The following is a 72,089-nucleotide window of genomic DNA, read 5'->3' as shown; positions in this document are numbered from 1 at the left end:
CCAATGTATGTACATCACACCTCAGATCAGACCCAATGTATGTACTTCACACCTCAGATCAGTCCCAATGTATGTACTTCACCTCAGATCAGCCCCAATGTATGTACATCACACCTCAGATCAGCCCCAATGTATGTACTTCACACCTCAGATCAGTCCCAATGTATGTACTTCACCTCAGATCAGCCCCAATGTATGTACATCACACCTCAGATCAGACCCAATGTATGTACTTCACACCTCAGATCAGCCCCAATGTATGTACTTCACATCTCAGATCAGTCCCAATGTATGTACTTCACATCTCAGATCAGTCCCAATGTATGTACATCACACCTCAGATCAGTCCCAATGTATGTACATCACACCTCAGATCAGTCCAAATGTACGTACTTCACACCTCAGATCAGTCCAAATGTACGTACTTCACACCTCAGATCAGTCCAAATGTACGTACTTCACACCTCAGATCAGTCCAAATGTACGTACTTCACAAATCAGATCAGTCCAAATGTACGTACTTCACACCTCAGATCAGCCCCAATGTATGTACTTCACAAATCAGATCAGTCCCAATGTATGTACTTCACATCAGATCAGTCCCAATATAGGTACTTCACAAATCAGATCAGTCCCAATGTATGTACTTCACAAATCAGATCAGTCCAAATGTATGTACTTCACACCTCAGATCAGTCCAAATGTACGTACTTCACACCTCAGATCAGTCCCAATGTATGTACTTCACACCTCAGATCAGTCCAAATGTACGTACTTCACACCTCAGATCAGTCCAAATGTATGTACTTCACACCTCAGATCAGTCCAAATGTATGTACTTCACACCTCAGATCAGTCCCAATGTATGTACTTCACCTCAGATCAGTCCCAATGTATGTACATCACACCTCAGATCAGTCCCAATGTATGTACTTCACCTCAGATCAGCCCCAATGTATGTACTTCACACCTCAGATCAGACCCAATGTATGTACTTCACACCTCAGATCAGTCCCAATGTATGTACTTCACACCTCAGATCAGTCCCAATGTATGTACTTCACCTCAGATCAGCCCCAATGTATGTACTTCACAAATCAGATCAGACCCAATGTATGTACTTCACACCTCAGATCAGTCCCAATGTATGTACATCACCTCAGATCAGTCCCAATGTATGTACATCACACCTCAGATCAGTCCCAATGTATGTACTTCACACCTCAGATCAGTCCCAATGTATGTACTTCACACCTCAGATCAGTCCCAATGTATGTACTTCACCTCAGATCAGTCCCAATGTATGTACATCACACCTCAGATCAGTCCCAATGTATGTACTTCACACCTCAGATCAGTCCCAATGTATGTACTTCACACCTCAGATCAGTCCCAATGTATGTACTTCACCTCAGATCAGTCCCAATGTATGTACTTCACACCTCAGATCAGTCCCAATGTATGTACATCACACCTCAGATCAGCCCCAATGTATGTACTTCACACCTCAGATCAGTCCCAATGTATGTACTTCACCTCAGATCAGTCCCAATGTATGTACTTCACCTCAGATCAGTCCCAATGTATGTACTTCACACCTCAGATCAGTCCCAATGTATGTACTTCACATCTCAGATCAGTCCCAATGTATGTACTTCACCTCAGATCAGTCCCAATGTATGTACTTCACAAATCAGATCAGACCCAATGTATGTACTTCACACCTCAGATCAGTCCCAATGTATGTACATCACCTCAGATCAGTCCCAATGTATGTACTTCACACCTCAGATCAGTCCCAATGTATGTACTTCACCTCAGATCAGTCCCAATGTATGTACTTCACCCCTCAGATCAGTCCCAATGTATGTACATCACACCTCAGATCAGTCCCAATGTATGTACTTCACCCCTCAGATCAGTCCCAATGTATGTACTTCACACCTCAGATCAGTCCCAATGTATGTACTTCACATCTCAGATCAGCCCCAATGTATGTACTTCACATCTCAGATCAGTCCCAATGTATGTACATCACACCTCAGATCAGCCCCAATGTATGTACTTCACATCTCAGATCAGTCCCAATGTATGTACTTCACACCTCAGATCAGCCCCAATGTATGTACTTCACATCTCAGATCAGTCCCAATGTATGTACTTCACACCTCAGATCAGCCCCAATGTATGTACTTCACATCTCAGATCAGTCCCAATGTATGTACATCACACCTCAGATCAGCCCCAATGTATGTACTTCACATCTCAGATCAGTCCCAATGTATGTACTTCACATCTCAGATCAGTCCCAATGTATGTACTTCACACCTCAGATCAGTCCCAATGTATGTACTTCACACCTCAGATCAGTCCCAATGTATGTACTTCACATCTCAGATCAGCCCCAATGTATGTACTTCACATCTCAGATCAGTCCCAATGTATGTACTTCACATCTCAGATCAGTCCCAATGTATGTACATCACACCTCAGATCAGCCCCAATGTATGTACTTCACATCTCAGATCAGTCCCAATGTATGTACTTCACACCTCAGATCAGCCCCAATGTATGTACTTCACCCCTCAGATCAGTCCCAATGTATGTACTTCACACCTCAGATCAGTCCCAATGTATGTACTTCACACCTCAGATCAGTCCCAATGTATGTACTTCACATCTCAGATCAGTCCCAATGTATGTACTTCACATCTCAGATCAGTCCCAATGTATGTACTTCACACCTCAGATCAGTCCCAATGTATGTACTTCACATCTCAGATCAGCCCCAATGTATGTACTTCACATCTCAGATCAGTCCCAATGTATGTACTTCACATCTCAGATCAGTCCCAATGTATGTACTTCACACCTCAGATCAGCCCCAATGTATGTACTTCACACCTCAGATCAGCCCCAATGTATGTACTTCACATCTCAGATCAGTCCCAATGTATGTACTTCACACCTCAGATCAGCCCCAATGTATGTACTTCACACCTCAGATCAGTCCCAATGTATGTACTTCACATCTCAGATCAGTCCCAATGTATGTACTTCACATCTCAGATCAGTCCCAATGTATGTACTTCACATCTCAGATCAGTCCCAATGTATGTACTTCACATCTCAGATCAGTCCCAATGTATGTACATCACACCTCAGATCAGCCCCAATGTATGTACTTCACATCTCAGATCAGTCCCAATGTATGTACTTCACACCTCAGATCAGCCCCAATGTATGTACTTCACATCTCAGATCAGTCCCAATGTATACATTTTTTTTTTAGTGAGTTGTCAATGATAAGCAAGGGCAGTGGGCCCCATCACAAATGGCACTGCGTCCCTGACTCAGGCATGCTTGCCAGGGATTGATGAAGGTTGTTGTACATACATTTGACCCGGTAAACTCTGGAGGTTGCAGAAGAACATGAAGTGTCGCACTGCATATCTGATTGAGTTGCGCTGCATTTTGCATACACTAATATATTGAAGCGTGTATAGTTCATAAGGTGCACATTTCATGATCCTGACCCGTTGTCCTCTTGGTGCAATACTGGCAGAGATCCAGCGACTTTATTTTTCAATTTTTTTTTTTCTGTGACTTAAATCTTTGGGACAGTCTAACATTTGGTGCATTAGGTGCATCTTACTGTTCTAACCCTTCAGCTGAAGAAATATTGGACGCATTCCAGAAAGCCGCGTTTCCTGCAGCAGCTATCTGGAACACCACCAATGGTTTATGGGGCCTATTGCATTTTGGACGTATACCGTATAACAGTGGTCATCATCCCTGTCCTCAAGGCCCACTAACAGGCCAGGTTAGCAAGATAACTGAAATCCATCAATTGGATCCTGTCTAAATTGTACCTAGTATGTATGAATGTGAGTTAGAGACCTTAGATTGTAAGCTCCTTGAGGGTAGGGACTGATGTGAATGTACAATGTATATGTAAAGTGCTGCGTAAATTGACGGCGCTATATAAGTACCTGAAATAAATCAAATACATCACAGGTGATATAATTTGCTGCTCAGTGATTGCAGTATTCTAGTCTGCATCTGCCCAAGGTAATACATAAAACCTGGCCTGTTAGTGGGCCCTGAGGACAGGGTTGATGACCACTGCCGTACAGGATAGCTCCTGCCTTCCATATCTCCAATCCTCTAGCATTGGGGCGGGCTTAGACTTCCCTGCATGCAGTGCTGCTTTCCTTGAAGCTGCTGTAAGTTGCACTGTGCTCTGCTCTTGACAAGTTGCTTCACAGAGAACAAGCTCCTTTTCATTTAGCCTCCTTGTATACTTTACACCAGAGGTTGTTATATTATATTTAAGATTGTCTTGGACTGAAGATGTCCAAGTAGTTGGTCAGAGACTGTTCTACAGTTGGGGACAATTTCTGTTGGGAGCGTGCCGCGGCTTGGCTCTGTCCACCTGGCTGCTCTCCTACTGCTTCTGCCGAGAAGGAGAGAAGGAGGGGAAGCGATAGTGGATGGGGTAAGTGAGGACCCAGCAGGGGGGGGGTTTGTTTTCTCCCCCCCCCAAAAAAAATGAAGCACCAGCGGCCACTGGGTTGGGGAAGACGTTCTAGAGGAGTAGGTCAAAGACTGTTCTACGGTTGGGGAAGACGTTCTGGGGGAGTTGGCTAGAGACTGTTCTATGGTTGGGGAAGGTGCCCTAGAGTTGTCTGTCATAGACTGTTCTAAGGTTGGGAAATACGTTCCAGGGGAGTCAGTCAGAGTTTGTTCTATGGTCGGGGAAGACGCCCTGGGGGAGTCGGTCAGAGACTGTTCTACGGTTGGGGAAGACTTCCTGAAGGAATCAGTCAAATACTGTACTACGGTTGGGGAAGACGTCCTAGGGGAGTCGTTCAGAGACCGTTCCACGGTTGGGGAAGGCGTCCTAGAGGAGTCCGTCAGAGACTGTTCTATGGTTGGGGAGGTTATCATGGAGGAGTCGGTCATCGACTGTTCTACAGTTGGGGAATACGTCCTAGGGGAGTCAATCAGAGTTTGTTCTATGGTTGCTGAAGACACCCTGGGGGAGTCGGTCAGAGACTGTTCTACAGTTGGGGAAGACTTCCTGAAGGAGTCAGTCAGATACTGTACTACGGTTGGGGGAGTCGTTCAGAGACCATTCTACGGTTGGGGAAGGCGTCCTAAAGGAGTCCGTCAGAGACTGTTCTATGGTTGGGGCAGACTTCCTAGTGGAGTCATTCAGAGACTATTCTATGGTTGGGGAAGATGTCCTGGAGGAGTCAGTCAGAGATTGTTCTACGGTTGGAGAATAATACGTCCTAGAGGAGTCAGTCACAGACTGTTCTATGGTTGAGGACTGGAGTCATGCTGTAGGGGACAGAGATTAGGGACATGCTGAATGAAACTGCTAATACAAAGCTCCAATACTGGGGCCCGAGGGCCACACTGCAAACGCCAAAGGGCTACAGGTTGGGCACCAGGGCCTTCCACGTTGACTGTATTATAAAAAGAAAACCCCTGTCTCTGTCTTAAAGCGGGGTTCCACCCAAATTTTGAACAATATCTGTATGTATTCTCTTCCTTGCCTAGATGCTGACATGCCGTTTAAAAAAATTTAAATCCCTGTAATTACCTTTTATTTTTCTATTCTTCTTTGCACTTCCTGGTTCTCCTCCCGTGGGAGTGGGCGTGTTTCTAGCCTCTCCCAGACTCCTGGGAGCTAGTCTCAGGCTTCCCAGGATGCCACTGAGCATGTGCGGGAACGAGCAGTGAATGCTGGGAGCACAGCATTCACCACATCCAGGAAATAAATGCTTGTGGGCTTCAAATGCCCACAATGAAGATGGAAACCGCCTGCAGTGAATAATATAAGTTATTCTTTCCGACGAAATCTGACACAGGCGGACATATTACACACAATATGTGAGTACGTAATGCTGAGAAGAAAAGTTTGTGAATGGACTAAAAAAAAAAAAAAAAAAAACGATAGGTGGACCCCCGCTTTAAATTTGAGTCTGACTCTTCAGCCTGAGTGTCAGAGGTCACCAGTCCGTACCCTGCCAGCTGTTGTCCTCACACATTGTCTCCTAGCTACTGATTGCGCCTAGGACTTTGATTACACAATCTTGCAAAGCACCCTTCGGCTCCAGTTTGAGAATTCTGAAATGTATCATAATAGGAGAGCTGGCTATCACTTTAATTGCTACCTACTAAAGGAAACCACCATCCAAAACTGATAGCTCTATTCTAGGCAGATGCTGCTAAGTTGAGTCCATTTGTTGCATCTATTAGCACTCTCGCCAGTATGAGAGGGTGTCGCTCCTTCCTTGGGAGAGTTAACGAACGCACCACGCTCCACCCAGAAGTGAAATAATGAGATTTAGGTGGTGCGTTGGCAAGGCTTCTTTCCCGGATCTATGTACTCTCAGGATGCAGGTCATTATAATCCGAGTCATTGTACTTCCTCCGCTTCTCCAGTCACCTGCCGCGTATAATGAGCTATTGTTAGGGCACCTGTCTGCACCAGAAACAGCGTGCTGCTATTGTGTACAACCTGACCATGAAATCGCTCAGCCGCCTCCACCAATTAACCCCGTCAGCTGACGCTCATTTATTTTTAACGTGTGTGGGTGCCTGTATGCGTGCATGTAGGTAGATCTCTAGATCGTCAATTCTCAACCTTTCCTCACTTCTGGCACGCTTTCCAAAATCTGAAGAACACCTCACCTCCTTCCCCCTCCCAGATGAACCATACCGTGCCTTATCACCATAAATCTGGCATTTGTTTGGTGGTAAATACACATCTCCTGATTTTTTTCTTATTTATTTATTTATTTTTTTTTTTTTTTGTATTTTTAAAGGAAAACGGTCCAAAAATAGTAAAATAATTATAATTTTAGTAAAACTTTGTGCATTTCCTGCCATTACCTTGACCCACCACCAAAGAAAACCAAAATAAAGTCTGCTCCTCCTGACATGGGAACGACCGCATAACGCATTGCGACCTATTAACGCCTCATTGCGTGTCAAGGACAGCTCCCAGTCTCTAGTAATGATTGGCTGTGACAGCCAATCACATGCTCAAGCAGACCCAACCCCCCCCCCCGGTTGTAAAGCCAGCCATAGATAGATCAAGGTAGGTAGGTAGGCTAGTTGTTGATCAACTTCAGTACAACCGGCTCGTCAGGTTTTTTTTCTTTTGATCACGGTCAGCAGCTAAAGCAGCCAGCAGTGATCATTGTGTTCTGCCAGCTTGGAAGGCTCCCTGCCGGCAGAACACAATAGTGCTGCAGGAGGCATCAACTGTGTCGATGGGGAAATCAAGCAATTTTTCTTTCCTGCCTCCCCGTGGTTGCAGAAAAGAAAATTGTGTAATGTATGGCCTGCTTAATAGCCCAGTGAAAGGGTATGCTGGGGCTGGGCAGGAAGGGGTTATACTTTTAGAGGTGAAGTGTTAGGCCCCACGCTATCATCACATGCTTGGCAAAGGGGTCCTGTGCTGCTCCAAAGCGTTGCACTTGGTCCTTTTGTTATGTGATCATTCTGCAGTAAAATCTTCAGGCGACATTTGACGATCCTTGGTGTGCTGGCGAATAAGTGCACTGAGGCCCCACACTATGGCGCGCAGCGACAGATCCCGCATTTTATGCGCTACATGCATAGGGCAGCCCAATCTTTTCAATGTAGCTCATGCAGCTTTTTCTGCGTTCTTTAACCACTCCTACAGGGCTGCTCTCTCGTTCTGGGAGGGTGTCCATGGACGTCCCCCCAAAATGTGCCTCCCTGGGCCCGCATCGTGCTCACTCTGTAAACGATGTGTCCTTCGGACCCAGCTGATCACAGATCGAGGTAAAGAGCCAATCACAGTGGCCCTTTACTGTGTGATCAGCAGCTGTGTCTAATCACAGCCGATCACATGTAAACAAACTTGCCGGTTATCGACAGTGCTTTCATCACACGCTGTGTCTGTGTGAGGATTGGCAATAAGCTGCAAGCTTGTCAGTTGATTGTTTACACTGATAAGCAGGGCACTATCAGTGCCCATCAGTGCAGCCTCATGAGTGCCCATACAGTGCAGCCTCATGAGTGCCCATACAGTGCAGCCTCATGAGTGCCCATACAGTGCAGCCTCATGAGTGCCCATCAGTGCAGCCTCATGAGTGCCCATCAGTGCAGCCTCATGAGTGCAGCCTCATCAGTGCCCATCAGTGCAGCCTCATCAGTGCCCATCAGTGCAGCCTCATCAGTGCCCATCAGTGCAGCCTCATCAGTGCCCATCAGTGCAGCCTCATCAGTGCCCATCAGTGCAGCCTCACCAGTGCCCATCCAGTGCAGCCTCACCAGTGCCCATCCAGTGCAGCCTCACCAGTGCCCATCCAGTGCAGCCTCACCAGTGCCCATCCAGTGCAGCCTCACCAGTGCCCATCCAGTGCAGCCTCATTAGTGCCCATCCAGTGCAGCCTCATTAGTGCCCATCCAGTGCAGCCTCATTAGTGCCCATCCAGTGCAGCCTCATTAGTGCCCATCCAGTGCAGCCTCATTAGTGCCCATCCAGTGCAGCCTCATTAGTGCCCATCCAGTGCAGCCTCATTAGTGCCCATCCAGTGCAGCCTCATTAGTGCCCATCCAGTGCAGCCTCATTAGTGCCCATCCAGTGCAGTCTCATTAGTGCCCATCCAGTGCAGCCCCATTAGTGCCCATCCAGTGCAGCCTCATCAGTGCCCATCCAGTGCAGCCTCATCAGTGCCCATCCAGTGCAGCCTCATCAGTGCCCATCCAGTGCAGCCTCATCAGTGCCCATCCAGTGCAGCCTCATCAGTGCCCATCCAGTGCAGCCTCATCAGTGCCCATCCAGTGCAGCCTCATCAGTGCCCATCCAGTGCAGCCTCATCAGTGCCCATCCAGTGCAGCCTCATCAGTGCCCATCCAGTGCAGCCTCATCAGTGCCCATCCAGTGCAGCCTCACCAGTGCCCATCCAGTGCAGCCTCACCAGTGCCCATCCAGTGCAGCCTCACCAGTGCCCATCCAGTGCAGCCTCATTAGTGCCTATCCAGTGCAGCCCCATTAGTGTCCATCAGTGCAGCCTCATCAGTGCCCATCCAGTGCAGCCTCATCAGTGCCCATCCAGTGCAGCCTCATCAGTGCCCATCCAGTGCAGCCTCATCAGTGCCCATCCAGTGCAGCCTCATCAGTGCCCATCCAGTGCAGCCTCATCAGTGCCCATCCAGTGCAGCCTCATCAGTGCCCATCCAGTGCAGCCTCATCAGTGCCCATCCAGTGCAGCCTCATCAGTGCCCATCCAGTGCAGCCTCATCAGTGCCCATCCAGTGCAGCCTCATCAGTGCCCATCCAGTGCAGCCTCATCAGTGCCCATCCAGTGCTGCCTCATCAGTGCCCATCCAGTGCTGCCTCATCAGTGCCCATCCAGTGCTGCCTCATTAGTGCCCATCCAGTGCTGCCTCATTAGTGCCCATCCAGTGCAGCCTCATCAGTGCCCATCCAGTGCAGCCTCATTAGTGCCCATCCAGTGCAGCCTCATCAGTGCCCATCCAGTGCAGCCTCATCAGTGCCCATCCAGTGCAGTCTCATTAGCGCACATCAGTAAAGAAGAAAATTACTTATTTGCAAAATTTTATAACAAAAACCAAGAAAAATGTGTTTATGTGTTTTCACAATTTTTGGCATTTTTTTCGTTTGTTTAGCAAAATACCCCAGTGGTGATTAAATACCACCAAAAGAAAGCAATATTGTCATTCAAAGTGCGACAGCGCTGAAAATTGGCCTGGGCAGGAAGTCGGGTGAAAGTGCCCGGTATTGAAGTGGTTAACTATGCGTTTTGAAGTGTTTGCTGACCATTTTCCATGCAGGAAAGTGCATGTCTGCTTGCTTGCATTTAGGGTGCTATTAACAATGAATGGCACGAGGCGAGGTTTTCACGCATTTCGTAATTGCCCAATTTTGGGGCGCATCCACGAAACGCTCATGTGTGAACGGAGTCTCGGGGATTGCTTAGGATATGCTTTTGGCCTCTTGCACGCTGCAGCTTGAAAATGCTCAGTACAGCTTTTTTTTTTTTTTTTTTTTTTTTTTTTTACTGAGTTAAAATACAGCCCAGTAATTGTAATGTGCCTATGCACACAGGTGTGTAAACAAGTAAAATAAATATATATATATATAATAGTAATAGAAAAATCTATATTTTTGGTCACTAATTTAATTTACGCCCCATACACACGTTTGCCGATCTGGGAACAAGCTTCCGCACATGCGTGAAAATTGCGCGAACGCATATGCGCGAAAATACATTAAAAAAAAAATATGAAAAACTTTATACTCAAACGGAAGTATCGCGTGCAAGAGGCCTTTCTGTTTACACTTCTCTTTAACTAGTAGCACTGCGATCTTCCTTCTTTCTTTCCTTCCTTCCTTCCTCTCTTTTCTCTTTTTTCCTCTTTTTTTATTTTTTTCCTCCTCTTTTTTTATTTTTTTTTCCTCCTCTCTTTTTTTTATTTATTTATTTTTTTTTCCCTCTCTTCGGCATTCCGCTTGCCTTTTTAAAATTTATTTATTACAGGTACTTCTATAGCGCCATCAATTTGCGCAGCGCTTTACATCTATATTGTACATTCACATCGGTCCCTGCCCTCAAGGAGCTTACAATCTAAGGTTCCTAACTCACATTCTCACACACACACACTAGGGACAATTTATCCAGGATACAATTAATCTACTAGCATGTCTTTTTGGAGTGTGGGAGGAAACCCGAGTACCCACAGGCACAGAGAGAACATGCAAACTCCAGGCAGGTAGTGCCGCGAGTACGATTCCAACCGGCAACCCTAGTGCTGCTAGGCGGAAGTGCTAACCACTCAACCACTATTTCATTTATTTTAAATGCATATACAATGTAAAGTAATGTATGTTTTTTTTTATCAGGGAGGTTATGCAGGGAGACCCCCTCTAGGGTACAGGTGTATGACACCCCCTTGTGTTTCATTGCTCTCTGTCTTCCTGCAGGTGATCCGCTGCGTACAGCACAAGAAGAGGATGCGCCGGAACCGCTTGTCTAAGGATCAGCTGAAGAAGATCCCCATTCATAAGTTTAAGAAAGGTCCGTATAGAACTGGGGTGTAACCCCACCACCACACCAAAATGTAAAAAAAAGAAATGGCATGGGGTTCCCCCCCTACAATCCATACCAGACCCTTATCCAAGCATGCACCCTTCGGCAGGAAAGGGAGAGGACAAGCGAGGGCCTTCCCCCCAGAACCATACCAGGTCACATGCCTCAATGTGAAGGAGGGGTGCTTGGGCAGCGGCGCGCGGGGGTGGGGGGGGTTGACAGGTACTTTATTTAAAAATAAACAATGTCCCTTGGTGTAGATCCATCGCCAATCATGATGCCCACTGACATGATGCCCACTCCCAGCATCATCACCTGGTGGCACCGCCCCCGCCCATGACATCAGCAGCCCAGCATTAAATTTTGGCGTGAGGTTCCCCCTCAAGATCCACACCAGACCCGAGGGGCCTGGTATGGACTGGAAGACTGGAAGGGGACCCCACACCGTTTTTATTCTTCTTTTTTTTTTTTTTTTTTTTTTTTTTATTATTATTGCTGGCAATTCTTTGTTTTGTTTTTTTTTACATTAAGCTGTCAGCGGGGAAGCCAACTGACAGCTGATGACCGCATGTTCAAAAACTCAAAACGCACTGGAAAACCACATCAACCGCAACCTCATCGGTTGTTAAGGATGCGGAAGCCGGCTTCCCGGCCTGCTCCTTAACCGGCAGCTATACACAGTGCGATATGGAGAAACATAAAAAAAACGCAAAATGCAAAACCGCATCAAAAGCGCAACACTTGCATTTTTGGTGCGGGTCCATTGAAGTCCATAACATGCAGAACGCAATCTGCTGCGGGAAAAAAAAGTCCCTGACCTTTTCCAAAATTGCACCGGCTGAAAAAACACACAGATGTTGAACGTGTACCATAGGAAACCATGTTAAATGGACTGTAGTGTGTTTCTGAAAACTGAAAAACGCACTAAAAAAACACATGGGTATAAACCTAGGGTAACAAAGGTATCCTACCATAGCAGTAGTCTCTAATAGTCCCTTGTAACAGGGCAGCAGTTTCCTAAGTGATATAAGAAGCTGTTCAGGCTTGATTGCGTTTACATAAAATGCAAGCCCCCATTCACACCTGAGCACCGAAGCACTAAATCGCTCAAGATGAAGAGTCCCGTTCTTCTCAGTGGGCCTGTTCACACCTGAGCGTTGCTTGTCGCGTGAAGCACGAAAAAGTACATCATGAGCTTCTTTGGGGCAGAGCCTCTAGATCGCATGGCTACGCTCCCGCTAAGTGTGAATAAGAGTCGTTAAAATTTTTTGTTAACTCAGGCATTAGATGTTTCTAATTTTCCATCATGTCCTATCCAGGAGACCCATATGAAGTGTGCGCCATCTGCCTTGAAGAATACGAAGAGGGTGACAAGCTTCGCGTTCTCCCATGTTCACATGGTAAGACCCCCCCGCCCCATATGTGGATTTTGTGTTTGGAATATATATGAGGGGATTCCTAAGGGGTGGTCGGCTGAGCTGATGACATCCCAATTCCTCTTCTCTTTGCAGCATACCACAGCAGTTGTGTGGACCCCTGGCTGACCAAGACCAAGAAGAACTGCCCGGTTTGCAAGCACCGCGTCCTGCGCTCTGAGGATGATTCGGACTCCGAGGGAGGGGGGGAAGAAGCTGGCGAGGGTGGGCGAGGGGACGAGAGCGACAATGAGCGCACTCCTCTGCTGCGGCCCTCCCCGATGTTTGGGAGCATGGCCGAATCTCCACCCGCTCAACAGGGGGAGCAGGAGGAAGCACCCACTACGGCGGTTGCCGTGTGAGACCACAAGCCACGTTTCATGGATTTAGACTGCCTGGTCCCTTCCAGAAACCCGTCTGTGTGTGTGTGTGTGTGTGTGTGTGTGTGTGTGTGTCTGACCTTTTGCTCTTGTGACTCACCCATCTTCACAGTAATCCTCTAAGTCTCGGGTATTCAGTCCTTTCCTGAAGTTTTTGATTCTTGTTGGAAAATTTTGTTCCCCCGACCTTGTGATGTTTGTTCTATTTCCCCAGATTCTTTAATTATTATTATTATTTTTTTTTAATTTCTCCCTACATCCCATTTTACTTTACTATTATGAAGGACATTTAGACGGCCAAGCTGATCCTAAACTGATTATTTTTTTTTAATGCTGAGTAGATACTTCTGGCATGACCACCTTGTAGCTCAGAGGATATTGGCAAGGACTGTTCACCACTAAGTCTGTGAAGGTCCTCGTTCTTCCAAGTCATGGTATATCTAACCATAGTTAGTTATGGTCAACTGGACTTCTAGAGCATTGAGGACATTTTGCAACCTATTCAATTTGCTTCCTCATTTATAGTGAAGTCAGCAACATATCCACGGTTAGTTCCTCCACCATTATGGTATCGCGTCACCGAGTGTCAATGCTGGTGGCATGAACCACTGAAAGTCATGGTATATCTAGCAGTAGTTAGTCATGGTCAACTGGACTTCTTCTGGAATGTTAAAAACATTTTGAAAGCTATCGAAATGGCTTCCTCATATCTAATGAAGTCAGCAACATATCCACACTGTTAGCTCTTTCACCACCATTGTATCACGTCACCAAGTGTCAATGCTGGTGACATGAACCACTGAAAGTCATGGTATATCTAGCAGTAGTTAGTCATGGTCAACTGAACATCTTCTGGAATGTTGAGAACATTTTGGTAGCTTTCCAATTGGCTTCCTCATTTCTAATGAAGTCAGCAACATATCCAGATGGTTTGCTTCTCCACCACCATGGCATCACATCACCGAGTGTCGATGCTGATGGCATGAACCACCAAAAGTCATGGTATATCTAGCACTAGTTAGTCATGGTCAACTGGACTTTTTCTGCAATGTTGAGAACATTTTGAAAGCTATCCAAATGGCTTCCTTATTTCTGGTAAAGTCGGCAACATATCCACACGGTTAGCTCCTCCACCATCATAGTATCACATTAGCTCCTCCACCACTATGGTTCCACATCACCGAGTGTCAATGCTGGTGGCATGAACAATCAAAAGGCATAGTAAATCTAGCAGTAGTTAGTCATGGTTAACTGGACTTCTGGAATGCTAAGAACATTTTGAAAGCTTCTCATTTCTAGTGAAGTCGGGAACATTTCCACATGGTTAGCTTTTTGAACACCATGTATCGCAACACTGAGTGTCAATGTTGGTGGCATGAACCACCCAAAGTTTTCTTACATCCATTGACGTCATGGGTGAAATCTCTGCACCCAAGTTCCCAACCCTTACTGTTTTTCGCATCAATGACCAGGAATAGTCACCCTCGTCCTTCCTTAAATTGCAGAGAGAAAGGGAAGGGGCACTAAGATTCCCGTGACAAGAAAGATGTGGGTAAGCCAGGGACACCGACCCAATGAGCTCAAAACTCAAGTCTCCAAGCTTCAGAATGGTTCACCTTCTTGATGTCTATTCAATACGGGAAAACTTGTTTTGGGTGGGTTTTGCCTTTACTTTTTTTTTTTTGCTGCTGCTGTCAGTGGGTTCTGTTATTATATGGATAAAGAAAGAGGCACCCATTATCATGGAGCTGATATCTACGCCCGATCGGTGGCAGATGAAGGGGTGTAGGCTTCTTTTGTGGAGGGAGATGTGTTTTGCACTCTTAATGACCTCTGTAATTAATCTCTATCTGACTAATTATCCTGTACAGGTTTTTATATAAATTACATTTCCTAACGAATGATGATTCTTTTTGTCTTTTCTAAAAAAAAAACAAAAAAAAACAAAAAAAACAAACATATACTGATAGTTTTCCAGTGCCATCAACGAATTTAAAGCTAATCTAGTGACCTCACTTTTCCCAAGGGCAGTATATGAATACATCTTAGTCACATCACCACCCCCTAGGTTGTGAATGGAAAATGAAGGAGTGGTATTAGACTAATGTAATCTAATCTCTCTGCTCTCTCCTCCTCTCAGCACACTTGAATGGCCCTTAGTGTTGCCCTTTTCTCTCCCAAGTCCTGCAGAAGGCTAATCTATAAATTCAGATATTGGTTTTCATTTTACCAATTCAGCCCCGGAAGAATTGGCCCCTTAAAGACCAGAGCATTTTTTACAATTTGTCACTGCGCTGCTTTAACTGGGAATTGCGCGGTCATGCAATGCTGTACCCAAATTAAATTTGCCTCCTTTTTTCCCACAAATAGAGCTTTCTTTTTATGGTATTTGATCTCCTCAGTGATTTTAATTTTTTGCCAAAATGTATTCAGCCACATGTCTTTGGTAAACAGAAATGTCAATAAGCGTATATTGATTTGCGCAAAAGTTATAGCGTCCACAAACTAGGGTACATTTTCTGGAATTTACGCAGCTTTTAGTTTATGACTCATTTCTTGAGGTGCTAAAATAGCAGGGCAGTATACCCCCCCCCCCCCCCCCCCTTCAAATTACCCCATTTTGGACAGTAGACACCCCAAGGAAATTGCTGAGAGGCTTTATGGTACCATTGAATATTTTTATTTTTTTGTCACTAGTGATTGAAAAATGACAAATAAAAAAAATACAGTAAAAAAAATGAACACAAAGTTGTCACAAAATAATATATTGCTCACACATGCCATGGTTATATGTGGAATTACACCCCAAAATACATTCTGCTGCTTCTCCTGAGTATGAGGATACAAGGATACCACATGTGTGAAACTTTTTGGGAGCCTAGCCATGAACAGGACCCCAAAAAACAATCACCGCCTTCAGGATTTCTAAGGGTGTAAATTGTTGATTTTACTCCTCACTACCTATCACAGTTTCGTAGGCTATAAAATGCCAAGATAGCACAACCCCCCCCCCCCCCCAAATTACCCTATTTTGGAAAGTAGACACCCCAAGTTATTTGCTGGTCCTTGTTGGGCATATATTGTAATGTTCTTTTTTTCATGCAGCCCGTGGGCTGAACGTAAAAAAAAGATTGATCGATGGGTATGCCCACCATTAGAATACCGCCCTTCATCCACCCACTTCTAATGATGGGCATACCTGCACCAGTTTTATTTTTTTAACTGTGGTGGTGAAATCAACTCCTACAGTGCTTACGTATCGTGAGAGCAAACCCTGTTGCTGTCAATATAAATAAATCGGTGCTGCAGCTGAATGGCGTAACTGAAAAGTAAACAATGGTAACAATAAAACATTAACTCAATAAAACAACTTATTTTTTTATTGCAATCTGCGCCTAAAAAATATATGCCAAAGCATGGGGGCAATCCGCCCCTAATGTTAGGAGCAAATTGCCCCTCCACCCCTGCCCCCATGCTTTGGCATATATGCTCTTTTGTTTTAGCTGTGGTTGTTGGTGCAATCACCTCCTACAGTGCTGGAGTCACAGCTTCGTATCGTGGGAGCAAACGCTGTTCCTGTCAGAATAAATAAACCCGTGCTGCAGCTGAATGGCGTACCTGCTAAGCAAATGATGGTTAACAATAAAACAAAGTAACATTACAGTATAACAGTAAGAAATACCATACCTGCAAAGCAAATACAATAAAACACAGTGAAAATAAAACATTACAGTTCTAAAATACAGTAACAATAGAGAGAGAACAATAGAGAGAGAAGAAAAATAAAACGACAACTCTTTTTGGCTTTTTTTTGTGGGTTTTTTTTGCACTTTTATATAAACTTTAAACGTTCCAGATTAGGGTCTCTCAAAATGTGATGGCCATCTCATCTTTCGATACCCTGTGTAAGTGTGCCCTAGGACTGTGCAGTGCTGTACTCTACACTAATACTCCACTAGTGTGTGGTAGCGTTTGAAACAGTCACCGATGCAGAGACCAGGTTGGTCAGGACAGGAGGGACAATAAAAGCGGGTGTCATGCCCAAATCTGCATTTTCTGCAGACACAACATCTTCTTTGGGGTGTTCTTTGGGTAAGGGTACCAGGGAGGACATACGGAAAACGCCTCTCATGCAGCAGGCTCACTGCATTTGCGTTGGGAAGTTGGGCCACAGCACTGTCTGGAAACAGAAGGGCTGTTATGATCTCTTAATGGAATTTTAGGAAGGATCCAGTTCATCCTGAAGCTTTGTATAGCACATAAGCGTTCAGCAGAGCCAATTGGAATAAATATAGAGACAATTTTTTTGTGCCAGCATCTGGCCTTACGGGCAATTAAGTCTGGTGCCAACATCTGGTCATTGAGGTCCACCGCTCCCATGTTAAGGTTGTATTCGTGGACACAGAGGGGTTTCTCCACAACACCAGTTGCCGTTGGAATTTCCACTGTCGTATCTGCGTGAAGGGAGGACAGAACTAAAACATTCCATGAATCCCTCCACTTCACTGCGAGCAACTTTATTAAATTTCAAGCAGGCTCTCTCCCCTCGTCTAAATCGGGACTCTACAAGCCGTTGGGGAAGCTTCGGCGATTAGATCGCACGGTGCCACATGTACCAATTCCACAAACAAAAAGGTGACTAAAAAGTGGCACGCCTGTGTAATAATTGTCCACGTACAAGTGGTACCCTTTCCGAAAAAGGGTGACACCATGTCCCACACAATCTTACAAGCGCTTCCTATGTAGTCAGGGCAGTTTGTCGGTTCCACGTGACTATCTCTTCCCTCGTAAACCATAAAACTATACGTATAGCCTGTTGCCCTGTCACAGAGCTTATACATCTTGACCCCATATCTGGCATGCTTGCTAGGAACATGCTGTTTAATAGACAAGCGGCCAAAAAGCGCAGACAGCTTGATCGGGAGTAAACAAGGCTGCAAACTGTTGGTTGAAGTGGTTTATGAGAGGATAAATTTTGTAGAGCCGATCAAATCCAGGGTAACCCAAAGGACGACAGAGTTCATTGTCGTTGAAGTGCATAAATCGCAAGACCTGCTCGTATCGTGTCCTGGTCACATGCAAGCAGAGAACATGAGCATATGATTAATTGGGTCAGTGGACCAATATGACCACAACTCCCTTTTTTTAGTTATGCCCATGAGGAGGGATAGGCCCAGGAAGGTGTTAAATTCGGAAACCGCACTAGGTTTCCAATCTCTGGCAAGAGCCAACTGAGGATTAGCGACGATGAATTGACCAGCATACAAATTGCTTTGGTCTACAACAGATCTATAGAGATCTTCCGTGAAAAACGGCGAATAAAAATCGTGACGTAAAACTAACTGTTTCCACCTGAATTCCGGGTTGGCTAGTGAATGGAGAAAGTATGGGCGCTACAGAAGTGGTGGGCTCCAAATTCAGATTGGCAAATGCAACGGGAAGGGCACTATGGGCTCGATGGGCCTGTGTTTGTCTTCTTGGTGGCAGCGGGACACTACCTGTGCTAGCCACCTCACCAGCTTGAACTGCACTTATGGGATTCGCCACATCACCAAGTGTTCCTACAGTGCTGGATGTAGGACCAGGATGTTCTAGGCCGCTGGTGCTTGTCAGTTCACCAGAAGGTTGAGCGGCACTAGTACTGGCTCTCTGCTTCATACGAGAGCCCTGCGGTTCTTTGCACCTCAACAACAGAAGAAGAACGGAGTCGGGTACACCTGACCTTGGCAGGGACCACAACTCCATCATCAGAGCTATCTGTCAGGGTGTCGCTGCTGTCTACCAGTTCATATTCTGAGCCTGAATCTGACAGATGTGTGACTTCCTCTTCACTCTCATCAGGCCTTTTCACTACTGTACCTTTGATTGGACATTGTGGCCTCTAAATTTACTGGTACAACTAGTGAAACTCAAGAAAAAAAGAGAACCTAAATGTCAGCGACTGCTTCAAATGCTACCAAAAAAACTGTTTGCGTTCTCAGGGATCAGGCCTGACTCTGCGAACGCTGCAGTTATGTGTTTTGTGTTTTGTAACAGTGATTGATTGATACTGCACTTGGAGGGGCTGGGCTGGGTGGAGGGGCTAAACGCAGGTGCTAGCAGGTATCTGGGCTGATCCCATTAACGCTGTATTTTTGGAAACCCTAAACTACTGGGGACGCAAATATAGTTCTGATCAGATCAAATATATTGATCCGTTCAGACACTATACTACTAAGGGAGGTGTATGGTGCATGCTAGACCTATCTGGGCCTACTACTAAGTACCCAAATGCTGATTCGTGTCCTAATATTTCTCTAACAAGGCCACGTTCACATTGGTGCCAAAAGGATTTCTAAAGCCAAAAAGTCCTCCAGGGTTCAGAAAAGCCTTTGCTTCGCTTTAGAATGCATTGGTGCCTGCAACTTCTGACATACATTAGATTCTACTGATCGCAACCCCCTGGAGGCCTCACCCAAAAGGAAAGCATTTCAAAGTCGGGGAAAATGCTGCCCGGGTGGGGCTCCTGCACTTCACCCCTATTAAAAAAGCTATCCCTGACTGCCTGAATGATTTTGCCTAAGCTGAGATGATATCATCAGTCTGCTTCAGGCAAAAGGAATAATTTCCTCAGTCGATATTGAAGCAGTGAGCTACAACCTTAGTTGAAGCTGTGTAGATTTAGTCTGCCCACAGTCATGAGACGATCAATACCCATTCCAGCAGATACCAAATCAGGAAACCATAGTAAGAGATCTACAACCCAGTTCTGAGACACAATCCTGCATGGTTATACCACTATCATTTAACAGAACCCCATCTGGGGTCTACTAACAACAAGCAACCCTCATCTTGAATCTATTAACAATGAACAACCCTCATTCTAGGTCTAATAACAATGAGCATCCCACATCATGGGTCTATTAACAATGAGCAACTGTCATCTTGAGGCTAATAACAATGAACAACCACCATTATGGGTCTACTAATCACAAGCAACCGCCATGTTTCCTCTACTAACAACAATGAGCAGGCACCATCTTGGGTCTACTGATGAAGAGCAACAGCCATCTTGGGTCTGCTAACAATGAACAACAGCCATCTTAGGTCTAACAACAATAAGCAACAATCTTAGGTCTTCTAAGAACAAGCAACCCCCATCTCGGTTCTACTAACAACCAGCAACTATCAACTTTCGTCTACAAACCTTGAGCAACCCCCATCTTGCGTCTAATAACATTGAGCAACAACCATTTTGGGTCTATAAACAATGAGCATCCCCATCTTGGGTTTACTAACAACAAACAACTCCCATCTAAGGACTACTAACAACTAGAAACCATCATCTTGGATCTACTAACAATGAGCAACCACGACTTTGGGTCTATGAACATTGAGCAACCTGCATCTTAGCTCTACTAACAACAATCACCATCTTGGTAGCACTAACAACAGGCAGCTGCCATTTTGGGTCTACTGACATCGAGCAACCACCATCTTGAATCTACTAACAATGACCAACCCCATCTTGCGTCTACTAACAACATCGAGCGACCCCAATCTTGGTTCTACTAAACAACATCAAGCGACCCCAATCTTGGGTCTACTGACATTGAGCAACCACCATTTTGGGTCTATGAACAATTTGCAACCCCCATCTTATGTCCCCTAACAACAAGCAACTGCCATCTTGGGTCTACTGACAGCGATCAACCACCATCTTGTGTAAATAAGTAACAAACTGACCCAAACCCACCTTCGTATTTCCAGGGCAGATAAGTCACCACATATAGCCATGAACCTGTACAGGAACCAATCCATCCATGCTCTGTTGTGGAACACAGGTCTTTTACACTCCTAAACTCCTGTCCCTAACCTCTAAATGTGCTGTTAGGCATTTGGCTATTACAAAATAATGTCATGGTGCAAAGATACCCTACTTTATGATACCTCAATTGCCCTCACTTGGACTTGGACTAACAACGAGCATCCACCATCTTGGGTCTACTAAGAATGAGCATCCACTATACCTCCCAACTTTCTGGGATGGGGATGAGAGACACCTATTAGCAAAAGTATGTAGGCATATGACACACCCATGCCAGGCCTCCTTAAAGGAAAATTGTACAAAAAAAATTATTGGTTAAACCCACAAGTGCTTTTTTTAACCATTGATATTCCTTTACACTGGCCTGTGAAATTTACAAATGCAGCAATTTGGAAATTGTATGAAAGGTTTAGCACTGTAAAACACTTATTCATAGATAAGTAGTGCATTTTATATACAACTATATAGATCAGACCAAAATGAGAGACAAATGAGGAGGAAAGAGGGGCAGAGGGACTTTGTGCCGAATGAGGGACAGTCCCTCAAAATCAGGGACAGTTGGGAGCTATGCAACCACTATCTTGGGTCTCCTAAGAATGAGCAACCATTATCTTGGGTCTTGGGATGATGAGATGCACCTATATTTCTTCGATCGATTATGTAGGAGTGAAGACCTGTCCATGGGCTCTTCAATGGAAGCAAATTGGTGTGGGATCTTAAAGATCACAAGCCCGTCAGTTCCCTTGGGGCAGGGAATCAGACTGATTCACTCATGGCTAGCCCAAGCTATGTCAACATGAGGTAAGCATTTCATTCCAGCTAAATAAAGTAACCGGCGGTAAGAACCATACATACAAGCTACACCTTTGGCAAGCCCATAAAACAAACATGATCCCTGCCAGTATCCCTCATGAACATGATAAGCACACAATAGTCTCATTGGGCAAAGGTCAGATGGTGCCGTGAGCGCTGAACAAACTAACCAGTGTGCATAGACCACCAGTAGAGGGCAGTGCCTTCCACAAGGGTTGTAGTGTTCATAGACCACTAGCAGAAGGCAATGGATTCCAGGGTGGATTTAGGTCACATACCCTTCAATATGGAACATGCATAACTAAAAATAACACATTTTTTTCCTGTTTAAATTCAGATGAAGATAGCTATGAGTGACCAGAGCTTTTTTTAATGTGGCTTAAAACCTTTGGGAACATTTTTAATTTTACAATTTTGTTTTTGCTTAACTATTTGCATTGACTGGAATTTTATTTTTTTTTATAAATGTGAATGTACAGTAATTGTGAATGATGCTGTCAATTTTAAAGCCAAACTCTGAGCACAACAAAATAAAAAAATATTTACCCTTGCAGTGGGACCCTGTGCCCAGATTTGGGCTTTAAAATAAATTAATGTTAGTCTATTCATGTGAAAAACTAAGTGCACCCTCCTGAAAATGTTGACTTCATCATATAAACCAGTACACTACTGTGCAAAAGTTTTAGGCAGGTGGGATAAAATGCTGTAAATGAAGACTGCTTTCAGAAATTAGTGTTAATGGTTTATTTTTATCCATTAACAAAATTGGAAGTAAATGAACAGAATAGAAATCCGAAATCAAATCAAATTCAGTGTGACCACCCTTTGGCTAAAATTATTCTAAGTAAACCTGCACACAGTTTTTGAAGGAACTCGGCAGGTAGGTTGTTCCAAACATCTTGGAGAACAAATCACAGATCTTCTGTGGATGTCAGCTGCCTCAAATCCTTCTGTCTCTTCATGTCACCCCAGACAGACTCCATGATAGTGAGATCAGGGCTCTGTGGGAGCCAAACCATCACTTCCAGGACTCTTTGTTCTTCTTTACCCTGAAGATAGTTCTTGATGACATTGGCTGTATGTTTGGGGTGGTTGTCCTGCTGCAGAATAAATTTCGGGCCAATCGCACGCCTCCCTGATAGTATGGCATGATGGATAAGTATCTACCTGTATCTCTCAGCATTGAGCACACCATTGACCCTGACCAAATATCAAACTCCATTTGAAGAAATTCAGCCACAAACTTGCAAGGAACCTCCACCATGCTCCACAGTTGCCTGCACACTCATTATTGTACTGCTCTCCAGCCGTTCACCAACAAACTGCCTTTTGCTACAGCCAAATATTGCCCATTTTTTCAGAACACCTGCTGACATTTTTCTGCACCTCAGTTCCTATGCTTTCCTGCATAGTTGAGTCGCTTAGCCTTGTTCCCATGTCGGAGGTATGATGGTTTTTTGGCTGCAATTCTTCCATGAGGACCAATTCTGGTCAGACTTCTCTAGACAGTAGATGGGTGTACCTGGGCCCCACTGGTTTCCACCAGTTCTGTGCTGATGGCACTGCAGGACATCTTCCGATGTCAAAGGGAAATATGCATGATGTGGCCTTCATCTGCTGCATTGTTTCCTTGACCGACCACTGAGTCTACGCTCCTCAACGTTGCCCGTTTCTTTGTGCTTCTTTAACAACTTGCCAACCGCGCTATAACAAAATGATGGCTACAGCGCGGTTGCCCAATTCTGGGAGGGCATCATACACAGCGAGCCACCCGCAGCTGGCATGTGGGCGGTTCGCTCTGTTTACAGATCGGAGTAAAGAACCAATCACAGCGGCTCTTTAGCACAGCTCTGTCCAATCACAGCTGATTCACAATGTAAGCACACTTGCCGGTTATCAGCATTCCTTTCATCAGCATGAGGAGAGAGCCGGTAACTGGTTAGTGTGAAAGTAGACCTCTGCACTGATTATCAGTGCCACCTCTCAGTGCCCATCAGTGCCACCTCATCAGTGCCCATCAATGAAGGAGAAAAATTACCGGTTTGCAAAATGTTATAACAGAAAATAAGAAAAATTTTGTTTTTTTTCCCCCCAATTTTTTTTAATTTGTTTAGCAAAAAATAAAAACCCCAGTGGTGATTAAATACCACCAAAAGAAAGCTCTATTTGTGTGAAAAAAAATTCTAAAAATGTAATATGCATAGAGTGCTGCATGACCGCACCATTGTCATTCAAACCGGTGATAGAGACCCGGAAGCCGGATGCCTGAAGATGTCAGTGGTCGGCAAGGAGTTTCGGGTACTGTCCATCGCTGGATTCTGCTTTAATGACCGTGTTTCAACGTACATATGAAATTGATGATCATTAGCACCTTCTTGGTATTGATGGTTAACCATACATCTGACTCAAAATTTTTGAAAGCATCCTTACTTTACAACATTTCTTCACACCTGCCTAAAACCTTTGCACAGTACTGTATATATTAGATCTTGAGCCAAACCGTGCCTACAGATAAAGGTGATATACCTGAATAAAAAAAAAAACACAAGGAAAATGCGCCTTTTCAAAAAATTATTCAACAAAAATACTAGTAAATGTAATAGCGTATGGTGGGAAAAGTAAGTACACCCTCATCAGAATCTGGTATTGGCTGTAGCAGAAATGACCCCTTGTACCCACCAGTCTCCGATATGGACTTGGTAAAACTTGTGAGCATTCCTCCACGTAAAATTCTTTCATTTGTAAGAAGTTCTGTGGGTTTCTTTGGTTGACCTGCCCATTGTAATCCCCCTATTAAATATCAATGGGAACCAAATTGGGGCTTTGACTAGGGCAGCCCCTAACCCGCCTTTTTTTCTTTTTGAGACATTCCTTGGTGGATTTGCTGGTGTGCTTCAGATCATTGTTATGTTGGAAGATCCATTCACAGTTCAACCTCTGGACAGATTGCCTCACGTTCTCACGAAGCACGCTTTGATATGATGCAGTATGTAAAGTTCACTCGAGGACTGTGAACTGCTCTGGTCCTAAAGCAGAAAAGCGAACTTAAACCCATAACCTTTATACCACCATGCTTCACAGTTAGTAGGGATGTCCCGATACCGATACTAGTATCGGTATCGGCACCGATACCGAGCATTTGCCCAAGTACTTGTACTCGGGCAAATGCTCCCGATGCTTCCACCGATACCTGGAAGTCAGCTGTGATCGGCGCATGGGGGAGATACAAAGATTCTCCCCCAGCGGCTTTCAGCTGCTTTAGTGACATACAGCTGTGATCGGTCACAGCTGTATGTCACTGCATCCTCCTCCGTGCCCCCTCCGTTCCTCTGTGCCTCTCCGCTGTCCCCTGCATTCCTCTCTCCTTATCTGTCCCTCTCAGCTGTCCCCTCCGTAGTGCTCTTCTTATCTGTCCCCTCCGTTCTCCCCCTCAGTTCCTCCGTCCTCCCCCTCCTCCTTCCTTTGTGTATGGATAGAGTCAGCTGACTCTGTCTATTCACATAACTGAAACATTGTAATCTCCTGTGATTACAATGTGTCAGTTTATGAATGGAGAGAAGCCGCTGTCTTCTCTCCATTCATTCTCAGTGCAGCTGACGCTGCAGAGAAAGGGACTGGGGAATCTCTATCCTCTGTCTCTTTCTCTGTCTCAAGGGGGAGATATCAGAGGTCTGTTAAGACCCCTGATATCTCACCAAAGCCCCCCAAAAGGGCTGATTAAAAAAAAAAAAAAAAACAATAAAGAATAAAAAAAATATTATTGTAAAAAAAAAAATTGTAAAAAAAAAAAAATAACACACACATACAACGTTCACCCCCCCCCCCCCAAAAAAAAAAGCAAGCACTGTTAAAAAAAAAAAAAAAAAAAAACTGTCACGTGACATTAAAAAAAAAGTATCGGTAATCGGTATCGGCGAGTACTTGAAAAAAAGTATCGGTACTTGTACTCGGTCCTAAAAAAGTGGTATCGGGACAACCCTAACAGTTAGTATAAGGTTCTTCTCTTGAGCATTGTCCTTGGTTTGCGCAAAAGTTGTCCACTGTAGGGCTTAAGATTTGCAGCAGCCTTGCTGCCCCCCTGAAAAGCAATTTGTGGTGGACTGCTTTTTAAAGGGCATTTGACAGGAGGCTGGAAGGGGATATTTTGCCTCATCATCACCTGTTTTAACTCTATAAAGCCTGCACCACAGCCATATGCATTGCAGGCAGTTGCAGACTGGTTGTGACCAAACTATACACTTGAATGGGTCACATTCTGTGGGCAGTGCCACATGCTGAACGGGCCTCATTGACACTTGCGTTTGAGGGAGGGGGTAAAAACAGCTAGTTGAGCTGCAGTTTTACTGCCCAGCTTCCCTCTAACCCATCCTGGTACCTGCATAGTTCTGGGGGCCAATGTCACTTGGCAAGGACAGCAGTATGACACTAAACTGTCTATAAGAGTGGCATTCTGAGCACCACTACAAGTGGAGCATTCTTATCACTAGCCACCAGAGCAAGGTGCATTTTCCCCACTGCAACCCAATGGATTTGATTTTGCAGGGATTCCCTGAGACTCTAAAATAATTTTTAGGGTTCTTCTTGGATAAAAATATTGAAAGGCTCCCACAGACTATACTGCAGCTTGTGTGATATGAATTGAACATAAAATGGAGGCTGCCATGTGGCATAATATTGTAGTGGTCAGTGAAGAGCATCTTGCACATAGTTTTCAACCAGAGTTCCATAGAATCTTAGAGTTCCTTGAGCAATTTTTACCTCTTAGATATTTTCCCACTGACACCATTGATATTTTTGTATTATCTGTAAGGGGGTAATTCTTCCTAATGACAATCACACACTAATGTATCATGAGTTGAAGATATAATAATTTTTTCCCATGAGACCAGAAAGTTATTTTAAGGGTTCCTCTGTGTTGAAAAGGTTGAGAAAGGCTGATCTAGTAGCATCTGCATGAAACCGAAAACAAGGGACAATTTAAAAAGAGCAGATATACAACAACCTGTTGATTGGAGTCTACAGCAAAGAGACACTGAGAATGGCGTGATGGGCAAGGATCTTCCTATTGGAGGACAACTGATCACATGACCAACCTGAAGAGGAGCTACTACAGATCCAGGCAGCAACTGGAGATGTTAATCTATGAATAGATGAGGGCAGGAGATTCATCCATGAAGGGAGGCAGTGCAACCTAAAGCACATTGGTTGCATTATGTATTGGTATGACACAGAGCCAAGTCTGGTAGCCGCTATTATAGAGTTGAAACAAAACCTTTCACCACTTGAAATTAGTTTTAGTAGCAGTTCCCCCAGTCCTGGAAATAATTCACTGGGGAGGTCAGTGGGAAAATGCCACCCTTATGGACAGCTAAAAAGATTATTGGTCTCATTTAGCTGGCTTTGCCAAGTGGGGTTGGACCTGGAACTATAGAGGCACCATAAAAGGGAGGTTAATTAGCCATTGCTCTATAATCCTCTGGGGAAACCCTACTGCTCCACAGAAACCTGACTGAGAATAGCTTGTCTGTTATTGCCAAATGGGGTTTTATTTATTTATTTTTTTTAAACAAAGGGCCAAAAAGCACCATTATTGTGTGGTTACACCAAGTGAGACTTTTTATTGGTGCAAAAGAGTCAGTGCCAATGGGCTTTTCGATTGTTGATGGTCATCAGTATTGAGACAATTCTGAAAAGGTTTATAACTTGAAGGATGCTTTTGACCTACATTGGACTAACAGCAAGAGAGTTTTGTATTCCCATAGACCTGTCTGCAAAAATGCTTGTTGTCACAGGCCCCAAAACATTGACAATAGATGATTTTATGACATCACACAGATTCATGTGACTCTAAGACACGTATGCAGCCACTGGAGTCATATCTTATATGGGCGCTTCCTTTCTGAAGCTGCCAGATACATACAGACCTTCCATTTTTAAAATGTTTAGAATAGTCAGCCCCCCGTACTTCAATAGCCCTTCTTCAGCAGTAAACAAAAGCATCCGTGAGCACCGTAGACATATGAACAACACTTAAAACAAAACCCCTCTCCTGCTGCCAAGCACTTTTTTAATTGAACGAAGCCTGCTAAGAAACCAACAAAAGGTGGTCAAAAAGAACTGATGGCACTGGAAGAGGAAAGCCTGTAGAAACATTTCCTGTGGCGTTTCTTCTTTAGAGCTTTTGTTGGCAGGAGGACCAGCTTTATTTTGAATGTCTATATATTGCTGACAGGGTCACTTTAAATAGTAAAAGTCTGTGGGGGCCCAAACTTTCCCACCTATCGAAAGGGGGGGGGGGGGGGGACCTATCCCTATATGGGCAATTTTCCAGCACTTGTATAGATGGCAATCCTGAACAGCAACAAGCGGGTCCAACTTCTACAAGAAACATTGGTTGAAGTTCAACTCTATGCCACCAAACATGGGTGTCAAGACTCCATTTCACTGCAGGCCACATCAGCATTATGGGTGCCTCAAAAGGGGTTAGCTGCATCTGTAGGTGTCCAGAGCAACCCCATCCTACACCAGAAGCCAAGACTTCTCATCCTCCCTCCTTACGTCACAGTGCATCCCCCTTACCTTGTGCAGACGCTTGGAAGCAGAAAAAGCAGGGTCTGGCATCTGCTGCACGAAGAGACCAGGGGAAGCAGAGACGAGGGGTTGCTGCAGCACAGAATCTTTGTGAGGGGGTTCTTTCCTTTCTGCTGCAACAGTGAGGCAGAGGTGCAAGGGAGACATGAAGTGGCTGGTTTGTCTGTGTGGCCTTGTGTTTGACAAATGTTCCTTACAGCCATTCTAAAATGAAAGTGACCCTAAAGTAAAAGCCAAAACTTGCTTTCCGAGCACCAACATGGCAGCATGCCTGCTTACAACATGTATGCTACCATGGATTGGCACCAGGAAATTATGGTATGTATTTGATACAATTGTCTGTTTAGCTTAACACAGCCCAGCCCCCCCCCCCCCCCCCCCCATCAGCTTATTCCGTCTGTGTGGCCCTATGGGGAGATCTTCCATCACTACCTGTTATGAAGGCACATAAAGAAGATTGTCCAGCTGGAAGAAAACCAGTCTTAGGACAGCTGTCACTGGAATACATGCACCCATTAGGTTTCTTGGGCCTGTGACTTTTGGATCTACACCTATCTTGGTGACCAGGACAAATGGAGAGTGCAGACTTCCAGCAATAAAAACCCCACCAGGGAAAACCCATACCTGGACAAAATAGCTTGTTGAGATCTCATTTCATAAGTATGGGCCCTGCTATGATCCTCCTAGTTTAAAAAAAGACACGTTCCAACTGTGTGCTGCCATTGGCTAGGATTTTTTATGCACACCAAAGGATACTTGACAGGTCAGCACCAATTGCTATGTTGCCGTTTCTCTGATCTGCTTCTGAACAAAATGTCCAATAGCAGCCCAGATTCTGTGTTGGAATGAATTCTAACATTCAATGCTATAGGTCATGAAACAGTGCGCTGCTGCCATTATTCTTGCAGAAAAAAAAAAAAAAAAAGCTTTAACTATAAAATTTGCCCCCTTAATCACGCTTGCTCTTTTCTGCACAGGTGCTCAATTCTGGGTCAAACCCAAGATAAAACAAAAAGTGCAGGTGTGGCTTAAAATTGCCATGGTACCATGCAGTTAAGTAACCACACTTGAGGCATTTGGTGTATTAACAAGTTAATGCCCCCCCCCCCCTTATGCATGCAACTGGCAGAACATTACAGGAAACAATTTCCCACACTGTTCTGGCATGAAAAGGCTCAATGATGCCACTTCCCTGAGCTGCTCTGCATGCAGGGCAAAGCATTTTAGACAGAAGTGTTTGACTAGGTTTGGACACAATGTACCCAGCACCTTCCTGCTATTAACTGGCACATTGCAGTGAAACACTAGTTGAGATACCTGGGCTAGAGCATGTTGCTATAGTGATCTACTTCTTGCAAAACTGGGCTTTAGATACACCATTTGGTGGGATGGATAATGTGGTTCACATTAGGGCTAAATTAGCTTGAGTGAAGTATTCTCTTGCCGAAGGCCCGGGCTCCAGCCACGTTTTGGGCCACCTTGCCAAAGGCCCTGGCTCCAGCCACGTCCTGGACCAGGCCACCTTGCCAAAGGCCCGGGCTCCAGCCACATCCTGGGCCAGGCCACCTTGCCAAAGGCCCGGGCTCCAGCCACATCCTGGACCAGGCCACCTTGCCAAAGGCCCGGGCTCCAGCCACATCCTGGGCCAGACCACCTTGCGCAAAGGCCCGGGCTCCAGCTACGTCTTGAGCCGGGCCACCTTGCCAAAGGCCCGGGCTCCAGCTAGTTGTAAAGCAGACATGAGAACTGTATATTCTGTTGTAGGTAGCCACATGTACATGGCAGGAACACAACCAAGCTTTATTACTCCAACTACTGAAAATGCACAGGCCGCAAAAAAGTGGCATGTATGTAGTAAAGCCAGAAAATTAGCATTTACCATGTCAGTCAATGGTAACCTACATTTTCTTTTAAGATTAGGTTTACAAGCTACCTAGTTAGGTTTTAAAGGTAAAATTTTAAATCTGCAGTTTTGTACGAAGTAGTTTTTGGAGTGTGGTACATGTAGTAACCAGGCTGTCTAAATCTTTGACCTTGCCAAGATCACTTCTACGGGTGTAAACGGGCAAAGTCGCTGTCAATAGAGATTAAAACCGCAATTTGTTAACCTCATGTTCACACTGATCGGACAAAAGTGATATGACTGATACCACTTCAACAGGCTGACCATACAAGGCCCTATAAATCTAGTATGAATTTTGAGGGGGAACCACCATGCCAAAAACCCTTATCTGAGCATGCAGGTCAGGAAAAAAAAAAAAAAAAAAAAAAAAAAAAAAAAGGCACAAGGTAGCCCCCCTGGACCATACCAGGCCACATGGGGGTGGGTGCTTTGGGGCAGGGAGGGGCTCTGCCCATGTTGATGGTAAGACCAGATAAAATGTCTCATAGGGAACCATTGATTGGCATGTCGAGACTTGAAGTCGGAGCGCATGTCAGACCAGTGTGAACAAGGCATTAATTGCATGTTCATACACCAAGCAGGCAGCAATTACTGCCCATCCTCTTAACTGAGTTTCTCAATGGACCCACCCAAAGAGACCAAACACCACACAAATGTATAAATAAAAAAGTCAAAATGGTAGAGCATATTTTTTTTATTCTTTAATCAGATATAAATTTTTCTTGGAAAAAAATTCTGTTCATTCTGGTGTTTTGGGGCAGCAAAAAAACAAAAACGATAAAAAAAAAAATTGAGGGGATAGAAAGGAGGGGGTTGGTGGGTGACGAATCAGGTGGTTGGTCCAATGTTGGCAGCTGGAACAGGCAACTGGAGAGGCGGCAGCATCATCAATACCCTACATTCCTCAGGTACTTTATGGTATCATAAACTTTTTGGTTCAACTGTCCACCATGAACATTGTCCCCTGCTTTCAGAATGAAGATCGCTATGGAAGAGAGGAAAGGGACATTAGACTCGGACACACCAGGCAAATTGTAAACCAAAAAAAAAACACCTCTGCTTTACAGGAGAACCTACCTTGATTGGATCGGATGATGTGAATGTTGTATGTTGCTCCTCCATCTGTGCTTTTTGTCCTTGCGTCTAGGCACATTTGTGAGTCGTCAAACCAGAGGTCCCTGAGCACGCTGCATTTCTGTCCTCCAAGCACTAGGCCGTTGATAAATAATGGGCTTCGATCTTTAGAAACAAGACAGGCCAATTCTTGTGACTGAAAAAGAATAAGGTTTACGTTAGACATCACAAAGCCTTGAACTTCACACCAATTATTTCTACAGCCTCATGCATACAAGATGCTTTTAGGCATCTAACAGGCACATCTTGTAAATTTTTGGTCTTTTCATTCAGCAAACAAACCCCCAGTGGTGATTAAATGCCACCAAAGAACAATTTGTACCCAAGTTATTTATCATTTTTCACAAGCATGGCATAACTGCACAATGGTCATTCAAAGTGACATGTCTGCAAGCTGAGAATTGGCCTGGGCAGGAGGGGGGGGGTAAAAGTGCCCAGTAGGCAATTGGTTAAACTGGTAATTGCTCAGTCATGCAACATAAAATTTTATATTGATCCACTAAAATTTCAGCCGCCAAAAATAAAGGTTATTGGCATTGACAAAGGCTGCCAAAAGTAGTGCTAATTTTGCCACGCTAATGGTGTTTTATAGGTCTGATGCACTCAAAACGTGGTATTTTTTTTTAACTGACCAAATATGCAGGATTTACCACAATGGACCAGTGAGAAGACATAGAATTTAAAGGGATATTTTGCTTGAACTTCAACACAAAAGCACTTCAAAAACTACTCAGTGTGAAAGCAGCATATCAGCCGAAAAGGAGCAGATAATGGCCAACAGTTTAGTGTCATTTAAATGCTAAACTTTTTTTTTTTTTTTTTTAAAGTCAACTTTGGTTTTGGCATTCTGAATTTTGTGCACTACTAGAAATAAAAAAATAAAATCTAGATGTGCATATGATCACCACTGGGTTTATTTTCGGCGATCAAATTACCATTTATTTTGCTATAAAACATATCCCAAAAAAAAAAAAAAAAGTCCTTCTAAAAACCTGACCAAAATGTATGCCAATTGTTTATCGATTGGTTTGTGTGAAAGTTAGACCGATTTATACCAGAATTTTTTTTTTTTTTTTTTTTAATACTGGCAGTGACTTAATGGGACCAAGTGGCGGGTCATCTGTAATGGATGTGGGGGGGACTGACAATACAGTAACAATGCTATACACTATTAATAACCCTGGCTAGGAAGGAACACGGGGTTAAGTGTGCTGCTTTTACTACCTTCCAGTTTCACATCCCTGCTTTGGAGAACTGACAGATTGCTACTCCCTTCATACAGAGCACTGTTTGCACACAGCTGATCATGTCCTGGCCATGAATCATTGGCTGGGATTTGCAAGAGCCCTGCAGGGTGGGTGCACTCCCTAAAACGCAGAAGTAGGCAGCGTCAGGCATGTTGCTTTGCCTACAGCAGGTACAGTATGGGCAGGCGCTTGCCAAGTGGATAAGCATGCCACATACAGCCTGTCATTACTATGGGGGAGCCAACAGTTGTCTCCTTGGAACATGCCTGCAATTTACACCTGGTGCATAGACACCTGGCTTCCTGGGGGAGACGCCCCCCACCGTACCCAGTGCATGGATACCTGGCTTCCTGGAGACCCCCCCCCAATGCATGGACACCCAGCTTCCTGGAGAGACACGCACCCACCAATGCATGGACACCTGGCTTCCAGGGGGGTGGGTGGATAACACTATTGCTGCTGTCATTGAAGCAGACCTTGCTGCACTGAAGAACTTCAATACATGAGCTTGCTAATGTTGCTGAATACTGATGTATAGTGAACATACATTCCTGTAGGGGGGGGGGGGTTTACTTCCCTATCCTGCACGATTAACGGTTGTATAAGTAAAAGAATTGCGATCTCCACGCACTTCTGTTACAAATTCTGACAGGTTGCCTAATCTGACGAAACAGGCATGAACTGCAACTTCTATTTTATTCTACATTGCCCTTATCCTGACAGAACTGTCACGGGGATTTTCATTTCAAGTACTGTATTTAATTGGTGTATAACACACACCCCAATTTTCCACAGCCCCCTACACAGCACATGGAAAGCTGGGGGGGGGCATGCATTCCTCCCACCACCAGGGTGCACCAGCCCAGAAACATGTTGCAATCAAGCCTGTGAGGTCATCCTTTAGCACTGTGATCCAGGAAGTGTTCCAAGCCGCTCTCCATCTTCCTGCCAGCTGGGAGAGCCCACAGAGCAGCTGAGACAGAATACCTTCTACTGACCAGTGTAATGGATGCCCCACAGAGCATTTACCCACAGATGTACCCGTTCCTTGTTTACCTAGATGCAAGTTACTATGAGTTTTTACTAATACACACTTTACAGTCTGAGGTGCCTGCATTTATTTTTTCTTGCATATCCTGGAGACCACTTCCGCTTCCCTGCTAAGGCTGGCCCTGAATCTATAGACTTTTTAGGCTGCATGGCAGCCCACTGGCCATTTGGGACTTCAGTACTATAGGATCTGTTTCAGTACCAGCACCACATGTATATTTGACAGCACAATATGCAGACCCCTTTACCTGCACAGTACATAGACTCCTTTCATTATAAAGCCCCCTGCACTCCCAGGAGACACCCAGTATCATAAAGTGGACTGGGGGGGATGCAAGGAAGGGAGGGAGGGTCATAAAGTGGACTGGGGGGGATGCAAGGAAGGGTCATAAAGTGGACTGGGGGGGATGCAAGGAAGGGTCATAAAGTGGACTGGGGGATGCAAGGAAGGGTCATAAAGTGGACTGGGGGATGCAAGGAAGGGTCATAAAGTGGACTGGGGGATGCAAGGAAGGGTCATAAAGTGGACTGGGGGATGCAAGGAAGGGTCATAAAGTGGACTGGGGGGATGCAAGGAAGGGTCATAAAGTGGACTGGGGGGGATGCAAGGGAGGGTCATAAAGTGGACTGGGGGGGAGGCAAGGAAGGGAGGGTCATAAAGTGGACTGGGGGGGGATGTAAGGAAGGGTCATAAAGTGGACTGGGGGAAGCAAGGACGGGAGGGTCATAAAGTGGACTGGGGGAAGCAAGGAAGGGGGGGTTTATAAAGTGTGCAGGTCTGATGTAAGGTGGGGGCTGTGATCTGAAAGGGGACTGGACAGGTAAAGGGGGTTCTGTGATGTAAAGAGATGGACTGATGGCAAAGCTAATGTAAGGGGGGGGGGGGCGCGCTGCGATAAGAAACTGAGTTATAGCAAACATGACTTGGACCTCTGCTGGATGAAAAATGTTAATGACTAGATCTCCATGAATTTTGATTCAATACCAGAGGATAGGCAACAGCAAACTAAAAGCTGACTGCAATTTGCAGGCAATGAATCTGAATGAGCAAACATGAACTTGCATCAAGTTTCTACTGGGCTTTGCACCGGTCATTTAAACTGGAGGTTGCACACCATGGTTTAGCTGGCATGTGATCACCCTACTCCTCCGAGAAGTCATCACATCCTCAGAAGTGTGAAGTACGAGGCATGACCATGTAAGGAGTTGCTGAGTTGAGCTGAAAACAATTTCACTTCCTGAGCAGTGCGAATGGAAAACTTGCACAACCACAGAGCGTGCCACAATCCTACCATCTAGGCCTAAATCAGGTGTTCAGTCATGCAAGCCTAGATACAAGGCACACTACTGCACTCCAGGGGAGTGCAGGCCCTTTTCTTCAGCACAGCAAGCCGAACGTTAAATGCTTTCAGAACTTGTGCGAGTTCATTTGCTGCTTCCTGGTAAAAATGGAGCCTCTAGGAAAAAGTTGTGCCTGTCCCGTCAGGTCTCAGGAATGTGGAGCATGCAGGACGGCCCCTACAGGGCTTCCTGCAAGATACAGCAGAGGCCCTGTCTGCAAACAAGTGCAGATGCAATGGATCTAGAGATCAAAACCCTGTAGTGGTGATCAGATAAATCTTGGAACAGGAGTCTTCCCTCCAGGTGTCAAACTGAGAAATTGCTCATTAAGCAGCTTCTATAAGCAGGCCAGCAGGGACAGGACCATACCTGTCTATAGTCACCTGACCATGGCTACTGCAAATGTCAAACCTGACCAGCCCCTTTTAGATGGTTTAGTAGTATTTGGGCCCAGGGCCAGTTCCCCTCCCCCCATGGATCTGAACAGTCCACCTGTGTGAAAGGGGCCCTAAGCCTTGACAATGCAGCAGGGGAAGGCAGCAAAGTTTACAGATCCCAAGTACTCAAGCATGCAAACCCAGTCTTGGGTCCATTCAGACTAGGAACTGTGCAGTTTCAGCCCCATTTTTGAATGAGGCTGCAATCACTGCACCAAAAGTAGTGCTCATGTACTACTATGAGACACATGCCAACTGCAATCATTTGTTACCATGCGTTCCAGTGCAGGCAGACGCACTGCCTTTGCACTGACCTACACAGCAGATTGCAAGGGAAATAGAGTGGGAAGCTGCATTAGAACATTTCTTCTGTGCATTCTAGTGTAAACAGGCCCTTAAAAAAAAATAAAAAATTAAAATCTACACTCCTGGGAATTAAATCAACTCTTGCAGTGGGGCTTCTCCATCCCACAAGGGTTAAATGCTTATCAGCCTAAGAGACCAGAAATTCATTTAAAGTGATTTAAAAAAAAAAAAAAATTGAATATTAGAAAACATTGCCTGGTCTGATGGGTCTCGATTTCAGCTGGTAGGGTCAGAATTTGGTGTAAGCATGGATCCATCCTGCCTTGTATCACCGGTTCAGGCTGGTGGTGGTGTAATGGTGGGGGGGATATTTTCTTGGCACACTTTGGGCCCCTTGGTACCAATTGAGCATTGTTTAAACACCACGGCCTACCTGAGTATTGTTGCTGACCATCCCCATCCCTTTATGACTACAGTGTCCCCATCTTCTGATGGCTCCTTCCAGCAGGATAATGCACCATGTCACAAAGATCCAATCATCTCACCACTGGACAGTGAGGTCCCTGTACTCCAATGGCCTCCACAGTCACCACATCTCATCCAATAGATGACCTTTGGTTTGTGGTGGAACAGGAGAATTGCATCATGGATGTGCAGCCAACAAATCTGAAGCAACTGATGTTATGTCACTATGGAGCAAAACCTGAGGAATGTTTCCAACACCTTGTATCTATGCCATGAAGAATGAAGGCAGTTCTGAAGGTGGGGGGAGGGGGGGTGTACAAGCAAGGTGTACCAAAGTGGCTGAGTACATATTTCTCAGAAAGGAGAGGGCTGCAGTAGAAGAATGCATACTTGCTGGGTCAGTTTACTTTAAGTGGATTCCTGCAGATCCCAATTACAGATAAGACCTGTATGAACATCTTCCTTCCTCCCGCCAGGACTTGTTTACACATTCTCTCTCCATCATGAATACCAGGTGACCTCCATCCAGGGGGGGGGGGCTGAATCTAGACATACCTACACAGGTGTGCAGTTCATACTTGTACAAAAAGCACATGACTTCATGACAAACATGCCTTCCAGGGAGTAAGACTTGACAGTTCCATACATGTCGGCTCACAACCATCAGATCCAGCTGAGGCAAAAAAAACCAAAGTGCAACTCCAAAAAGTACATTTTTGCTTATTGTAGATGTGCCAGTTCTGTGAGCCAATTGCCATTCATAGTGCCATCCTGAGTGCAACTTGAAGGGAAGAGCACAAGGGGTCTATGCTGGGACAGGAACAACGAGCTGGATGGAAGACATACCAAGGTGCAGCACCTGGCTGATGTGAAGGGTGTGAGCCTAGAGCCAGAGGAGGAAATGAGGATTTGGAAGTTATGGTGGAGTTTGGGGTTGCTGCATGGGTCCAGCTTAGACCAAAAGTTAACGCGATAAAGCTTTTTTTTTACTATAATGAACAAGTTATACTTACTTGCACTGTGTAGTAGTTTTGCACAGAGAAGCCCCATCCCAGGAACACCAATCTCCCCCCCCCACCCGTGCTCCCGATTCCTCCCACCAAGTGCCTCAGGAGCAAACAGCTTGCTGGGGGGGGGGACCCAAGCAGGCCCACTCCATGCTCATTCAGAGCTGTGGCTTGGCCCCGCCTCCCTCACTGGCTGTGACTGACAGCAGTGGGAGTTAAAGTGGTTGTAAACCAGAGAGCGAGCATAAAAATACACCCTGCAAGACAAAGGCATAATGAGCTAGTATGCTCATAACATACTAGCTCATTATGTAATACTAACCTGAGATCAAAGCCCTTGCTGCAATGCCGTACACAGCACCGGCAACATTTCTCCGGTAATGGCGTTCACTGAAGCAAACAGCATATATGTGCCTGTGCCAATGACGTTGGCAGATACAGGGGATCTCTCCTACACCGTGCAGGTTTAGAACATATCCGGGGTAGCTACAGGTAAGCCTCATAGGCTTACCTGTAGCTAAAAGTGGATTGTAAGGGTTTAAAACCACTTTATAGGGGTTGTAAAGGTTCATGTTTTCTCACCTTAATGCATCAAGTTGAAAAAAAAACCCTGGCAATGACTAACCGCCGCCCCCCCCCCCCCACCCCCCCGTTTTATTTACCTAAGCCAATTTACCTGCTCGGCCCTGACATTCTCTTCTCCACAGAGTTTCGGCATTGACTGAATAGATTGATAGCAGAGCAGCCATTGGCTCCCGCTGCCGTCAATCAAGTCCAATGACGTGGCCGCCAGCAGGCAGGACTGAGACACTCAGTCTATGGACGTAGCGTGTATGAGACGGGAGTGTGCCCACAAGGTAACCCCCTTGGAAGAAAGCTTCCCAGAGGGGTGTTAGCGATTGCAGGGAGGAGCCAAGAGAGCCGCCATGGGACCCCAGAACAGGAGGATCAGGGCCATTCTGTGCACAACAAGCTGCACAGTGGAGGTAAGTAGGACATGTTTGTCATTAAAAAAAAAAAAAAAATAAAATGAACCCTTACAACCACTTTAATGTCTCAGCCAATGAGGGAGTCCCAAGATCAGGCTCAAGTATAGGGGGGCTGCTTTACTGAAAAGTTTACCTTCATGCAAAGAAAACCTTTAAGTGCATTTCATACCTGGTGAATCCCTGCAGAAGCAGACTTCCGGTAGTAGCCACCACTACAGTAACTTCTGGGGCCCCGCTTCACAGTAATCATGGGCGATCACTCTGCATTTATAGAGGAAGCACTGAATGAGGGAGGGCTGGAGCAGTGACATCACTCCTAATCCAATCGGATGAGGTCTTTAATACAAGGTCCTCCCTGAATGGCTCCCATGCAGGTGACACCGTTTACATAGCTGCTTGGCACCTGGTGTCTACTACAGTGATTATCTACTTCTACAGGGATCAGCCAGGTATTGAATATGCACATTTGTATCAGTCCAGCTTGGATTAATGCAAAAGCATACTTTGCGCTCAGCTTTAATCTGGGCGGTGACACCTCAGAATGCTGTCCTGAAGCTGCTTTAAAAGGCCATTGAATGCAAAACCTGTCAGTTTTCTTTCATCCTGTGCTCCAATCAGGGAGAAGTCTCATCACCGAACTTGTCCCCCCCCCCCATTTTGGATTTTCCCCTCATCTTCCTGTCACCAGGACAATGAGAGCAAATAATTCACAGACTCACACCAAGAACTTCATGGCTCATTCTAACCCCCGGTTATGTCTGTTTGTCCTTCACTTAGTCACCTGCCCAGCAAAACCAGTATTGTCCTGTAGAACTACAGTGCTGAGGGGCCACAGATTGGACTGCATGCCACCATCATAGAAAACAGCCGTCTGCTCTGGGGTCATGGATCCTGTGTGCCAGCTTTACCCAACAGCTGCTGTTGGGTAAACAGATCCTAAGATAAAAAAAAGGGACACTTGTTACCTGGCAAGAACCGTGCTGGACAAAGTCATTTACAGGCAGTCAGAGTTAAACGACTCCTTACAAATAGAGGTGGTGGGAACGTTGCTGGCAGCCGCTTGCGCTCCACACTGGTCCCAGATACTGCCAGGCAACCATCTTGCAGCCCTGGACACATCCCACACTGCAGTACTACATGGACACAAGAGCCCCAAATAGCATGACTGCATGCAGAGAATCACCCGGAACATCCCACATCACTGCACAGAAAGGAGTTACTTATAAAAATGTACAGTTACCACTTACAAAATGAGACGCAAGAACAAACCTACAGTCCATCTCGTTCGGAGCCCCAGGGACTGCCTGTATATTAAGGGGAGTGTACGGAGCTAAAGTGCTCCACCAACTAAAGTCATTTTGACAGGTAAAAATGTTACTAAAACAGTAAAAATCAGTGTGTATCTGCAGTAAAACGTGGTTATACTTGAGCCTCAGGGGGTTAATCCTTCACATTGTGTAAAAAGGCTGTTTGATCCTGTCTTCTCAGATCCTCCCATTCCACTACCCCCAATTTGAGTTTGCTGTGCATTACTAGAGATTTTTTTTTTGGGGGGGGCCAGGGGGTTCAGTACAAGTGATCAGCACAGGGCCATTCCATATATAATGGGCGGCACAGTGGTGTGGTGGTAGCACTCACCTAGCAGTAAGAAGAGTTGCTGGTTCGAATCCCAACCACGACACTACCTGCCTGGAGTTTGCATGTTCTCCTTGTGTCTGCGTGGGTTTCCTCTGGGTACTCCGGTTTCCTCCCACACTCCAAAGACATGCTGGTAGGTTAATTGGATCCTGTCTAAATTGTCCCTAGTATGTATGAATGTGAGTTAGGGACCTTAGATTGTAAGCTCCTTGAGGGTAGGGACTGATGTGAATGTACAATGTATATGTAAAGCGCTGCGTAAATTGACGGCGCTATATAAGTACCTGAAATAAATAATATATATATAGAGGGTCAGGAGTCCTGCAGAATGAGACTGAAGTGAGAATGAAAACACTGACAAGCTTTAACCAGACACTAATAAAAAAAAAATAAAATAAAAAATAAAGTCACAAGACTGCTATATACTGCTAAGAAAAAACAAAAACAAAAAAAAAAAAAAGCAGTTTTACTAAAATTGCATTTCCAGGTTTAGTAACACTTTAAAAATGCAGGTTTAACTAGAAAATTGACATTCCTCCAAAAGCGATTGTAAAGTTGTTTTTTGTTAAAAGAAAGTTATAACCTACCTGCTCTGCGCCGCTAGTTTTGCGCAGAGCCCGAATCCTCTTGGGTCACCCTTCAGCTCCCCTGGCCCCCTGCCCCCCCCCAGCAAGCAGCTTGCTATGAGGCACCCAAGCCAAGTCACAGCTCCTTGTGCCCAGACATGGAGCCCCACCCTCTCTCCCTTCCAATTGGCTCCCATGGGGTGTCAATCCATCAGTTAGCCAATGGTGCTGCTGCTGCGTCAGCCAATCAGGAGAGTCCCGACATCGCTGGAGAGAGATGGGGCTCAGGAAAATAGTTAAGGGGGTGCCTGCTACACAGGATTATCTTAATGCTCAGAGTGCATTAAGATAAAAAAACCTTCTGCCTTTACAACTCCATAAAGTGCATACTGACAGTGTGGTTAAATCAGGGCTCAGCCACCTGCTTATACCACCCGACAGCCCACCTAAAGTGGTTGAAGTCGGTCAGGGCTGTAGACATGCTGGGGCCAAAGTCAAACTGCATGTATGCAACCCTTAGTGCAGGGATATGCAATTAGCAGACCTCCAGCTGTTGCAAAAACTACAAGTCCCATCATGCCTCTGCCTCTGGGTGTCATGCTTGTGGCTGTCAGAGTCTTGCTATGCCTCATGGGACTTGTAGTTCTGGAACAGCTGGAGGGCCGCTAATTGCATATCCCTGCCTTAGTGTGTAGAGTTGTTCAACATGCATTGCATATGACTGCAGAGAGAGATTCAGGATTTTGGGCCCTTTCACACTGAAATCAGTTGGCTGCATTTTGAGCTTCACTTCAACTGCATAGATAGCCCAAAAATTAAGATATTCCCCTAAGGCCAGTGATGGTGAACCTTGACACCCCAGATGTTTTGGAACGACATTTCCCATGATGCTCAGGCACTCTGCAGTGTAGGTGAGCATCATAGGGAAATGTTGTTCCAAAACATCTGGGGTGCCGAGGTTTGCCAATGCCCTAAGGGCATAGTTCACATTGCAAGGGGGGGAAGAAATTGTGCAAAACACATGCAAGGACGCTTGAAATGCATGTAATCATGGTTAAAACCTGCAGTTTCTGGTGTGAATGGACTCAGGTTTAAAGCAGGCAAGATGCAGCAATAAAATGCTTCACCACTTGTCAAAACACCCTCTGAATAGCAATCCAATAACTGCTTGTCAGAGGGATGGCACATGCTGCCACAGATGCCCTAAGGGTTTGTACACATGCACCAGAGTCTGCTGTTCCTCTGAAAAGCATCCATGCTCAGATCACTTTTAAGAGGGTGTTTGGTAGTGTTCTAGTACCTTCACACCAATCCTTGGCACTCCAGAGCACCATGCAATTGTGTGCATTACACACAAGCCCTATTCATTTGAAGGAGAGGGGGGCGGGGCCAAACCAGGGCTCCATCTCTGAACTGACACAGGGCACCGAGACTCGGGTGACCCCATAGCAAGCTGCTATGCATGAGAGGAGACAGGAGAACTGAAGAGGGACCCAAGAAGAGGAGGATGTGGGCTGCTCTGTGCAAAACCAACTGCAGAGCAGGCAAGTATAACATGTTAAAAGTTGGTTTCTCTAAAGAAACACTTTAAAAGATCATAAAACCCCTGTTAATTCACTTAGGGCAGGCAACCTGGGACCCCTCCAGCTGTTGCAGAACTACAAGTCCCATCATGCCTCTGGGAGTAAATGTAACTGCCAGCCTTGTAATGCCTCATTGGAAATTTAGCTCAACAGCTGGAGGGTCCTAGGTTGTCTACCCCTATACTAGGGGGTAACCGAGCCCTGACAGCTCCTGGCAGATTAGCTCCAGGATGAAGACTACAAGCAGCCATGCCAACACATAGCACAGGCCCCACCATTCCCACTATCCAGGGAGAAGTTTGCAGCCAATGGTGGATCTAATAAGGCTTCATGCACACGAGACGCCGGTGCAAACTCTTCTGAACACATGTTTTTAAAAGCTGAAACAGCCATTTAGAAACACCCGTTTTGTTGCGTTTGCAGAGCAGAGAATGACATTTTGCGACCTGACTTTGGGGTCCCGCATCTTGGGGCCACTTGGTGCTAGGTACCCCAAATTATTGTAGTGCTAGTTCCATTGTTGGCACACAAATATGCAAATTTGGGGTTCCTAGCACTATGTGGCCCCGAGATAAGGGGCCCCAAAGTCGGGTCGCAAAATGTCAAGCACTTCTGCAGCAGAGAATGACATTTTGTGACCCGAATTTGGTGCCCCATATCTTGGGGGCCACTTGGTGCTAGGAACCCCAAATTTGGATAGGTTATCGCATTAGTCCAACTGTTAGCATAACAAATTTGGGGTTCCTAGCACCAAGTGGCCCTGAGATATGGGGCCCCAAAGTCGGGTTGTAAGAAACTTCTAAATGCAAATGCAGCACCGGCGTTTAGCGTCTGAAACGTGCAAAACGTTTGCGTCTGAACCCATTTTTTTGCATCTGGAAAAACGAGGTTAAATGCAACTGCCTAAAAACACCAAAAAAAAAAAAACGAGACTGTGTACATGGACACATAGGATAACATTGAATGGGTTCAGTTGAAGTGTCCAACTGCCTCTGAATGCGAGTTTAACAGCGCCTCGTGTGCATTAGGCTGTAGTGCCAGTTCACACAGGGGCGACTTGTCAGGTGACCTAGCCGCCTGACAAGTCGCCTCCCGTTATGTACAATGGAACCGTTCTAATAGGAGCGACGCAAGTCGCTCCGACTTAGAAAAAGGTTCCTGTACTACTTTGGGGGCGACTTGCATTGACTTCTATACAGAAGTCATTTTGCAAGTCGCCGAGGAAGTCGTGTGCAGGTCGCCTTGGTGAGGCGACCTGCAAGTCGTGCCGCCCCTAGTGTGAACCGGGGCTAAGAGGCTGAAAGGCTGGGAGGAAAAGATCAGCAGCACACAAAGCACTGGTAAAAAAAAAGAATTTACTAAAGCACTTTGTTTAGAACATTTAAACTCCGCTTAGTGTTGTGAATGTCCGGGGCCCCTGGAACGCCTGCAGCACAATGGCCGGGGCCCCTGGAACGCCTGCAGCACAATGGCCGGGGCCCCTGGAACGCCTGCAGCACAATGGCCGGGGCCCCTGGAACGCCTGCAGCACAGGATCCCATTACTGAACAGTATATTCTGGTGCTTTTATGGGGATTTCACACTCTAAGGTTCCAGGAAGGAGGAAGAACAGAAATGTTTCGTGGTGGTTTTTACACAAACACTTCCTGTTAGCCACTTCTGCAGCAAACCGCTATTCTGATAAAAATTACAGGCAGTTCCTCTTTTCTTAGCTTTTTTTTTTTCACCTTCCAACCCCCTCAGATATCCTTTTTAGGTAAAGCCGCTAAATTCAGAGGCTTGCGTCAGCAGCACACACACAAAAGATATGAGATTACATAGGGCTCTGCAGAGTCATCCAGGCACAGGGTGGTGCCGGTAATTGTGTTTTTTATGCACCGTGTCCGGCTCTAGGACGTTGCTCACTTCTCTAAGATACGGCATTCTTGCTGGGAGAAGTCAGCTCTGTAGACACAACAGCCGCTGCACACAGTCATCACTAGGCAGAGCTCCTCAGACAATTGGTCTCTGTATAAGATCCAGAAGTTTCCCCTTTTTCAGGGATGAAAAATCAGTTTTAGTCATGCCCTTTACTCCTCCCTGCAGGGAGGGAGGGGGGGGGGGGAATTCCTCCATTTTGTTCCCTGCAGGAAGTAGAGCCGGGATGAGGCACAGACAGGCAGAGAGGTAGGAGATTTGCCGTGTGTGTCAGACATCTGGAGTGTTTACAGATGGGGCACAGCCTATAGGAGGGGGACGTGTGTCCAGACTCAGCAAGATTACACAAGCCTCACAGCCTCTTCTCTGCACTCTGAAGCTTGTTAGGGAGATATTATTGCCTCCTCTGGTCCCTCACTCCTCCACCCTGACAGAGGGGGGTGATATAAAGAGGAGATAGTGGCTTAGGCTAGATTCACACCTAGGCATTTTTAGTGCTTTTTGCAGATTTGCACTACAGAACGTGTCCCATAGGAAGCCATGTTGGACTGTAGTTCAAATCTGCAAAAAGCACCAAAAATGCATAGGTGTGAATCAAGCCTTAAAGTGCATTTTTGGTGCTTTTTGCAGATTTGAACTACAGTCCAACATGGCTTCCTATGGGACACGTTCTGTAGTGCAAATCTGCAAAAAGCACTAAAAATGCATAGGTGTGAATCAAGCCTTAAAGTGCAAGTTCACCTTTACAGAAAAATCTGTAAGGTAAATTTACACAGGACCCCCAACCTTGCCCCCCCCCCCCCCCCCCCCCAGTTTTGCATGGAGGCGATCACCTGTTCTGAGCCCTGGTGCTTAGAAATTCAGTTCTCCCTTTTCCTGCTGAGAGGGTGGGCTTTAATTGGTTTGCACCACCCATGTGATGGCACCAACCAATTAGAATGCTCCTAAACGTCCCTCCTGACGGGGTACATTTAGGAGATTCAGCTCCAGGGGATTTCTTTAGCCCCCATACACACTATCAGATTTTCTGCTGATTTTTGTCTTCAGATTTACCAAAACCATGTAGTACAAGAGCCTGTCTGATTGCATACAAATTGAAACTCCTAAGGTTTGACCTCCATATTATATGGTTTTGGTAAATCTGAAGACAAAAATCAGCAGAAAATCTGATAGTGTGTATGGGGCTTAAACCTTGGGAGCTGTGACCAGGGCTCAGAACGGGCAATTGCCACCATGCAGGACCGGGGGGGGGGGGGGGGGGGGGACATGATGGGACTTGTAGTTGCAGCAACAGCTGGAGGTCTGCTAATTGCATATCCCTGCTATACACTGGTCACCCCTGATGACCCCTTCCCAGCCAGTGACAAAGTGTTAAATATGCTTAGCCAGTGTTTACTGTAGTTTGGGGGGGGGGGTTGCTTTTACTAAAAGGCATTGATCCACATCCCCGCTTTGCAGATACAGGATCCAGATCTTCCCTCCTGACAGAACATCAATCTGCCTTGCTTACATAGGCAGACTGCTGTTCTGTCTCAGTACCAAGTGATTAGCGGGTGCCAGCAGACAGTCCATGGTACCCAGCCATCATCTCCCGCTGTGAATAATCAGTATAAAGAACATAAAAAGGAAACTACTGGGATTTTAAAGGTGCAATAGGGGGACACAAATTTTATGTAAAAAATTCACATTTTATTTAGAATTGGTAAAAACCATGTCTATAAAAGTTTACATTCAATTTAACACCACAATCTGATCGTGCAACCGAAGGAATTGTTTCTCAGCATGTTTCACCACATGCTGTGGCTTCTTCATGAGGGTAATATCTATCAGGCACTAAAGAGTGAATACAAGAATTACATAACGAACAACTATATAGAGCAGTTGTTTTGACTGCTCTATATATTGTTAATTGTGTAATTCTTGTATTACTCTCTTTAGTGCCCCATAGATATTACTCTCCTGAAGAAGCCACAGCATGTGGTGAAACATGTTGAGAAACGATTCCTTCGGTTGCACTATCAAAGATTGTGGTGTTACATTGAATGTAAACTTTTATAGACATGTGTTTACCAATTTTTCTAAATAAAATGTGAATTTTTTTTTTTTTTTTTTTTTTTTTTTTTTTTTTTTTACATAAAATCTGTTACCTATTGCACCTTTAAAATCCCAGTTCCCTTTATGTTCTTCACATTAACTTAGCTGGTTCTTCGATTCAAAGCAAATTTCTCATGCCGATTTTGGCACTCAAGTCATATGAAAGTTGGACCTGAAACAGCAAACGTATGAAAGTCACACCTAAATGTTATAAATGCAACAGTTGTCCATCACAGGTCAAAGTCATATCAAAGTAGCATGACTTGATTTGCACAAGTGTGAATGGAGCCTTAAAGTTATTGTAAACCCCCCCCCCCCCCCAATTAATAAACCTGCAAAACAAAAAAAAGGCATAATGAGCTAGTATGCTTAGCATACTAGCTCATTATAACTTACCCGAGATCGAAGTCCCCCAGCGGCGTCCTCGTACCTTGCTCCAGCAGCCAACATCACTCCCAGGGGTTACTTCCGGGTATCGTGGGTTCTGGCGCTGTGACTGGCCAGAGCTGCAATGTCACTCTTGTGCATGCATGTGGGATCTGCCAGTAACGGCACAGTCTAACTCAAGCAACAGCGCGTACCTGCCCTTTGCATGTGCTGATGACGTCAGCAAATACAGGGGGATCTCCTAAACTGTTCAGGAGATATCCAGTGTAGCTACAGGTAAGACTTACCTGTAGAAAAAAAAAAAGTGGCTGTAAAGGGTTTACAACCACTTAAAGAGCTAGAAGAGACTCTGAAAACAAAGGACAGTGAGCAGCGCCATCTAAGTGCAGTACAATTACAATTTAATGCATAAAAAATAAAGTGTAAGATACTCACAAGGTTAAAAACCAATTCCAGCATGAATGGAATGTGGCGTTAATCTACTCAGGTGGTAGCTGCTAGTGTCGGTGGCCATAGGTAGGTCCTGAGTCCCAAGTGTCTGAGCCTACCAGGAGGCACCAGCTAGAATTGTTCAACCTTGTGAGTTTATTTCTTAGCAGCGACATCTAAGTGCAGTATGACTGCAATTAATGTATAGAAAATCTGTCCTTCAGGACAGGAGGGGGGATCCCATGGACAGATGAAAGGTCATTGGCTGTTATAAGGACGCTGCATCCCCGCTAAACCAATTGCTGGCACTCTACATTTCACCTATAAACCGGGAAGTCCTGCTGACAGAACCAAGCCAGAAGGTGCATTTACACGAGTACCGATACCTGTGCAAGTGTCTAGTAATCAGCACTGATACGGTTATCAGTGCAATTCTACTTTTAAAAGTTTGCCAAGAGCTGCACTTAAATGATTCATGGCCATTATTTCTGTGAGAGAAGCCAAGAGGTCAGGAAAGACCTTCAATGGGGAGTTCCTTGGGTCTAGCAGCAAATTTCTGGGCCCCCAAGCACTGTCACATGACAGGGGGCTGATGTCATCACTTTGTCCAGGCATCCAATATTGGGTAATCATGGTGCCGGATGTTAACAGGACAAAAGTATTGACCATCTGAAAGTACAACTTAAGAGCCAGCAACCAGAAGAGTGGGAGACTCCAGACCATCTCTAGCAGTACAATCTCCTCCAGACTGCAGTCTGTTGATTATGATGGTGTTGCCATGTTTGCTTTAACTGGCCCAGAAGAGACAGCATGCTTGCAGTGTAAAGAATTTGCAAGGCAGATAGAAGGCAATCACTACATTTGCATGTTTTACACCAGATACCACTACTGGTACCAAATAAGAACTGCCAACCGATCACTGCCAAACAGTTTATTCAACTGTAATACAATGACACGCAATGTTAAGGCCCCTTTCACACTGGGGCGGTGGGGGGCGTCGGCGGTACAACAGCGCTATTTTTAGTGCTGCTGTACCGTCGTTCTTGCAGCGGTATTCGGCCGCTAGCGGTGCGGTTTTAACCCCCGCTGGCGGCCGAAAAAGGGTTAAAATCCCTCGTAAAGCACGGCTATAGCCGCGCTGTTCCATTGATTTCAATGGGCAGGAGCGGTTTAGGAGCAGTGAATACACCGCTCCAAAGAAGCGGTTTGCAGGACTTTTTTCACCGTCCTGCCAGCGCACCGCTTCAGTGTGAAAGCCCTCAGGCTTTCACACTGAACAGCAGAGGCTGTTTAGGGGCAGGTTGCAGGTGGTATTTTTAGGGCAATACCGCCTCAGTGTGAAAGGGGCCTAAGTCATCTGTAATGCAGGAGGTTTATAACCAGCTGCAGAAAAGCAACTTGAGTGATGTTCTAAAGAATTAGTCCACCTAAAAAATGATCTCCATTCTAGGTGCAGTCTCTGGTGAGACGAGGAGCCACGACTTTAGATTGTAAGCTCTAATGAGCAGGGGGCCCTCTGATCCTCCTGTATAACTGTACAGTTTGCCCCAAGTTGTAAAGCACAAACTGTTTGCAATATATAAATCCTGTATTATACTAACGCCTTGGGGCTCCACTGCCATGATCTATCTTCAGTCCTGCAATTGGGTCCATCAGTTGCACTTTGAAGGGCAAGTTCACCTTTACAGAGAATCTGTACGGTTAACTTATACTATACCTGAGTCCTGCCATCACCCGCTGGGAAACATTCAGGTTGATGCTTCACCGGTCCAGGGACTTGAAATCTCAGCCGCTTAATCTCCTAAACGTACCTCAAAGATAGATAGGAGCCATCAGAACCTGCCTAGCCCATCTCATCAGGGCTGAAGAGAAAGCCATGGGGATTTTGAGTCCCCGGACTGGTAAAGCAGCGCCCTGATGTCTCACAGTGGATGATTGCAGGGCTCAGGTACAGAGGACCAGGAGGAGGTTCAGTGCAAGTTCATCTTACAGGATTTTATGTAAAGGTGGACTTACACTTAAGGTGGAATCCACAGCAGACCATAAAAGGCATTCTGCCAACATTCCAAAAGTGTTCTGCATGAGATCTACCCAATTCCCTGACAGCTTGTATGAAATAACTGGATCCTGAACACAAGTACCTTTATGCTGCATGTTTACACTTCAACTGATACATCTCACCTGTGGCCTTCAGTCTATGGAAGAAACGCTATGCCTGTGCAGGTCCTTGGGGGGGACTATTGAGGCTGGAGACCAGGCACAACAGAAGGCATGACTTCCTATTGGCAGGTTTGGCTGCAGAAGCAATGTTGAAAGTCACAGCTGACAGATGTGAGGACAGGATACTTTTAATCAGGGGGGGTTGACATGCAATATTTAATATGAAGGATCAGGGGTCTCAAACTGGTGGCCCTCCAGCTGTTGCAAAACTACAAGTCCCATGAGGCATCGCAAGGCTGACAGTTGTAAGCATGACTCCCACCAGTAGAGACATGATGGGACTTGTAGTTTTGCCTGTGGGAGTCATGCTTACAACTGTCAGCCTTGCAAGGCCTCATGGGACTTGTAGTTTTGCAACAGCTGGAGGGCCACCAGTTTGAGACCAGATAGAGGCTGCCAATGATTTAAAGTTAAAAAAAAAGCTGACTGCATCAGATGGACATGCAGCAAGGAAAGTCAAAGTAGGGCTGGTGACTTGAGTATGAACTGTAGCATAGCCAAGCAGGTAGCATTAAAGTCAGCAAGTCTAAGACAAGACAGTTAAGTTGGAGAGTTAAGAGTTACTCTTTCAATGTTCAGATTTAAAAAAAAAAAAAAAAAAAAACCCCACACACCTGAGGGATTTAGTTGATGAGAACAGGCCTACAGATAGCTGGATGTATGAAAGTAGGCAGTCATTTTATGTTCCAAGTGACTTCTATAGAAACTATTTGCAGATAAGGCCTGAAAAACGACCTACACGTACTTCTAGTAAAACATTAGTCATTGCCTTCAATTACAGGGTAATACCGGGTACATTCAGCAGAGACTGCATGCTGCAATCATGGCTTTATCTGCACCAAATAATGAAACTGGAAGGAAAAAGGAAAAAGGAAAAAGGAAAAAGGAAAAAGGAAAAAGGAAAAAGGAAAAGGAAAAAGGAAAAAGGAAAAAGGAAAAAGGAAAAAGGAAAAAGGAAAAAGGAAAAAAGGAAAAAGGAAAAAAGGAAAAAGGAAAAAAGGAAAAAGGAAAAAGGAAAAAGGAAAAAGGAAAAAAGGAAAAAGGAAAAAGGAAAAAGGAAAAAGGAAAAAGGAAAAAGCACCTAGAGAGCAGCACTCATTGCTCACTATGGCACAGTCTGGAGTAGCAGGCAGTGATTAGAGGGCACTGAAATGTGATCAGGAGCATCACAATGCAGTCTCTAAAGATAATTGTGATTGAACAGGAGTCTTGGGAGGCCGAGAGCTTCTAACAGATCTGACTACAGCTCGGCACGTGTAGATATTTACCAACATTAGAACAAAAATTCCTTCTCAAGCAAGCCCAAGATTTTTACCTATGAAGTGCAAAACAAGTTTACCAATTTCCTCACCCGAGTCACACATAACCCCTGAGCAAAGTGATAAAGAATTTTTGGTTAAAAACAATTTTATATATAGTTACCTGCCCGGTGTAATGGTTTTGCACAGAGCAGCCCAGATCCTTTTCTCTGGTACTCCTGGCACCTCCCTCTTGCCGAGTGCCCCTATAGCAAGCAGCTTGCCATGTGGGCACCTGAGCCAAGCTGCTGTGTTGTCCTTTCAGACAGAGCTGCGGCTTGGTGCCACCCCCCTCACTGACTGATAGCAGTGGGAGTCACAGAAGCCGAGATCTGCTTTTTTTCTCTCCTCAGGCTGTTAGCGTGAGAACCCCCCACACACAAACAAACGTTTACATCACGTGAACGGCTGTCATTGACAGAGCTGATCACGTGGTAGGGGGCTGGGATCGGCCCCTGATCTGTGAGCATCCAAGTCTCATTGAATCAGTGATCAGAGCACATTGTGCCCCACAGGGGGCGCACCTCTATTGACGGCCTACCGCCAATGTAGGTCTGCACTGTAGCACAGACGGGGTTAACTTAGATTTTTTTCTCTAAACCAACACACACCCACCTTTACAAACCTGTTATACTTACCTGCTCTGCACAAGCATTTTGCACAGAACATCCAAGATTCTCCTTTTTAGGTGCCCTGGTGGCACTCCTGGCCCCTCATTGGGTGCCCCCATGGAGAGCCACTTCCCATGGGGGCACCCATTGATAGACAGCAGGACTCTGCCCTTGAGTCACTGGATTTGACAGCAGCAGGAGCCAATGGCTCCTGCTGCTTCACTAGCCAATGAGGACCGGAGAGACAGTGGCTTGAGCAGCTGGGCTTGTCAGAGGGGGGGCAGCTGCAGCACAGAAGGTCTCTCACCTTGATGCATTAAGGTGAAAAGATTTTATAACCCCTTTTAATGCATTTAAAAAAAAAAAACCTGCCTTTACAACCCCTATAACAAGCCATTTAGAGGCGAGAAGCAAAGCCATGTAGCTTACACAGGGCTACGGACAGATGAGCCAACCCTCAGCATTGTCCCATCCCCCGCCATACAGTACTTTCTTCATGCAGCAGTTCAGTGGCAAAGGACAGAAGAAAATGCGAGTACACAGTGCCATTTATGGAGCAAAATCATGTATTTACCTGCTTGGACAAAGTCCTAGATGTAGTTTACATGCTATAAACATGGCTGCCTATACAGTAATATACAGGTGATGACCCTGAAGCACACCTGCACTTGGCCTGCCCTTTTGATCCACGCTATGCTAGAAAAGCATTACCTACATCAACCTACAACTACAGAGCCCCTCCCCCCCTTCACTAAAGCTGGCCATAGACTCTTCCAAACCTCAGCTTGTTCATTAGGAACGGCTGAGATCCGAACCACATTATGGGCAGGCTGTTGCATTTTTCGTCAGGCATGATTGCCAGCAGCAAGTATACGGCGGCATTGTGCACCCAATGAGCAGCACCCAATGAGCAGCACCCAATGAGCAGCACGATAATTAAATGCACCAACATGAAGTTTTACACTACAGGATCACTCATTGGAGAGAGAAAAAAAAGCCACCGTTTAGATTTTTACACATGGCTGTATGCTATCCTGCCAGAACAGCCAATGGGGGTTTTAAGCCAACAGATGGTGCCCGGTGATGACCTGACCCCTAAACAATCTAAGGACTGTCCTAGAAATGCAGCCGGTCCACAATGGGAGAAGTTGTTTGTGGTTCCTGAAAGTGGGCAATGCTACAGGTGGCAGCTGTCTCAGGGATTTGCCAGGAAAAAAAAAAAAAAAATCCATCTATGACACACGGGGGGCACAGTCATGGAATATTGGCCGGGGTCATGCAAGGGGCCTAAAACCCCCGTCCTTCAATCTCATTGCTGTATAGGGAGGAAACCAAGGCATGATGTGTACTGAAGTCATGAATGTCCTGGGAAATGTGACCACATCTCAACCTGTTTTTTGAACACATGATCAGACTTTAGTTTGAGGGACACCAAAAGCCACAGACTCACCTGTGTAATTATAGCAACACTGTACCATTGTGTATACCGGGGTATTGTTTGTATGTGCTCTGCTGGGATATTTACTCTCAGGGGGTCAATGACCTAAGTGTGTTTTCACTGTACTTTCCTATTCTAGGACTGGGTCCTTGCTGTGGGTCGCAGTCTGTGTGGTTATTGAAAAACCTGCTAAACACATTTAAACTGTTACCCCAACATTTCATATTGCTGATATGTGCCTGCTGTACCATGTACTAGTATAGTAATGCATGCATGTTCTCTTTGTATGAAATCCCTGGTGTTCCTGCCAGTCCCTCTGCTTTCCTATTAAACACTGACCACACTAGGCAAGAGAACACACCATGGTCAGTTCCCTAGCTATGCTGGGAACTCAGTGTATTCTCCAATGATTAGAATTGTCCTGACATGCCCTACGTGCTACTACTTCTGCTCCCCCTCAGCTCTTATGCAGCTGAAAAGAGAGGGAACGTGATCATACTTTTTTTAAATATATAAAAAAGGGAAAAGAAATAAAAAAAAAAAAAAAAAGTACTAGTTACTTACCGGTAACCCTTCCTAGGAAATCTTCCAGGACGGCAGGCCTGGGGAGGAGCCTCATCTCAGGTGTGCCGTCCTGGAAGATGACTTGAGAAAAGAAGATCATATTCCCTGTTTTCAGCTGCATAAGAGCTGAGGGGAGCAGAAGCAGCAGCACACTGAGCTTGCCTATATCTATAGATATAAAAATGGGAAGTTATAGATATCTATAAAAACAATTGGCCTTTTGTTTCTATTTTAATCTGAACGGGTTGTTTTTTCAAGGTGATGGTTTACAAATCACTTGCCAATGGATCCTGCTGGCCAGTTCCAGATGGAAGGTGGCATTCTTGATCACGTGACCTCTGAGGAGTAGTCAGTGGTCACACAAGTGCCCCTCCCACTGGCACCAACAGTTGCCATGACTGCAGCAGACTGACTTCTTTACCAAGTGCACATGCTCAGTGACCAGAGTAAAGTGGTGCACCATGGACATGTGTAGTACAAGGGCCACCTGACCCGCTTCCACACAGGTTAAACCATGGGTGCTCAACCTGTGGGCCCTCCAGCTGTCGCGGAACTACAAGTCCCATCATACCTTGGCCTTTGGGAGTCATGCTTGTAAATGGTCAGCCTTGCAGTTCTGCAACAGCTGGAGGGCCACAGGTTGAGCACCCATGGGCTAGATGTTGGCAAGGCTGCCAGGAACCGTTGGTGAAAGCTAGTCAATGCACTGGACAGGCAGTGACCATGCTTAGCATAGAAAAAGTGGTGCAATAAAAAAAAAGTGCATGCGTGTCAAGGGCCACCCACCCCGCTGCCAGACATGTTAGGTGGTTGCGGAATGGGGGGGATTAAAGTGTTAAAGCTTTTTTTATAACATGCCTATACTTACCAGCTGTGCAAGTGTTTTGCACAGAGCAGCCCTTCTACTCTTCTTCCCCTAGGGGCACTTGTACCTACTCCTGATCACCGCTGCTGTGTCCAGACAGTGGGAACTCAACCCCCTGCTGGTGTTACCAGATTTGATTGACAGCACTGGGAGCCAATCGCTGCTACCAATCTGTCCAATGAGGAGACCGTGCCAGGAGCCGCTGTGCTCATGCACATCACTCAATTAGATGGGGGGGGGGCTACAGCACAGGAGGTTTATCACCTTAAACTTTGGGGCACATTGAAGTTTACCAAAAAGCAGCTACACGATTCTGGCTAAAATGAGAATCACTTTTTTTGCTTAGTAGATCACGATTCTTGCGGCATAACCTTTCACATTAAAAACAAATAAAATTGGGCTCTTTACAGTTTCTTTTTTTTCATTGAAGTGTTTTTCCCCCCCAAAAAAAAAAAAAATTGGGTTTGAAAGACCGCTGGGCAAATACAGTGCAACATAAAATATTGCAGAAATTGACATTTTATTCCCTAGGTCAGTGATGGTGAACCTCGGCACCCCAGATGTTTTGGAACTACATTTCCCATGATGCTCTGGCACTCTGCAGTGTAGTTGAGCATCATAGGGAAATGTAGTTCCAAAACATCTGGGGTGCCAAGGTTCACCATCACTGATCTAGGGTCTCTGCTAATACTTATTTGGGGGTTCCAAGTAATTTTCTAGCAAAAAAAAAAATATTGATTTAACTTAAGAAGCAAGTGTCAGAAAAAGATTTAGACTTTAAGTGGTTAAACTTCCTGCATTTACACCAAAAAAAAAAAAACCTTGACTGCCTGGATTTTCTTTACACACAGAAGTGTATCCCTTTGATCTAAGGAGGAAGAGTTAGTTACAATGTTTCATGTTAAAAACTTGGCAGACTGCCCCATTTCTTTTGACATCTGAGTGAGCAGATAAGTCTCTCCACTTGTTATATGATAGAAATCAGCAAACTCTGCAATAGAGATTGTCATGGGGGTTGAATCGAGATCACAATTTTTTTAACGATTAATTGTGCACAGTGTTCAGTTAACCATGGCGGCGCAACCTGTGGCCTTCCAGCTGTTGTAGAACTACAAGTCCCATTAAGCCCCCAGCCCTGGGGGGGGGGGGGGTGTCATGCTTGTAACCGTCAGCCTTGCAAGGCCTCATGGTACTTTGTGGCCCTCCAGCTGTTGCAGAACTACAAAGTACCATGAGGCCTTGCAAGGCTGACAGTTACAAGCATGACTCCCAAGGGCTGGGGCTTGATGGGACTTGTAGTTTTGCAACAGCTTGAAGTCCACTAGTCCCATGAAGCCCCAGCCCTTGGGTGTCATGCTTGTAACCGTCAGCCTTGCAAGGCCTCATGGTACTTGTGGCCCTCCAGCTGTTGCAGAAGCACAAAGTACCATGAGGCCTTGCAAGGCTGACGGTTACAAGCATGACACCCAAGGGCTGGGGCTTCATGGCACTAGTGGACTTCAAGCTGTTGCAAAACTACAAGTCCCATCAAGCACCAGCCCTTGGGAGTCATGCTTATAACTGTCAGTCTTGCAATGCCTCATGGTACTTTGTAGTTCTGCAACAGCTGGAGGGCCACAAGTACCATGAGGCCTAGCAAGGCTGACGGTTACAAGCATGACACCCAAGGGCTGGGGCTTCATGGGACTAGTGGACTTCAAGCTGTTGCAAAACTACAAGTCCCATCAAGCCCCAGCCCTTGGGAGTCATACTTGTAACTGTCAGTCTTGCAATGCCTCATGGTACTTTGTAGTTCTGCAACAGCTGGAGGGCCACAAGTACCATGAGGCCTTGCAAGGCTGACAGGTACAAGCATGACCCCCCCCCCCCCCAGGGCTTAATGGGACTTGTAGTTCTACAACAGCTGGAAGGCCACAAGGTTGAGCACCCATGAATATACGGAAAGGACAAAAGCCAACTGATTCCCAGGCACAGCCGCTCCAGTCTTTATAAATTCCTCCTATTGGGTTGGTTACTGCACCATGCATGCAACTTTGCACTGAAATACACAAACCATGTGACTAGTCAGCAGGGAATTCGGAAATGAGACTGTTAGTAGAAAAAAAAAAAAAAAAAAAAAAAAATGTAATTTTGATTCTCACTGGTGACCTTCCTAGTTTCACATTCTGTACCAAACACTAAACTGTTAGTAGTAAAGCCCCCCCCCAATACTATCCTGAGCCCATTTGCCCCACATACAGTAAAAATTACAGCTTTGCATTCTGGAAAAGTACAGAAAAGGATTCCCTGAGTAAGGCAAAGGATGGACACACAGGCTTTAATTGTATGGAAAGATTGCACCATAAAGCAGCTCCCCGTCCTCCCTGCTGCCCCGCCCAGAGTACAGCCGCAGGGCCGTGTCACTGAAGTTTTATTGTTCAGGAACTTTTTTTTATTCCTACCAAAGTGCACGGCCATTACACTTCACCACACCTCTCAGTACCCGGGTGAAAGCAATACTCTACAGGAAGCAGGGCTCAGAATTCAGAGTGCTCTGCAAGAGGAAGTGGGTTATAAAAAAAAAAAAAAAAAAACCTCACAAGAATGCAGATCAATCATTCTGCTCAGCACGGGCCGTTTGGGGAAGTTTTCAGAAGACGATCGCTGAACGATCACTATCACTAAATGGTCCCCCCCCCCCCCCCACACCCCCATCGTCAGCCATGTGACTAAAATTATGACTCAAGCCTAGACTGAGGCTTTGTACAAACCAAGAATATGCACAGGAAATTGCCACCTCACCATGCTGCAGATCACATGGAGGGGGAGGTTATACAGAATATAGATATATATAAAGCACCACAGAAATAACATTATAAAAAAAAAAAAAGTTAAGAGGCAATACAAGTACACAGGAACTAGGACAGGGTTGGGCAATCTGCTGCAATTCTAGAAGGAACTAAAAGAAAAATTTCAGGAAGATTCAACCCACAGCTGCAGGTTACATAATAAATGCTGAGGAAGAGCCCATCATTGTACCTCTACAGGGCCAAGAATTACATGAGAAAGATGCACATGTGAGAAGTACTGGAGAAAAGATACACATGACAGCAAGACCCCTCCCATAAAGGGACATGCACTGGATAGTGCTAAAGCTGATGTTTAGTTTACTTATGTTTCCCTCCCCCCACCTCATTTTAAACATAGTGAGGGGAGGTCATTACTGGTCTCTGCGCTTCTCTAGGCAATGCCAGCAAATCATAGGATGTGGGAGGAGCTGGCAGTGGGCTGTACAGAGCTTCCTAAAAACAGCACCCCACCTCAGGACTCCTCCCAAGGGCCCCCCCAGTCATGATGTGACTTCTTGAATTATGCAAATATCAACATTCAACAGGCGGACGTCAACCCAGAAGAGTGGGCGTTACCAAGCTGGCTACATTGGCACAGGCATTGCCCACATGTGATGCCGAGCCTCCATAATGTAAAGAACTGATATCCAATGAAAAGGGTTGTTGGGTCACAGACAGTCACTGGGGGGGGAGGGAAATAGCTGGAGGATGCCAAGTGTTGTCCAGGCAGGAAATGACATGAGCTCCGACTTCCTGTAGCTTCTAATGATCACTGAGAAGCCATCTCACTACAAAAGATCAGCCTGTAGAATCTCAACAACTAGAAAGCGAAAGCTCCACCCCCCCCGCCAGCCACCCAAACTAGAAAGCTCCACCCCCCCGCCAGCCACCCAAACTAAAAAGCTCCACCCCCCCGCCAGCCACCCAAACTAGAAAGCTCCACCCCCCCGCCAGCCACCCAAACTAGAAAGCTCCACCCCCCCGCCAGCCACCCAAACTAGAAAGCTCCACCCCCCCCGCCAGCCACCCAAACTAGAAAGCTCCACCCCCCCCGCCACCCAAACTAGAAAGCTCCACCCCCCCCGCCACCCAAACTAGAAAGCTCCACCCCCCCCCAGCCACCCAAACTAGAAAGCTCCACCCCCCCCCAGCCACCCAAACTAGAAAGCTCCACCCCCCCCCAGCCACCCAAACTAGAAAGCTCCACCCCCCCCCAGCCACCCAAACTAGAAAGCTCCACCCCCCCCAGCCACCCAAACTAGAAAGCTCCACCCCCCCCAGCCACCCAAACTAGAAAGCTCCACCCCCCCCAGCCACCCAAACTAGAAAGCTCCACCCCCCCCAGCCACCCAAACTAGAAAGCTCCACCCCCCCCAGCCACCCAAACTAGAAAGCTCCACCCCCCCAGCCACCCAAACTAGAAAGCTCCACCCCCCCAGCCACCCAAACTAGAAAGCTCCACCCCCCCAGCCACCCAAACTAGAAAGCTCCACCCCCCCAGCCACCCAAACTAGAAAGCTCCACCCCCCCAGCCACCCAAACTAGAAAGCTCCACCCCCCCAGCCACCCAAACTAGAAAGCTCCACCCCCCCAGCCACCCAAACTAGAAAGCTCCACCCCCCCAGCCACCCAAACTAGAAAGCTCCACCCCCGCCAGCCACCCAAACTAGAAAGCTCCACCCCCGCCAGCCACCCAAACTAGAAAGCTCCACCCCCGCCAGCCACCTGAAGACTGGAGCCTCCCTGAGCTGAACGCCCAGCATGCCCGAGACCTGACAGGCGAGATCACCTTTACACTCTGGTGCCCCCGGTACATAAAACCCCCGCTCAGGTGTGATAAGTGAAGCTCATTTTTCTTCAATGGCCATTCGCAGCCTGTCCCAAAACTCCCAGGTAGGGGGTGCCAACTGTCACAAGCGTGAGGACTCCGACCTCTCCCGAACCCCACGCATGCACAGCGCGCTCACAACTGTAGCAGAGAAGGCTCATGCATGGGATTCCAATAAACCTGACCCCCCACCTCATAGGTGCAGTGCTCAAAATGGTCATGTGTGTCTGGTCATTTAGATTACAGGTATGGAGCACACCCCCCCCCCCTAAAGTTTTTAAACTAGGACACTGAAAAGGTTCATTTATCAAACCTTAAAGTGTTTGTCACACCAGGACACATGAGGGGGAGGGGCAATACTGTACAGGTAAATCTGGTGTGGTATAGAATAGGGAGACAACATGAAATATAATAGAGGGACAGATGAGACTAGTGGGAGCGCAGCTAATCCCTATAGACCTTTACAATAGGAAAAAAATGATATGCATTAGAAGAGGTAGAAAGCCATACAAAGATAGATGTCTTATATTGTCCTGTATGAGATTAGAGACCATGACAGGCAGATATGTATATATATTCTCTATAGGTGAGAGAGGTGTCAGTGAGCAGATCACAGGAGATCTATAGTATGGTGACAGAGGAGACTACAGGGACCCGAGTACTAGAGATCATACTATACAATCTATAATATAAGAGGAGATCAGGGGGAGGTATAGAAGGGGGAGGAGACAATGACTAGTACCCTATACAGGATACATGAAGTCTGTGGGGGGGGGGGGGGGGGGGAGACATTCCTGAGCAGAGTACAGGTATGACTGGGGGCCCCCCTAGAGGTCACTATAGGAATGTATACACCACCCCATAGGACATACAGAGAACTCAGGGGTGTGGCAGGCCAGGCCGAGGTCTATATGAACTACACAGACAACATGGAGGGGACATGTGAGCTGGGGAGGGCCCCCAATGTACAGGGGCCACCCGCTTCCCATCAATTTTGGATCAGTATAGGGGGGGGGTCACCTCTTACCCCATCCTGAGCCAGTACAGTGTACAAGGGCCAAATCTTTCCCCTCCTGAACAAGTATGGGGGGCACTCTTCTCCTTGCGCTAGTGTACTGGGGTTACCCCTCACCACCCCCTAATCTCAGATTAGTATTGGGGCCACCCTGAACCAGTACAGGGGACTTCTCCCTGGACCAATCCTGCATACAGGGGCTGCCCCTCCAACATTAGTATAGGGTCCCCCCATCCAGGGTTAGTACAGTGAACAGGGGTCCACCTTCCCCCTATCCCAGATCAGTACAGGAAGACCGCTCCTCCCAGGGCCCAGTATTGAGGCTGCCCCCCCAATATTAGTATAGGGTCCCAGCTAGGGCCACTGCAGTGAACAGCCCCCCCCCTCCCCCGATGAGTACAGGGGCCACCCCCTTTCCCAGGGTCAGAGGAGTTTGAGGAACATTCAGGGTCAGTGGAATGTGTGAAGCGGGTGTGCCGCCAAACAGAGCAGTAGCTGTATACACAGACAGGACAGTATAGAGGGGACACTGTGGGAAGGATTCTTGATGGGATGTATAGGTGGATAGGAACGTACAGGAGACAGTATAGACATGAAGGGGTGTACAGAGGATTATGGGGAGGGGGGAGGGTCAGACCTTCATACATTGGATGGGATGTACAGGACATAGTGGGGGAGGGGAGGCACATTATGTACAGAACTAACATGTCAGTCCAGTATATGGGTGTGGCCCAGCCAGTATAGGGCCCTAGAAGTACACACAGGGGCCCTTTACATACAAGAGGGCGGACCTCCATTTATACCTACAGCATCCCCTATATAATACAGAGAGGGCCCCCCCATACATAGAGCACCCTCTACAAAAGGGGGGCCACACATGAAGTGGGGGTCCCCATAAGGACAGCCCAAAGACTAGAGGGGCCCCTCTGCAGACATAGCATGCCCCCCCTCCCCCATACATCAGGAGCCCCCCCCCATGTGTTATGTACATACAGGAGGGACCCCACACATCAGTGGCCTCATCTATGAATATCCACTACACAGGGGCCCCAATATACATATAGCACCCCCTCTACACAGGAGGGGCCGCACATAGAATAGAAGGGCCCCCTGTATATAGAACATGAGGTCCCCATATATCAGGGGCACTATATGTTAAATATATGCAAAAAAAGGGGGCCTTATGTAGTATCAAACACAGGGGCCAATATACATAGCACCCCCTCTACACAGGAGGGGGCCACACAATAGAATAGAAGGGGCCCCCTGTATACAGAACATGAGGTCCCCGTATGCCAGGGGCCCTATATGTGTTATGCATATGCAAAAGAGGGGGCCCCTATACATCAGGGGGCCTTATGTAGTACCAAACCAATATACATACAGCACCCCCTCTACACATGAGGGGCCACAGTGGGGGGGTCCCCATAAGGACAGCCCATAGAATAGAGGAGCCCCTGTATACATAACATGGGGCCCCTATATGTGTCATGCACATACAAAAGGGGCCTCATGCATGAATATCCACACAGGGGCCCCCCCATGTACACAGCACCCAGGAGGGGCCACACATATTGGGGTTCCCCCATAACATAGAAGGGGTTCTCCCTATATAGATAACACGGGGCCCCCTGTATATGAGGGGGTCATATATGCATTGCACACACAGAAGGGGGTCCTATAGACTTGGGGCCCCCCTATACACAGCTCCCCTCCCGGGCCCCGCCCTGAGGCGCCCACGTACCGTGAGAGACGCGAAGCCCCCTCCGGGGTAGGCGGCCCACACTCCGTGCGGAGCAGCCAAGGCGTAGATGGCGCAGTCCGTGCACACGGTGCCGTCCACCAAGGTGTTGACGTAATCTATCCAGGACATGGCGGGTGTTCCTTCAGACGGGTGAGCGGCGGTGTGTGAGAACGGAGAAGAGGGAGAGAGAGACGCCTCGTGCTCCTGGAGGGGTGGTGCGCGCGCAGAGTCCTATCCCGCCTGCCCCGCCCCTTATAAAGCGCGCCCTGACACGGGGGAGGGGCGTGTGGGGAAAGGAGGGGAGGGCGGAGCCTCCTCCGACAGGAGAGCGGAGGGGAAGGGTGGGCGGGGTTTGCTGCGAACAGGAAACGGCGGTTAGAAGGGAGAAGGGGGAGTTAGGAGGAGGAGGCGTGTCGGCGGCCTCGAGCCGAGCCGAGCAGAGCGTGCTGCCGGGCAGGGCGCGGCCGGGGGGGCAAGTGCGCGTGCGCGGAGTAAAAAAAAAAAAAAAAAATGCGAACGGATGTTGCGCGTGGAAGGGTACGGCGGACGTAAAAAAAGTTGACGCATGCGTGGTGGTGACGATGGGTCAGGGTGTACATTGTGCTTTATAAACAGACTATAGGTATATAGGAGATGATCACAAGGACATAGATGAGGGGGTGTTATTAATAGCTTAAATCCCCCCTTCTTTACCAGAATCAGTATCATCATCCAGTGAGGGCGCCCCCTCCCAGCCACAGCCCAATACTGCAGCCCCCCCTCCCTCTAAGCTTTCATTACACTGATCACATGACCTCTCTACATTAATTAGATTGGCTTAGACTGATCACATGACCTCTCTACATTTAATTAGATTGGTTTACAGTGATCACATGACCTCTCTACATTTAATTAGATTGGTTTACAGTGATCACATGACCTCTCTACTTTAATTAGATTGGTTTAGAGTCATCACATGACCTCTCTACTTTATTTAGATTGGTTTACAGTGATCACATGACCTCTCTACTTCAATTAGATTGGTTTAGAGTCATCACGTGACCTCTCTACATTGGCACTTCCTTTCTTTCTGCGCTTTAATTTAAAGCGTTTGTTACCCCAACACTTCATATTCCTGATATGTGGCTGTTGTACTTGTATGAGAAAGTATCCTGTTCTCTTTGTATTGCTTCCTTCATGTGAAATCCCTAGTTTTACTGCCAGTCCCTCTGCTTTTCTTTTAAAAACTGACCAAACTAGGCATGAGAGCACAGCATGGTCAGTTCTCTAGCTATGCTGGGAGCTTTGATTACGTTGGCTATTAGTGATCACATGACTTCTCAACTTTGATTACATTGGCTATTAGAGATCACATGACCTCTCAGATTTGATAACATTGGCTATTAGTGATCATATGACCTCTCAGCTTTGATTACGTTGGCTATTAGTGATCACATGACCTCTCAGATTTGAATACATTGGCTATTAGTGATCACATGACCCCCCGCTTTGATTACGTTGGCTATTAGTGATCACATGACCTCTCAGATTTGAATACATTGGATATTAGTGATCACATGACCTTTCAGCTTTGATTACATTGGTTATTAGTGATCACATGACATCTCAGCTTCGATTACGTTGGCTATCAGTGATCACATAACCTCTCAGATTTGATTACATTGGCTATTGGTGATCACATGACATCTCAGCTTTGATTACATTGGCTATCAGTGATCACATAACCTCTCAGATTTGATTATGTTGACTCCAAGGTTTCATGAAACCATTGACTTTCACTAGACTGGCTTCTACAGAGGACCTGTCAGTTACTGTACAAGTCTCCATAAATAAATTACAGACACATCATAATGGATAGGAAACAGCATCCTTTTTTCAGAAAAGCTCAGTTTCTATAATTAAAAATCCATCCTTGTCACCTCTAAGCTGACATCTCAGTCCAGAAAGTAGATTGTGACCTTGGATGATGCCTAAACAAAGATGGTGCCATCATTTTGGGAAGAATAGCAGATGAAGGCAGCGTCAGTTGGAGTACTGTGATCTCCGTAAGAGGTAATACATACCTTGAAATGTTAGACTGACGTATTGCCGAGTATGCATGGACTTTACATATATCTGATGACAGGTCCACTTTAGTGATCATATGATGTTACTGTTATTAGGAAACCCCCTGTTCTATCAGGGTTTGGTAGGCAGTTGTCTAGAGCAGCCCATAGACACCAGATCCCCGCCAGACAGAGATACTCAACCCTCCCTTACACAAACACTCCTGATACCAACATTCTACTTCTCGTCTTCCAATTGTCCCCATAAAGCTGGCCATCAATGATCCTCAACCATAGTGACACCAGGGCCCACTAAATTCCCCCAAAACCTCCCATTCCCTGACAGTAAAAACATATAATAAAAGTATGGGAATGGTAAATATGTCTTTTAAAGGGAGTATAGGAGTTCCTGTAATATACCTAGTAAGCAGGGAGGGTCCTCTTCCCATCACATCGAGCTTCACCTTCTTCGAGTCAATGGAAGATGGACACCAAAGAAAAAAATGGAAATTGTACTATACAATTTAATTATAATCGATAGATAGATAGATAGATAGATAGATAGATAGATAGATAGATAGCTAGATAGATACGCGTAGATAGATAGATAGATAGATAGATAGATAGATAGATAGATAGATAGATAGATAGATAGATACGCGTAGATAGATAGATACGCGTAGATAGAGAGATGTTCAAGAATCCAACAGAGGTAGGGAAGGTTGTAGACTATGCGCTTCTTGGATCAATGTCCACTTCCTCAGGGAATAGGAGGTCAATATAGGGACATCATTGCACAAGAACCTTTCTGCTTTCCATATCAATCAGTTTTTATCAAAAGACTTATAGACATACATAGGAGCAAGCACAACTCTAGTCGATAAGTATACATTCACATGATCAGTGCATAGGCCAATGTTCATCGCACCTACTATATGGGCAAAAGTATGTGGACTCTAGACCATGACACTTACTTACTTTAAACATAAAAGTATGTGGACACCTGACCATCACACCTACTATATGGCCAAAACTGTATGGAAGCCTGGCCATCACACTTACCATATGGCCATATCGTGTACAGGGCTGGATTTCCCACAAGTCACGGATAAAGGAGCGGATGGGCAGGGCCTTGAGCTCCACTGACGCTCTGGCCCTGCCCCCTGCTATGTTGCCTGCAAGCAAGCGCGATCGGACTTGGGGGAACAGAGGCCTCGGTAGGAGGAGTCTGACCGTGGCGCGGAGTGGAGTGGGGTCAAGTGAAACTAGCAGCAGCGGTGTGGAGGAAATGATCAGATTCGGAGCTGAGCTGGCCAGGAGGACAAGGTAGGTCTTCTTTCTCCTCCCCTGGCTCCCACACCCATACCTCCCAACTTTTTGAGAGGGGAATGAGGGACACCTACTAGCAAAAACATGTAGGCATAGGACACGCCCCCCTGCCATGCCCCCCTTAAAGGAGAATTGTACAAAAAAAATTGGTTAAACCCACACCTGCTTTTTTTTTACCACTAATATTCCTTTATATTGGCTTTGAGAATTTACAAATGCAGCAATTTAGAAACCAGATGAAAGGTTTAGCTCTGGAAAACACTTTTTGATATATCAAAAAGTGCATTTTATTTACAACTATATAGATCAGACCAAAATGAGGGACAAATGAGGAGGAAAGAGGGACAGAGGGACATTGCTCCAAATCAGGGACAGTCCCTCTAAATCAGGGACAGTTGGGAGCTATGCGCACCCCATGTGTAGAACTGGAAAAGTAGAAAGTTTTAAAATTTAATGGGCACACTGGCAGCATATGATAGGCACACTGGCATCATTTGATGGCAGTGTGGCAGCTTTTGATGGCACAGTGGCAGTGTTTAAGGGGCACAGTGGCAGCTTTTGAGGGCACAGTGGCAGCTTTGATGGGCACAGTGGCAGTGTTTGATGGGCACAGTGGCAGCGTTTGATGGCACAGTGGCAGTATTTAATGGGCACAGTGGCAGCGTTTGGCAGTGTGGCAGCATTTGAGGGCCCAGTGGCAGCATTTGATGAGCACAGTGGCAGCGTTTGAGGGCACAGTGGCAGCGTTTGATGGGCACAGTGTCAGCATTGGGCACAGTGGCAGCGTTTGATGGCACAGTGGCAGCGTTTGAGGGCCCAGTGGCAGCGGAGCATTACCCTCCTCTGCGCCGACTGCGCGGCCGGGAGCGGGGGTCTCAGTGGCAGCATTTGATGGGAACAGTGGCAGCGTTTGGCACAGTGGCAGCATTTGAGGGCACAGTGGCAGCGTTTAATGGGCACAGTGGCAGCGTTTGATGGGCACAGTGGCAGCGTTTGATGGCACAGTGGCAGCGTTTGATGGGCACAGTGGCAGCATTTGAGGGCACAGTGGCAGCGTTTGAGGGCACAGTGACAGCGTTTGAGGGCACAGTGGCAGCGTTTGAGGGCACAGTGGCAGCATTTGATGGGCACAGTGGCAGCATTTGAGGGCCCAGTGGCAGCGTTTGAGGGCACAGTGGCAGCGGAGCATTACCCATCTCTGCGCCGACTGCGCGGACGGGAGCGGGGGTCTCTGAGACTGTGACCAGTGACGTGACTCGTAACGTGAGGAGAAGAGACAAGTCACGAGTCACGAGAGTCAATTAAAACCAGTTATTTTCAGTGTTCTCGTGTGTGGAGATATGTTTTTAATTGATCTATTGTAGCAGTCATCAATGAAGGACGACAATGGTGGTGTGTGTGTGGGTGGGGGGGGCGGCATTGAAGGACCCAGCCTTGGGGCGGCAAAGGGAGTAAATCTGGACTTGTGGGGGGCGGCATTGAAGGACCCGGCCTTGGGGCGGCAAAGGGAGTAAATCCGGGACTGTGTGGGGGGGTGGCATTGAAGGACCCGGCCTTGGGGTGGCAAAGGGAGTAAATCCGGGCCTGTGTGCGTCGGCATTGAAGGACCTGGCCTTGGGGCGGCAAAGGGAGTAAATCCGGGACTGTGTGGGGGGGGCAGCATTGAAGGACCCGGCCTTGGGGCGGCAAAGGGAGTAAATCTGGGCCTGTGTGGGGCTGCATTGAAGGGCCCGGCCTTGGGGCGGCAAAGGGAGTAAATCCGGGACTGTGTGGGGGGGTGGCATTGAAGGACCCGGCCTTGGGGTGGCAAAGGGAGTAAATCCGGGCCTGTGTGTGTCGGCATTGAAGGACCCGGCCTTGGGGCGGCAAAGGGAGTAAGTCCAGTCCTGGGGGGTGGGTGGCATTGAAGGACCTGGCTTGGGGCGGTAAAGGGAGTAAATCCTGGCCTGTGTGGGGCGGCATTGAAGGACCCGGCCTTGGGGCGGGAAAGGGAGTAAATCCAGGCCTGGGGGGGGGGGGGGGGTTGGCATTGAAGGACCTGGCCTTGGGGCGGCAGAGGGAGTAAATCCGGGCCTGGGGGGGGGGGGGGGGGCGGCATTGAAGATCCTGGCCTTGGGGCGGTAGAGGGAGTAAATCCGGACCTGATAGTGTATACAATGATACAATGTTCTATTTCTGGTTTGATTAGCTGACACTTTACTCTTTCCTTAGGCCTCTGCCCAGCCTGTTCTATCTGTGTCGTCTTTGCCTTAAACCACATCAAAGGTTTATTGTAAAGGGATTGTGAAGTACAAATTGGTTTCTATAACAGAACAAGTAATAACCTCGTAAATGTCATAAGAACATACCAGAGTGGTGAAAATCTTTGAGGAGGCTTTTCCTAAGTGGGGCTGAACTTCGGGTTGTATATAAATTCTGCGAACGGGCAAAGAAAGTGGCCAGGTTACCCACCCGAACAATGTGTGCATGTTCTATCTATCTATCTATCTATCTATCTATCTATCTATCTATCTATCTATCTATCTATCTATCTATCTATCTATCTATCTATCTATCTATCTATCTATCTATCTATCTATCTATCTATCTATCTATCTATCCTCTTTGGCGTGCTCTCACTCTCCCTTTTCTATTCTTCATCATATAAATAAAATGAGGACTTTGACATGGAGAAAGAGAACCCCTTGTAAGGAAGCTCTCCACCATCCACCATCCACTGAATTCTCAGTTTAGGGTGAAGCAATGGTGGTGTGACCATTGTAGCACAAATGTGGTGTCAACATTCACACAGCAGAATTTTCACTCGCTTGCATTTTTCCCTTCAGCTAAAAAAGAAGTGCACATATACAGAACTCTAATTTTGACACTTCTGTATTTCTCCAGCCGTCACTTCCTTCCCTTGGAGAGCGACGTTACGGCCCCGGCCACCATCCAGCCTTATATGGTGCTCTGTGCTGGTGTGTACCGGAACCTCCGCGGTCATGTCTCCCCAACCCCCCCCCCCCCGCATCGCACTTTTCACAACTTATCGCCTTTGTGCTGACAGTTTCCACCCCGTCTTCACACCACAGAACCATGAGAACCTGTCTTAATATACATCATTATATATGTGTCTGTATATTAGAGTGTCAGCTCTGTGGGACACACCTCTCTATATATTGTATCTGTATCCTCTCTGTATATTAGAGTGCCAGCTCTGCAGGACACCCATCTCTCTATATACTGTATCTTCTCTGTATATTAGAGTGTCAGCTCTGCAGGAGACACATCTCTCTATATACTGTATCTTCTCTGTATATTAGAGTGTCAGCTCTGCAGGAGACACATCTCTCTATACTGTATCCTCTCCGTATATTAGAGTGTCAGCTCTGCAGGAGACACATCTCTCTATATACTGTATCCCCTCTCTGTATTTTAAAGTGTCAGCTCTACAGGAGACACATCTCTCTATATACTGTATCTCCTCTCTGTATATTAGAGTGTCAGCTCTGTGGGACACACCTCTCTATATATTGTATCTGTATCCTCTCTGTATATTAGAGTGTCAGCTCTGCAGGACACACATCTCTCTATATACTGTATCTGTATCCTCTTTGTATATTAGAGTGTCAACCCTACAGGACTCACATCTCTCTATATACTGTATCCTCTCTGTGTATTAGAGTGTCAGTTCTGCAGGAGACGCATCTCTCTATATACTGTATCCTCTCCGTATATTAGAGTGTCAGCTCTGCAGGAGACACATCTCTCTATATACTGTATCCTCTCCGTATATTAGAGTGTCAGCTCTGCAGGACACACATCTCTCTATATATTGTATCTGTATCCTCTCTGTATATTAGAGTGTCAGCTCTGCAGGACACACACCTCTCTATATACTGTATCCTCTCTCTGTATATTAGAGTGTCAGCTCTGCAGGACACACCTCTCTCTATATACTGTATCCCCTCTCTGTATATTAGAGTGTCAGGTCTGCAGGAGACACATCTCTCTATATACTGTATCCTCTCCATATATTAGAGTGTCAGCTCTGCAGGAGACACATCTCTCTATATACTGTATCCTCTCCGTATATTAGAGTGTCAGCTCTGCAGGAGACACATCTCTCTATATACTGTATCTTCTCTGTATATTAGAGTGTCAGCTCTGCAGGAGACACATCTCTCTATATAATGTATCTTCTCTGTATATTAGAGTGTCAGCTCTGCAGGATACACATCTATCTATATACTGTATCCTCTCTGTATATTAGAGTGTCAGCTCTGCAGGATACACATCTCTCTATATCCGGTATCCTCTCTGTGTATTAGAGTGTCAGCTCTGCAGGACACACATCTCTCTATATACTGTATCTTCTCTGTATATTAGAGTGTCAGCTCTGCAGGATACACATCTATCTATATACTGTATCCCCTGTCTGTATATTAGAGTGTCAGCTCTGCAGGATACACATCTATCTATATACTGTATCCCCTCTCTGTATATTAGAGTGTCAGCTCTGCAGGACACACATCTCTCTATATACTGTATCCTCTCTGTATATTAGAGTGTCAGCTCTGCAGGAGACACATCTCTCTATATACTGTATCCTCTCTGTATATTAGAGTGTCAGCTCTGCAGGAGACACATCTCTCTATATACTGTATCCTCTCTGTGTATTAGAGTGTCAGCTCTGCAGGAGACACATCTCTCTATATACTGTATCCTCTCTGTGTATTAGAGTGTCAGCTCTGCAGGAGACACATCTCTCTATATACTGTATCCTCTCTGTGTATTAGAGTGTCAGCTCTGCAGCATAGTACAGTGAATGTTGGTATGACATGATCCAGTCTTGGGACAGACACTGGGTGTAGTCTGTCATAGATCATTTATATGAAGACAGGAGGGACGGATAGGGAAAGTGGTTATTATGGGCTGGGTCTCAGTCCCGGTGACTTGCGTGGATGTGTCAGGTCTGTGGGTACCGGGCGTGCCCCTTAACCCATATCATTTTTTATTACGGTATAGCTGTGCAGGGCGCCTGGCCTCTCATTTCCTGCCTGGTGTAGTGTGCAGGATATGTGTCATCCTCAGATCAGACACGGGCCTATGTAATAGTCATAGGACACTTCCAGCAAGCTGAGGCCAAATCTTACACCTGGTCGACCAATATCATCACATGGTTAAAGTGAATCTAAATGGAAGAAGGAAAATATAATATATTACCGTCCTTAGATGTGGTGGATGCATTAGTTTTCTTTTTTTTCTGGCTATTTTTTTTCCTTTTATTTTCCCCTTGTGATCCTGCCAGACACCCTGTCCTGGGGTGACACCACTTACTGAAATGCATCCGTGTAGGAGCAGCACTGTCACTAAAAACAGCTGTTTGGGCCTGCTGCCAGCATACTAGCAACCAATGATGATGCTCTGCTGGCTGCCAGCGTTGTAACAACCAGTGATGCTGTGCAGGCTGGCTGCTAGCGTCATAGCAACCAATCATTTTCTGCAGGCTGGCTCCCAGCATCCTAGCAACTAATGATGCTACTCAAGCTGGCTGTTAGCGTCCTAGAAACCAGCAATGCCTTTTGGGCTGGCTGCTAGTGTCCTAGCAACCATTGATGTTATGCAGGCCATCTGCCAGCGTCCTAGCAACTACTGATGGTGTGCAGTCTGGCTGCTAGTGTCCTAGCAACCAATAATGCCGTGTGGACGAGCTGCCAGAGTACTAGCAACCAATGATGCTGCACAGACTGGCTGCCAGAGTCCATACCTCCCAACATTTTGAGATGGGAATGAGGGACACCTACTAGCAAACATATGTAGGCAGATGACATGCCCCCTGCCACATCCCCTTAAAGGGGAAATTATTATTTTATATTGACTTTTAAAATTGACAAATGCAGCAATTTAAAAATTGGATGAAAGGTTTAGCATTGGAAAACACTTTTTGAAAAATAAAAAGTGCATTTTATATACAACTATATAGATCAGACCAAAATGAGGGACAGATGAGGAGGAAAGAGGGACAGAGGGACATTGCTTGAAATCAGGGACAGTCCCTCGAAATCAGGGAGTCCTAGAAACCAATGATGCAGCACAGACTGGATGCCAGAGTCCTAGCAACCAATGATGTTGCACACACTGGCTGCCAGAGTCCTAGCAACCAATAATGTTGCGTGGGCCAGCTGCCAGTATCCTAAGAACCATTGATGCTGCGCAAGCTGGCTGCTAAAATCCTAGCAACCAATGATGCTGCACAGACTGGCTGCCAGAGTCCTAGCAACCAATGATGCTGCATAGACTGGTTGCCAGAGTCCTAGCAACCAACGATGTTGCACACACTGGCTGCCAGAGTCCTAGCAACCAGTAATGTTGTGTGGGCCAGCTGCCAGTATCCTAAGAACCATTAATGCTGCGCAAATTGGCATGCTAAATTCCTAGCAACCAATGATGCTGCACAGACTGGCTGCCAGAGTCCTAGCAACCAATGATGCTGCATAGACTAGCTGCCAGAGTCCTAGCAACCAACGATGTTGCACACACTGGCTGCCAGAGTCCTAGCAACCAGTAATGTTGCATGGGCCAGCTGCAAGTATCCTAAGAACCATTGATGCTGCGCAAGCTGGCTGCTAAAATCCTAGCAACCAATGATGCTGCACAGACTGGCTTCCGGAGTCATAGCAACCAATGATGCTGCATAGACTGGCTGCCAGAGTCCTAGCAACCAATGATGCTGCACAGACTGGCTCCCAGAGCCCTAGCATCCAATGATGCTGTGCAGGCCAGCTACCAGCATCCCAGCAACCAATGACATGACCATGGGTTTACGTGGACCTGATCACAAAACTCAGCAATAACCTGATTATACAATCTCCCAAGAATCTCCTAGCTACTTTGTCACGGAGGCAGTTTTCAGGCGTTTTAGCACTAAAAATTGCGCCTGTAAAGCGCCTGAAAATTGCCTCCCATGCTACCCCAGTGTGAAAACCCGAGTGCTTTCACACTGGGGCGGTGCGCTTGCAGGACGGGAAAAAAAGTCCTGCAAGCACCATCTTTGGGGAGGTGTAGGAGCGCTGTATACACTGCTCCTCCACCGCCCCTGCCCATTGGAATGAATGGGCAGCGCTTCCGAAGCAACGTAACACTGGCGATTATAACCCCTTTTTGGGGGGTAAAAACACCCCCCCCCCCAGCGTCCGGGAAGCGCTGTTTAAACAGCAGTAAAGCGCTGCTACAACAAGCGGCGCTTTACCGCAAACGGACCCGCAGCTCCCAGTGTGAAAGCAGCCTTATGGCTGTACACACAATATGAAAATCAGACGAAAAATACCGCTTTCGCCGCGATCGTATGATAATCGGATCGTTAGTACACAGCTTTTGAGAGCCGATCACGATATTAGATCGGACAAGGGGGTCAAAAGCGCCCCCCCCCCCAGCGGCCGGGAAGCGCCGCTTAAACAGCAGTAAAGTGCCGCTACAACAAGCGGCGCTTTACCGCTAACGGACCTAGTGTGAATTTTCTTTGTACAATTTTTGTTTGACCAGTACAGTTGTCATCCGAAAATACAATACAAATACAATACAACACATGACATCTGATTTTTTTTTTCTGCCGTAGGAGAATTATTAACCTCTTCAATTTCTACTTGCGACTAGTAAGCAAAAAAAAAAAAGTCAGCCGATCTGTCGTCCGATTTTCGGATCGTGTGTACGGGTGGCATTCG

The 72,089-nt window shown here is 46.3% G+C and overlaps 1 protein-coding gene across 1 annotated transcript; it reads right to left on the bottom strand.

Moving 5' to 3' along the window:
• Positions 1-30,687: 30,687 nt before the first annotated feature.
• Positions 30,688-61,274, bottom strand: PFN1 (profilin 1). The gene is made up of 3 exons (XM_073623055.1): positions 61,013-61,274; positions 31,089-31,281; positions 30,688-30,996 (listed from the first exon to the last, which is right to left on the bottom strand). The coding sequence occupies exons 1-3, from the start codon at positions 61,139-61,141 to the stop codon at positions 30,899-30,901; spliced, it is 420 nt and encodes a 139-aa protein (XP_073479156.1). The 5' UTR covers positions 61,142-61,274; the 3' UTR covers positions 30,688-30,898.
• Between the last annotated feature and the right edge of the window lie 10,815 nt (positions 61,275-72,089).

This window comes from Aquarana catesbeiana, linkage group LG03, assembly GCF_042186555.1.
Source record: "Aquarana catesbeiana isolate 2022-GZ linkage group LG03, ASM4218655v1, whole genome shotgun sequence".
Classification (NCBI taxonomy): domain Eukaryota; kingdom Metazoa; phylum Chordata; class Amphibia; order Anura; family Ranidae; genus Aquarana; species Aquarana catesbeiana.
Note: the sequence above shows the minus strand (reverse complement) of the source record. Positions and strands in the feature narration are given on the sequence as shown.

What these genes read in the sequence shown, in the direction of transcription:
- PFN1 (XM_073623055.1), bottom strand. Translation starts at nt 61,141, where the DNA reads ATGTCCTGGATAGATTACGTCAACACCTTGGTGGACGGCACCGTGTGC. An exon ending in GGGGCTTCGCGTCTCTCACG is followed by an intron (nt 31,282 to 61,012) that starts GTACGTGGGCGC and finishes ATTCTTTTTCAG; the next exon opens with TCACAAGAATTGGCCTGTCT. An exon ending in CATCATCCGATCCAATCAAG is followed by an intron (nt 30,997 to 31,088) that starts GTAGGTTCTCCT and finishes TCTCTTCCATAG; the next exon opens with CGATCTTCATTCTGAAAGCA.